The 72,089-nt window shown below is 39.7% G+C and overlaps 4 protein-coding genes across 4 annotated transcripts; 1 reads left to right on the top strand and 3 right to left on the bottom strand.

Annotated features, from left to right (window-relative positions):
* Positions 1-2,091: 2,091 nt before the first annotated feature.
* LOC145785889 (voltage-gated hydrogen channel 1-like) lies at positions 2,092-8,761 on the top strand. Its single transcript, XM_082597589.1, has 6 exons — positions 2,092-2,169; positions 3,379-3,573; positions 5,822-5,986; positions 6,439-6,607; positions 7,548-7,667; positions 8,157-8,761. Exons 1-6 carry the CDS (start codon positions 2,092-2,094, stop codon positions 8,234-8,236), a joined length of 807 nt encoding a protein of 268 aa, XP_082453715.1. The 3' UTR covers positions 8,237-8,761.
* Positions 8,762-15,907: 7,146 nt separating this feature from the next.
* LOC145785345 (beta-arrestin-1-like) lies at positions 15,908-40,596 on the bottom strand. Its single transcript, XM_082597004.1, has 13 exons — positions 40,506-40,596; positions 38,011-38,041; positions 31,409-31,469; positions 31,029-31,073; positions 27,954-28,051; positions 27,248-27,349; positions 25,290-25,420; positions 23,786-23,921; positions 22,915-23,072; positions 22,324-22,548; positions 21,828-21,965; positions 21,155-21,219; positions 15,908-20,832 (listed from the first exon to the last, which is right to left on the bottom strand). The coding sequence occupies exons 1-13, from the start codon at positions 40,520-40,522 to the stop codon at positions 20,789-20,791; spliced, it is 1,251 nt and encodes a 416-aa protein (XP_082453130.1). The 5' UTR covers positions 40,523-40,596; the 3' UTR covers positions 15,908-20,788.
* A 7,409-nt stretch (positions 40,597-48,005) lies between these two features.
* Positions 48,006-49,205, bottom strand: LOC145785891 (uncharacterized). The gene has a single exon (XM_082597590.1). It carries the CDS (start codon positions 49,203-49,205, stop codon positions 48,006-48,008), a length of 1,200 nt encoding a protein of 399 aa, XP_082453716.1.
* Positions 49,206-49,726: 521 nt separating this feature from the next.
* Positions 49,727-50,425, bottom strand: LOC145785892 (uncharacterized). Its single transcript, XM_082597591.1, has one exon. It carries the CDS (start codon positions 50,423-50,425, stop codon positions 49,727-49,729), a length of 699 nt encoding a protein of 232 aa, XP_082453717.1.
* Positions 50,426-72,089: the final 21,664 nt, after the last annotated feature.

The raw sequence follows: 72,089 nt of genomic DNA on the forward strand, positions 1-72,089 counted from the left end.
TCACTTATGTGTGACGTGACGAAATAGGACGGTGACCAACAAGCACCGAAAAAGAACAAATAACAAGTCTGGTTTAAGTGGTGTGAGAAACACTTTAGAAAATAAACAGAACACTATTATTGCGTTATGAAATATTTAATTTAGCAAGGATTTTGGAAATTGACTAAGTAATAATTTTAATTTGAAACTAGGAACTAAATTAAATTACGGTACTTTAGTTGATGAGAGGTAACTCAGGGCAAAATTCCGTCAAGCAGTGATATAGAATCAAATGAATTGTGTTAAAATGACCTGATTAAAATATGCAGCTTAAAAAGAGAATTAAGACTAGCGAGGATAATGGATATACTTACGTAGACGTAGCCTAAGTTAGTCGGTTTATGATATCGATCATGTCGGAATACGAAATGTAAAATACAGTACGAGAAAAAAAAAATACGAGTTCGGAAGGTGAAGATTTCAAAAATATTATTATTACGTCACAAAGGATGAAACTTAGGGGAAAAATATTAGTCAGTCTTGACCTAGCTGAATCTGATTAGCCTACTGTACTTCAAAATTGTGTAGAACTACAAATTAATAGAATAACAAACTAAAATTAAACAAAAAATGGAGTGGTAGCGTACAATAAACTGTCCAGATTTGATCTTTTTTTCTTCTGAAATTTGATTTGTTTCCAATAAATTAACCTCTTTGGTGTTGATGGTTGAGCTTGTGCTGAAATTGGCCTTGGTTGGGTTGAAGGATATTAGTAACGGTTGGGTGAAAAATAATGGCTGGGTTTAGAAAATGTAAGAAAGTCAAAAATGAGTCCTTTTAACTTACTTTGTCTTCTAAACTTGAGGATTTTACTGGCAGCTGTGATTTATCTTCGTAAATGCAAAAAAACAAACAAACAATGACTGCTGACTTGTTACCTAGCCTAACTGAAGGTCTTTTCAAGTTTAATTATCTCTGCAACTTCCTGGTTGATTTTGATAGTTTTGGTGTTGATATGACTACAATCAAATTTTCTTCTTGGTTCTTCTAGAATTAGCTTTTCTCCAGGCCTTAATTATTTTTATGAGTCCATTTTTTGATTTGGGCCTGGAGAGAGAAATTTTTGCTGCTTGCTTTGAAAAGCGCGGGAACTTGATTTGAACATGCACATTTGAACATGCACATGTTGTACATTTACCACACATGCAATGCAGCATGTGGGGTAAATTTACAACGCTAAAACGACGCAAAAGCACGTATAGGCTATGTAGCCTATATCAAACCATAATAACTGGTAAAAATTCTTAAGGAAACGCCCAAATTCTAGCCAGCGCTTCAAATTCCTAACAAACACAGGTTTCACAACGGCAATAGGACGCAAGGGAACATAAGAAAAGCCGCAGGCGCTACACGTCTAAATTTTTTTCTTCTTAAATTGGTGTTTTTGTGTAAGTTAGCCTATTGTGAAAAACGTGCATTTTTGAAAGAATAGTGATGTGAAAGTGATTCTTCATCCACTGCTTCTGCAATGCATTATATAGCTCTGATGTTGTTCATCGTATCCAAACAACTTCCCAATGTAAAGCACTGTGGTTCAGCTTGAGTGGGAAAGCGAGGAATCTTTGTGTTCATTCCTCATTTGAATCTTTGACTAATAGGTCACAAAGCCCGTGTCCTCGGTCGGCGTCGGACCGACGTCCTTTTGAATGCAGTACCAGCGTTCTCTTTCATCACACAGCCGACAATGATAGACTACTTTGCTTTGAAGCAAAGCAACATATAGCTACAAAGCCTTCTTTTTGTTTACGACGCTATTGGTTCAAAAACTTTGCAGTAAAATCTGACACTGACTTGCCAATGCATGGCGATATTTATTGACTTTTGTTAATCAATAACCGCAACGACTCATTCTACGACAAAGGAATAAAGAGATAAGAGATAGCCTACAGCCCTACACCAAGAGATTATTTGCACTGCCTGCAAAAATTTACAACTGCTTCGATGAAATGTGATGAAAAGTGGACAAATTCTTGCTTTGTAGGCCTAAGCATATACTTTCAGCCGACTCTACTTTATGCTGAGAAGAAAAATAAGTTTTTGGAAAAAAGGAAAATGAGTGAAGCAATTAAAATCAGAACATTTTCTGTATCCAACATTGCAGAGTATGCATTTATTGACGTTATGCAACAGGTTCTCCCTGTTTCGTACTAACAGGATCTTAAAATTTTAGCTTTGCCCTCATATAAGAGTAAAAGGAAAAGGTGAGTCCCATACTTGAATCCAAGCATCTGGGGATGAGAAGATAAGGTTCTCATTATAAGCTTACTAAGCCTTCGGCACTAACGAAAGTAGGGTGGCCAGTTTTTTTCTCGGCCGCCTTTCCTTCAACAACTACGCCCACCCAATTTATTACACCCTGGTTAGAAGTGAGCGGTGTTTTTCAACAACCAGCTAAAATCGGGAGTCGAACCAGCATTGCATGATTGGAAAGCTAGCGCCTTATCCGCTGCGGCATCCCGCCGCCACCATATAAGAGTACTGACCATTAAAGGGGTAAACGTATAAAACCAGTGGATGGGTTAAAATACAATGCCATTGTAGCAAGCTACTTGAAATAAGTTCTCATATAACAGCATGCTGTAAAGCCGGTTTCAAGAATTGAAATCACATATAGGTTAGTTGGTAATTTTTTTACGCAGCGCAGTGTCCAGTAAAAGATGAGTCAGTTGAGCTGGTCCCAAGAGTCAGTGCTTGAATTTGCCCATAAGCCTCGAAACAATATTATTGAACACGGTATTTAACCAAACAGTAACTCAGTTCAACGTTTTGTTTTGTGTTGCTTCATCACTGGTGTTGTCACATGGTTAAGAAGTGAATTTGTACAGTCGCACATTGTCAGTGCCAAAGCATGATTGTGCCTCGCATAGCCTACTAGCAAACCGCATTAGCAAGGCTTGACCTCGTTTGGTTTACAGTAGCACATTCTTTGATACAAAGCAATAAGCCCAGTTGGAAAGGTTGCTGGTTAGTTGTAGTTGACAAAGCAAAAAAAATATCTTGTTTTTGTTTGGCAAAGTAACGAAAATATCATTGGTTAGATCTTCATCATTACCAAGCGTTTCCAAAAGTTCATTGCACCGGTCTACATAGTCGCAGGTGTTGCATGGCTAAAATGATGCATCAATTTGATCTAAGAAGTAGACTACAATTTCCTTTAGTGAACTTTTCAACAGCTTTTCAATAGCTTGCAAGTCTGTTAGTTGGTTGCATATACACAAATATTTCAAGAAGGGAGCAATTGCTCCTTTGCCCCTGATTACATCCCCAAATACGACTCTTATATTCCTACGATGTAGCTTTGTGAATAGACCGGATTATTTTGTTTTCAGAATACAATAGTTGTTTGACTACACATGGTGCATAATTTTTTACATCTCCCCCTTCGCCTCTTTTTTTGCTTTGAATATGTTTCAATACACCAAGTTTGAAGATGGAGAGACAGTTGATGTGGTAGCTGATGCCATTGAAAGCAACATCTCTAGCGCCACCAGTCGAGATAAGCTCAAGCACATCCTTCATACGAAGATCATCCATGTGAGTTGAGCATGTGAGACTGCGCTGCATGATAAGTGCTGAGGTTGATGAAATATTGCAATGTGAGTTGCAAAGCCAATGTATCGCACAGATTGGTCTGCGACATTTCGGCCAACTTAACATTTGACCATAGGAAATGCATCAGCTTAGACTAGATAGAGTCGCTAAGATATTTCATAATTTACTTTCAACCAACTCGATGTATTCTATGCCTGTATGAAATGTTTCCAATTTTTTTACTTTGCTAAAAAAATAATAACTTACGTAGGGGAAAGTGGGGCAAAGCGGAACGCGGGGCAGAGCAGAATATTGGAATTAATGTAAACACCGCTGCCATTATCGGCTACGTTTGAGATAATCATGTGACACATTTCCGCGTTAAAATTTGTAAAGCGGTTGATTGGATGTGCTGAATTAAGTAGAAATTTGAGGTTTAGCATGCAGCTCTATGAGACCTGTTCGAAAATGCGTCAGTTTGTTTTTAACCGAATAGTTGAGCTATCAAAGTTTAGGTTGAATTTGAAGTGTTTTTAAGGAGCCTCTGAATGCAGGTTGAGGACAAGTTTTGTATCTTAAGATTTTTTTTTCACTTTTATTTAAAATCACGCTTTGGGGCAAAACGGAATATTGCTGGTGGGGCAAAGAGGAACACCGTCCCGCTAGCCCACGCCCATGGTTTCGATGTAATTAACGCTATTTTTATTAAATAACACATAGCCTACTCGAATCTAATTAAGCAATGTTATGCTGCTAATTTCAACAAAAATGACTAGATGAGGTCATCTATCTATTGTGTTACTCTTGTAGATTGTGTTACTGTTATATAGGCTACTCCATGATACATTGTAGTAAAAACGCGGTTTTATGCTTTCAGTGTAAAGCTGCAAGTGCTAAGTGAATATAGTAAGTGAATTGCAAGCTGCTATAGCCTACAAGGTATAAAAACAACATTCACTTTCTTCGAGCAACATAAGTTTATCACATGCTACAGGAACAAACGTTCCGCTTTGCCCTAAATCAGGGGCGGGCAACATACGGCCCGCGGGCCGGACCCGGCTCGCGACGAGATTTTGAGCGGCCCGCAAACAGATTCCGGTCTTTGCATGGTAATATGGCCCGCGACCACACTTTGCCGCAATCCCCCACTACTTGCTTACTACGTCAAATAATAGTGACTGTTAGTTATTTTTTATAGTTCTTTGTTTTTGGCTTTTAGTCAAGGGACAAGTATGTTATGTTCCGTCATAAACGTGCCTTTCCATCATTTTTCTTTATCTCTTGTAAGAATCTCCTTCAGTCAAGCTCTACAACTGGAATTGATTGATTTGGTTGGTTTTTGTATCTTTATCCTCGGACTGACAAAGCCTTGATTGGTTACCTTAGTAGTTTCACATAGGCCCACTTGTAGACTTTTGACGCACGGTCGGTTACCGAGATTGGCAGAGTTAAGTTTTCCGATTGTTAAAGTGTCTACCCAGAAAGAGATATTCCAATCCAAAAACATTGACAAATTTTATGCGTCACTGAATGAGTCCAAGTTTTCCAACCTGAGAAAAATGGCCATGAAACTAGGCCTACTTGTTCTGTTCTGGTCTACATAACATTTTCGACCGTCAATATCAACAAGACAAAGCTGCGATCCAATCTCACTGATGTTCTCGAGCAGTCTTTACTGAGGGTTTCTACGTCCGACATGCAGCCAGAGTTCAAAGAACTTGTTGACAACTTTGATCGACCACAGATGTCTCATTGACTTCAGCAGCTATTGAAGTACATTACGTTAATTGTTAATAATCTCATGAAATCCTGTTATTAGTCTCTATGCTTTAAACTTAAAGTTTACATTACATTAAATACGATTTATTCCTTGTCTACAGAAGGTAGATAAATACGCGATTAATGAATCCGGCCGCCAAGTACTTCATTTTCCTATATCAGGCCCGGCGACTGGAGAAGTTGCCCGCCCCTGCCCTAAATGATTGGGAACAAATAGTTTATTTTAAAATTGTGATGTAAAATTAGTTGTATAGTAACAAGAAATATGAGATGATGTGAAAAAATATCAGACTTGGAATGTAAAGCTTGCCACTTTAAATTATGTCCGTATTGTTCATATCGCGAAAGTTATACGGAATTTAAAAAAAATGTTCTGCTTTGCCCCACTTTCCCTTAAACGTTTTTTGTGATTAAACGGCTGATGAAAAGCAATGATGCTTCATAGGCAGCGTTCAAAGCAATTCTTTCACAGGCCGCCATAATAACTCTCATCATTCTGGACACCATATTTGTTGTGTTTGAACTGCTGATCGATGTTCATGTTATTATTGTTGACGAAGGCAATCCTTTGCCGGATATTCTTCACGGCTTCTCAATTGCAATCTTATCAATCTTTATGGTGGAAATTGCTTGCAAGGTGACATTGTATTAGTTTGTTTTGCCACCTATGAATTATCACGTAACTTCAAGTGTAGCCTATGATGCAATTGTTAGCGAAGCCTCAACAACAAAGCTACCTCCAAAGCTCCTGTGTAAATAGATTCCAATGTTATATAACCTGCTGGTTGGAAGCAAGGAGATTTTCCAAGATAGCCTACGGGATGTGTTGGAAAAACAACATTTTTGAACAGAATATATGCAATATTTTTTATAAAGAGATTTCTGAAATGTGAACGGCAGGGCAGCACTGTTTAAAAAATTTGTGCGAAAACGTTTCAAGTGCAACCAATCGGAGTTCGGAAAAATATTTCTCTTCCCCAACAGTAACTTTTTTGCTGCGCTGGTGTGGCAACGTAACAAATGCACTACGTTCAATGATTTTTACTTATTCAATCAAATGCTTTGTAAATCCACTACTTTATTGCGTAGATGTATGTTGATCACCGGCACTTTCTCCATCACAAGATAGAGGTCCTTGATGCTGTTGTGGTGACTGTGTCGTTTGTAGTGGATATCGTCCTTATCTTCTTCGAAGGCAGCGAAATCCTCGTGATTCTTGGGCTGCTTATATTGCTGCGGCTGATCAGGATCACCAACGGTAGCGTAACATCGCCTACTTTGTTTTTGTCGGAAAATGTTATGCAGAGCAATCTAAACGTTGCATCCTTCGATCTACATCACGGATTCAGAAGAACGGATTTTCCGACTAGACTAGGCTACGTCATCTGTCAAGAAGAGGGGGTGTTAAGAAAACGAGTTGCCAAATTTTTTCAAATTTTAAACAAAAAGCTATTTTAAAGTGGTAATCCAGCAAATCTTGTCTGTTTAAAACCAGTCAAAAAATTAGATGACACATAATTGTTTGTAATCAACTTATTTTGTAATGATGGTTGTAAACTTAATCTAATAAGAAACCACAGGTTTAAAAAATATTTGAAAAGTCTTTGAATCTAAAAAATGAACAAGCTTAAAATTTCTGGTCTAGGGGATATAAAGGATCAGCGGCGTACACAGGATTTTCTCAAGGGAAAACATTTCGAAAATTCTTTTAATCGGAACGAAAACAAAGTGAAAAAAAAAAACGTTTTCCAATAATAACCAGTAGGCTAGGTTAAGTCATATGGTGTAAGATTAACCTACGTACATACGCAGCTTGCATTGGTGATAATTTAGTTTGCAGCAACTAGTTTACTCATTTTGTATTGAAAAAATAAAAATGTAAACTAGATGTCGCCAACGTACCGTAGTTTATAAAACTTTCCACTTGAAAAAAACATCAATAAAATTAAGTAGCTGCTGCATAGCCGAGTGGCTGCATAGCCGAGTGGTGAGAACACTGGAACGGCAATCGAAAGGGCGCCGGTTCGACACCGCTCAAGAGCATGCGGCTATGTCTGTGGCAAGACAGTTAAAGGCATGCCTGAAGGTGGACACGAAGATTGGCTTCCTTGCCTTCCCGTCCACTTAATCTAAATCTTCAACCACCGGGTGTAAGCCTGGATACGACAAACAAAAACAAGTAGCAATATTTTCTGCAGGTATTGTTGTTACTGCAAAGGCGAAAGCAGACGAAAGAGTTCACGTCATCAAGGAAAAGAACAAGAAGCTGGAAGCCTCTCTGGAGGAAGCTGAAAAGCAAATGAGACGACAAACTGGAGGTTGGTTCAACTTTTAACCGCAATATTTAGCGTGGAGACTACAGCATAGGCCTACCGTTGGTTAGCAAATCGCAGTTAGCCTACTCACAGTTCTAGTGAGTAGGCCTACTTAGCCTTGTGCTGACTGCCAGACAAGAACGCTCCTTCCTATACACACTAACAAACTTTAGTTGAGCCGGCATGAAAGTTACAGCAAGTAGTAACCACGTTTAGTTTTCATGGCCTTCATTATTTTCTTGTGCAATGTAGCCTAATTAAAAAGCTCAAGAAAAAGTGATATTGGTTAATTATCAATTGGCTAACTATCAAATTAAATATGGAGGTGAATGAGTATATGAAGGTAAAATGAATGGTACCGGTAGTTAAAATGTGTTCATCATCGGCGTATGAGCAGATTTTTCCAGGCTAGATTGGAGGGCAGGAAATTATCAGCCACTCAGCAGTTAAAATTTGTTGAAAGTATTTAAAAGCATTTTGAATTTTTTACAGAACTTCAGCATCTGAAGAATTTATTGAATGAGCACGGGATTAATGTGACGTTACAGAATAGCAACTCCTCTTCAGCGTGATGACAATTAGACTGCTTCATCAAGAGTTCATAGCCTGATGAGTCACACAGGTTGCTGCATTTTGCTCACCAATCCAGTGAAATGTTTTTACCACCCCAGTCGATGGATTGAAAGTTTGTCCACCTGTAGGCTACATCACTAGGGAAACCCCTAGCAAGTGTTTTGCAACTTGAACAATATGTTGGTCTGTCGAAGTTGATGGTGGGAACCGTTATTCTCAGACTGAGAAAGGTGATTTCTGGCAGTTTTGCATACCTGCAGAGGCTTTGAACCACAGCCGCAGGCCGGTCATTTTGTTTGTCGTCTATAAAGAATAATATCTACTAGGTGCCGATCTTTGTAATGCGTTGCTCTAGCGTACACGACGAGAGTTGAACCATCATTCTGTGATGTTGTTCAAAAGGTCGGGCGCTCAATTGAGCGAGCTATCAGACTTGTGTGCGATTGTAATACCTTTATCCTGGTCATTCTCATCGTGTTGTGGCTGCATATCATCATCATCTATTTAGTTGTTTTGTTTCATTTAATAAATTTTACAAGCGTTGTGTCTGAAGATTTGCTAAATTTTCCAGTGTATCAAAGTTTTCTGACATAGCCAATCGGTGCCCTATAGGTGTAGGAGCTGGGGGTGCAGGGGGAGCGGTCGCATCGTCAAAACTTTTGATTTGTCGATAATTCGGGCAAAATTGTAGGCTAAAAACAATTGAGCAGCAAATTTTAGGATGTTTTGTCGATTCATTAAAATTATTTCTTTTCAACTGCTTGCTTTGAAAAACTGATTAAAACTGCATTTTACATTTTAAAAAGTACACTAATTGGCAAGAAATTCCACAATTTGGATAAAATATTTGCATGTTTCATACTTTTGAGTGACGATATAACTGAAGTAGATGAACTTTAAACAAAAATTGGGCTCAATCAAAACAGTGTGGAACAGATATTTGCTGCAGCCTAATTTTGTGTAATCCTCGAAGCTCTTGTAGTACGGTACGGCATGACACTTGGGCAAAATAACTAGCCAGTCATTGTTACGAAGAAACTTTGGGCACAGTTAGTCAGAACACTGTAGGATAAATTTTGCTGCAACTTAGTTTTGTGTATGGTAACCCCGCCTTCCCCTAGGATGATCTTTGGTAAAAAAAAAATAAACAAAATTTTTGTAAAGGAAATTTGAACAAAGTTAGTCAGAACAGTGGTTTGTGGTTGATTGGATATCTGCATGTTAGTGCCTATACCTGGTGTGGTCGAATGTTATGTTAAGAGACATTTATTGCTGGTAAGATCCGGAGTAGGCCTCTACCAGTTTCCAACTGAGTTAAGCAGTGTGATAGCCGATCAGTCTCCAGAATACTGTGCAGTTGACTGCCACTAAGCATTATTAAAGTACCGGACAACCACCTTGGCATTTGCGTTCTAGGTAGGCCTATGCTACTCCTACTTGCAGTTTGAAACTCAGATTGGCATACGACTCATGGTTTTATACATCTGTACGTGCCCTTTCAAGAAAAAATGAAAACTTTTTAGATCGTAAATCGCTCATTCCACTATATACGAAACTGAAGATAGATATTCCACCAGAGGTGGAATTGCAAGTCGCAAAACAGTTCCTACATGACCAAGTTAGAAGAACACCAAGATTCCAATATAGTAGCCTACAACGACTGGCATTCCTGAATGTATATAAGCTTACCGCTACTGTGGCATCATTCGGGTTCAGTAGTGCGGTTTGTGAGAGTGGCTTCTCGGTCTTATCTCGGATAGACAAGCCTACACGCAGGTCTATGTTCCAGGCGAACTTGGTTCTGTTGGCGTTTGAAAGAGAAATGACCGAGACAATAGACCTGGACGTTTTCGTTAATAGATTCAGTGAAGTCCACCAACGTCTTCTGTTAACGTAGGGCCTAACCTATCTATTATTATTATTATTAAAGGATTGATCTTGAAGATATGATTGCATGTTCATTCTGCACTAGAAAAAATGAGGTGCATTGTACAATTATTTACAAAACGATGAGTGACTGGTGCAGCGGCGGCAGCCCTATTTGATCATAGTTCAACGCCTATTTTCTATGTATTGTATAGGCCTAGTATATTTTGTTTGATTTAAGCAGCGCATTAGAGGAAAATGTAAATAAACTAAAACCTGACTAAAACGAACTCAAAGTTCATGAAAGGCAATGGGTTAATTAACAAAAGAATCAACTACAAAATCATCAATTTATATGCCAATTTTTAACCATTTTATCACTAGTTGATGGTCGGATGTTTTAAAAATGATTTTGCTTCTCAATTTCTATGCTGTCGTCATTACAACTGTTTAGGCTACAGCATGTAATTCACTCTATAATGCCAGTTCACGCTGCTGTTTCTATGCTAATGTAAACGCTGTAATACGAATACTGTACAAACGGCGTTTTCGTACATGATATGGAAGGTAAAAGTTTAGGCCCCCTCTAGAATACGTATTGCCCCCCTAGTGCTCCAAGCTAGTTACGGGCCTGCCATATATGTCCTCTTCTTAGAGGATTTGTCCTCTGTTTTTAAGAAAAATTAATAGTCCTCCGAGAACACTCATAAATGACCAAATGTTCTCTTTTTTTGGTATTTTGAGTTTTCTTGCGTAACTTTTCAACAGGATTTTATTGTTGTGCCAATTTTCGGCGATGGCTTGTACTGTAGGCCAGCGTTTCTTAACCGGGGGTGCTAGCACCCCTTGGGGGTGCTGGAATAGACTGTAGGGGGTGCTGAATGCATGCAATATAATATCAAAAAATGCCATTTTACTTTTCTGCATTTTTTCGTCTTTCTGCCAGTATTAGCAGTTGTCACATGAGTTGCTGTTATTCCAGTCATCTCCTAGTCAAGTACCGTACCTACTCAAATTGATCCTCATCGAGTAGATTGTGCGAACTTACCTGGTGGGTGCTTTGTTGTAATATTCTTGCTCACCTTTCGCTTCCAAAAACCACCATGGCAAAATAGATTCCCACAAATCACTCATATCCAGAGTGAATACAGCAGCCCTTCTAGGCAGTACATGAGTGATGATAATAGACTAAAGGAGGAGCTGATTGACATGCAGGTGAATCAGAGTTGTCAGACGAAATTTCGTCCTTCCGCATGCTGATTTCTGGTGTGATCAGTTAACAGTATATCCTGCATTGGCACGGAGCAGCATTGGAATTGATCGTTCTATTTCCGACTACCTACTTGTGCGAAAAGGCGTTCTTCACCATACTCCAAATCAAAACAATTGGCAGGAACCGCCTTCAACATGGGTTGCTCCACGATATGAGAGTGGCTTTGACCAACACGAAGCCTCGAATAGAGAAATTGGTCACACATAAGCAACAACAGAAATCACATTGATACATGTGTAACTAGTTACCCAGCTGGGTAACTTAAGTATGCTTAAATTTGTCCATGTTCTTTCACTATTCTCAGGTTTTCCTATTTCTTTTTGCACCAATGACGACAGTAGTTTTGAAGAATAAACAAAATGATCAGTTTGTACTTCGCTTTTCTTTCGATAGTGCAGGCCAAAGTTTAATGGCGGCGCCGAAATTTTGACATGCTTTTTGATTGCTTGCGTTATATTTTGTATTTTTTGTCGCCTAACAAACTGTGCTGTTGTTTTAAGAGAGTTGATTCACTTACATATGGTTATAATTGAATTTCTGTTGGTAAATCAAAGCCAAATACCAAATCTTGAATCAACTTCGTTAAAACAATTGCACAGTTTGTTAAACAACAAGAGACTTCATTACAAAATATATCGCCAGCGATCTGAAGGCATGTCAAAATTTTGGCCTCTACTCAACTTTTGGTCGGCACTGTAGTAGCCTAGTCGTATGCCAACGATAGTTAGGGGGGTGCTAGACTGTTCAGGCCTATTTACAGGGGTGCTAGAGTCAGAAAAGGTTAAGAAACGCTGCTGTAGGCTATATGTGCTTTCCAAAACAATTTTCTGCACCAAAGTAATATTCGAAGATAATTCAAAAAATTGGCGTAGCCTATCTTGTTGATTCGTTGTTGTAAACAATCAGATGTCTACAGCCTACTGTTTGTAACATATCAAACACCATTGTTTCGCGGTTATCGGTAATTTGTGACTTTGAATTTGGAATTTTATAAGGAAATTTGTGACAAAATAAGTAATTTGAGAAATAAAAAAAAATGTATGGGCCGTAGGCTAAATCACAAGGAAATACATTAAAAAATGTGACATAAAAACAGAAAAATGCAAAAGAGTTTATCGTATTTATAATTTACGGCCCTCTGCATACTTTTACAAAAAATAATCCTTTTCCTCAGACTTTATTAAATTGATTCAACGCTTGTAGACGTGATGATTACCAACTTAAGAGTTTGGCTCGTTGGTCAAGTGAAGAAAGTAGGAAAGAATGTCCAAAAGTGCACCATGAATAACATATCTTACGGTAGGCTACTGCAAAAAGAAATCGTGGCATAGCCTAGATACTTTCAGTTGATGCAGATACAAACAGAACGCAATTGATGTACGATTCTCGTTTCAGCCTAAATGGTGCATGGAAACAAACAGCCTTTTAGTTATCTCAGTCCTTTTTCAGAATCTTAAGTAACGATTGAGTAGCATACAATTTCAATCATATTTCATGCCAACAATTTTGTAATTTCAAAGCTGATCCTTTCTCACTGAAAAAGTTAAGGAATTGCTACCTGGAGGTGGTGCCTGATTTGTCACATTTTGTAAGTTTTTGCGATCGTTGCTGTCTGACTTAAATTTTCTAAAAATCAGATATTTTCAATTTTTGCTGACTCCAGGGTCAGGGCCTCTGAGAAGAAATTTTCACTAGGGGTACAAAGAGTCATTCCGGGCCCCTTTGTCTTGGGCAAAAAGTGTGATGTTTGCGTAGCCTATGCGTATTGCACACCACACAACATTTTACTGCAGAATTGGACAATATGGACATCTGTGCGCAATAATAGTATCAGGCTGCAATAAAACTATTATTTTGTGTAGTGCACATCATGTGATCTGACCCTCGCCAATTTCTGTATCCTGCATTGAATTCGTGTGTCAGTTGTTGATGGTGCTGTACTGCTGTTAAGAGGTGTCGCTTATTGTACGTCTTTAAAGTAAAATTTTTAAATTCATTTTTTTATTTCTCTTAGATGTAGCTTATAATTATTTCGGAAAAGGAGACCACCTGTATGTGATGTCGAAAACGTTGGATTTAGTAGTTTTTTTGTGCGTTTAATGTTAAATCCGTTAACGTTACTGAGTGTTATGTATAGCCAAGCTCTCTACCAAGGCTCAAACATAACATCTTGTTAAAACATAATCAAGTTAATCATCTGACCAATCCTAACCTTTCTTCATTAATTTTTGCATTCACCACATGCTCAGCACTAGGAGAGGTGAACGAGAGAAGTCATTTTATTTGACTCCAGCTCCGAAAGTATTCTCCGGCTCCTGCTCTAACTCCGAAATTTATTTTGAAGTGAATTAAGCGTGAAACTATCTTTGTCAAATAGTTTTTAAAAAACAAAAACAGAAAAACATCCGGACTTTTTCTCAAACCTGCTTTTGCTACACTATGCCCCTCCTCCCCAGGACAGGGAGAACAACTAACTTTTATGATTTAATTTAGGGTGCTTTTAACAGAACATTTTTGCACGTAAAGCATTAAATTACCACTTTGGGCTTCTAATTTGCTCGCAAAGCACTCGATTACCTTTCTGGACCCTTTTGCTAGATTACGGGCCGCCAGTACCAAAGAATAACAACTTTTATGCTTGAAATCAGTCATTTAGGATGGTTTTAACCAAACATTTTTGCGCGTAAACTATAAAACCACAATTTCGGGCCCCCCAACAAACACAGGCCTGGGCCCTCAAGGGTACGCCGTACCCTCCTCTCATAGGCCCTGACTGACTCGTAATAATAAAAAAAGCTTTTTGTTGCCTTGAGGAAGCAGTCAAAAATGAGAAAAATATATTAAAAAACGTTCAAGCAGACTGTTACAAAGTCCTTGTAAGCAATCCTGTTACCAGTTTGACTGAAATCTTACAGGTTGATTTGTCTTCGTTTTTCCAACCCTTGTGATGTTGAAACTCATTGTGTCACTTGGGGAAGAAAGCGAAAGATTTCAAAATAGGATTTTTAAAAATTTCACTCAGACAGTAACCAAAAGTTCGAAATACAGTAGAATTCGCCTATAACGGCTTCGTTTATAACGTCAATTTGCCTATTACGTCACATTTCGCTCGGTCCCGGCAGAATTCCTATCTTTTACGTACATTGTAGTTCGGCTACAACAGCATCGCCTATAACGTCAATTCGCATGTAACAGCACCCTTTATTGGTCTCCAGACGTCTTTTGTTCGTTTATAACATCACTTTAAGCCATCACCTTCACCACGAACGGTCAGTCTTTTAATCCAGTTAGCGCTGCTGCTTGGACAACTGTTGTCGAGAGATCTCTGAAGCAAAATGCCAAACAAACGTATTTTCTGCGTGACTTTTGTCAGTTTGGAGGTACACAGTAATCCTGACTGGATTATACACTTCTTTCTTTATTCAAAAGACAGTTTTGGAAGTTTGCGGTAGTTCGTCTATTCGGCTATAACGTCAGTTTTTGCAATCCCCTAGAGGTGCCGTTATAGGCGAATTCTACTGTATCTGGAAACGTGTTGCAGACTGTAGGTTAACAAATCAGGCCGTATAAGGGGGGCTGCAAAAGATTCATAGGCCAAATCTGGCATATAAATTTATCTTGTTTTTTTTTGCGGTAACTTTTGCTGCATATAAGCTTAAAATTATCCAAAAGATTGTCCAAACGTAAAATTCTACTTGCTGGCGAAACGTGTCCTCTTTTTGGGCTATGAAAATATGGTAGGCCTATACAACAGCTTACCCGGACATCATTAACATAGTGGTTTCAAACATCTCGGTCTTTTACCAAATTTGGTTGTTTGCATTTCTGCAATCTGGTGTTTTGTTCTGCTTGGCTGAGAAAGGACATTGGCTGCCGACCTCTTTTCCTAATGCTACACTTTGTTTGCAAAAAACTGGATGTTTAAAATTTCCTGTTGTCTTCTAAAGAAATGGCGAGCTGGCGGTAAAATATTTCGTTTCGACCTAAAATTATTCGTTTTGATTTCGTTTCAGAGCAAAAATCTTTAAGAAGGATTTCGTTTCGACTTGAAAAACTTCGTTTCGAACAGCCCTAACATCAACCACTGCACGCGATGCAACTATGTGCTCACAACCAAGCACAAGCTATCGGTAAGATGCAAGAGGCGATAATGACGCCTTTATCACAACATTGGGTGGTCCGGTAAAATTATTATCCACCCCGTTTGAAAGATTAGCAATGAAACGGCGATAACTTTGAAGCTGCAGTTGGCAGCAAACACAAACGGCCTCAAAACTAGACTTTTATATGAACATAGCTTGAAGATATCTCGCTCAAACCTGTTTTGGCGTGGGGATGCCCCACATGATGTTCAAATATCATGATGTCATTTTCTTCACAAACCCCTGCATGACCATCGTGATATGAAGCAATGCGACGGCGCCGGCCTTCCCAGCGAATGACGTGAAATTGAAACGGCCCTGTAGACCATGGGTTATCAAAATTGGTGGGTTGGTGCACATAACAAGTAGATTACCATGGCAACAGCGGATGCTTGGAACAAAGAAAATATATATTTGGCAACACTGATACACATCGCAAAACGGCAAATTGTTAGACAAGAAATTTCAAGCATAATTTTAGATCAACAAGCACCAAAGGCTACAAGAAAGTGTTGCGACCGTGCCATATTTTAAACTGATTGTCATGCTTTGGTATCATGCACGTTATAACATCTGCGTTTTGTCGCTTCCACCTTTTTCTAGACCTGTGCTATATTTGGCATACATTGTTTTTCGTTGTGATGGTCAGAAATAAAAACAAACTGAATTGAAAATAGTTATTCACAGCTGAACATGGGGGTCGTAGAAGTGAACTGATCACAGACGCTGCGTGGCACAAACCAACAATAAACAACATGTCAGTGGCAAGGGTTTGTTCAGTTAAGTATGGCATGAGGGAACTGGCCTTGCCCACGAATGCCCGCAGTGGCAGCCAATCACGCCAATTGGAAATGAATAATGTAACATATTTCACGTATGACATTTCTTGGTGTTGCCAAGATGGCGTTCGTACATCAGCTCAGGCATGGATGAATTGTATGTACACAAGATCTAGTAGGCTACACGTAGGCTACACAAGATACCGAATACAATGTCAGTAATCTTCAAGATCAAGACATAACTTTCAAGGCAACCCCCACGAGGTCTTATATTAGACTGATGGCTTCTGCCAGATAAACGATTTGAAGTCTTAAGATTTGTTGAATGCAACAAGCATTTAAATACAGTGGAATATCGCTATGCTGACATTTCTCTATAGCGACAACTTTTTAGAAAGTCCCTTCAGGTAAATTAGATTACATTGCACGAGACAGCGTGTTACAGTTTACGTGACGCTTGACAAGGGACAGACGTACAGTATAGTCAAACACGTTTGCCCTAGCCGACAAATTGGCCCTTTTTTGCATTTATTCAATATCTGCAGACGTTAGATCAGTTTAAAAAGGTGTGGATTTACTGACTGCGTAGTTTTGCACCATCGTAATTACAGTGGCACGGCTCCCACCCTAAAACACCAATTAAACAACATACGTCCCAAGCAACAAAGCAAATACTGACGTCACAATCTCTTATACAACATTGGGCAGTCGACGGCGAATCTCGAAACTTATTTTGATATTTCAAAGTACAAAACAACAACGTATATAATGTCATCAAGAAAATAGAAAACAAGGTTTCATAAAAAACAAAATACCCGAACACCTATCATTTCTATACGAAAAACAGATAATGAGGAATGCACAATTTCTTATTCGTCAAATTTATAAAATAAAACTGACAAGTGACAAGTAAATCGTTGCATCTGGTAGCTGCATTGTTGGCGATCGGTGAAGCCAACAAAAGCAAACAGTAGGGGAGATGTGGGACCAATGACCCATTTTGCACACTTTGGCCACAATTTTTTAAAGTTTGACTCTCAGAATCACCAAAAAAATTGTCAGCAAACTCATCTACCTACATGCCAAAAACCAAATAAATATCTGGAAATTTTATCCTCCAAAACTGAAATTATAAAAAGTGAAAAAGTGGGTCATTGGTCCCACACGTGTGGGACCGATGACCCACCCTTGTGGGACCTTTGACCCACCCTCACAATCGAGTCTAAAATCACACAATACTTTCAGGTTTTAAGCTTTGTTTTTGATTTTTCACAAAACTACAAAGAAAACAATACGAAAAACGAAATTTCAAGTCTAGCATCAGAAAAGTGTTCATTTATGCACTCTCAAAACAAAGTCACAATGCATCATTAAATGTCATGGCAGGATAAACCTTCGTTAAATCGCATAACTCCAGAAAGCCTTTTTGTAGCTGCTACCTGTGTAGGTTTGGCAAGAATGCACACAATTTCTGAGCGCTTCACAGACGCAAGATCCTCAATCTCAGGAAACACAAAAGCATTTTTAATTTTGACGCTCCTCTTCAAAAAAGAAATCTCAAAATCTCCATCCTCATCAGGACCATTCAGCAACAGACCAGCAAACTTCTTACATCTTCCTTCACTGGAGTACACTTTCACTAGCGCATAGCAACCAGCTTCAATAATTCCATCACTCTGGTTTGGCGAAGTCGTCGTGACATTATCAAATGATAGAAGCTCATCCGCTGATTCAGAATCGTCGTTCAAATTTAATGGAAGCGCATTATCGTCACTGCTGCTACTTGATGGAAAACGACGACGAATCAGCTTTCGCTTGCTTGGCTTTGGTTTGCGCTTGGTTGGAGCTTTACGCTTGGAGGCTTCGTTCTGCTGCGCTCGCTCCTTTTCAGGTGTAGAGGTGAGGATTGACGATCGGACTTTCCTCTTCCCAGATCTCTTGTGCCTAAAGCCACTCTTGGCAAAGGATTTATTTGCAGAAGAAGGCTTGAATCAGAAGAATGGTTGAACGCTGATGATGTTGAAGCCCCCACATTCACTTGAGACTGATCGGATGAGCTGGCCCCAAGGTTGACATTTTCTTCATTTACCGGAGAAGCATGAAGGACCGGTAAATCAAATTCAGCCTCTTTATCATTCTCCAAGGGAATGTCCGTCACATTCGAAGCAAGGAAATCATCTTCAGCGAAAAACGTCGCAATTGAATATTGGGCATATTTCAGTTTTTGTAAATCCCGAAATAATGTTTTCCACGCTAAAGGATTTTAAATACGCCTTCCCAGCCATTTTGCAAACATCGTAAATTTTTATCGGAGTGTTCGAGTTTGCTGTCATAAATGAATCACAAAACGATGCATAAAATCGTTTGAAGAGGCTGTACACTGAGACATCTAATGGTTGGAGCTTGTGGCTGCAATGAGGAGGAAATGTGATAATAGACAAACCATTTTCCCTCGCCAAGTCAATGACTTGCAGAGACACGTGGCTGCTGTGGTTGTCCATGAAGAGCAGGCCTGGGTTCTTTTTAGAAACGTTCATAAAACTGATAAAGTGTGTCAACACTTTTATGAACAGGTCATGATTCATCCAGCCTGAACGATTCGCTAGACCCAAACTTTGGTTTGGTGCTCCTTCAATGATGCGCACCGTATAGTTCACCCTCGGAAAAATAAATGCTGGAGGCAAAGCACTCCCAAGTGCATTGACACATGCACACATTGTTACGGTTTCCTCTCTTTCAGCAGATGTTATGCGCCCTACTTGCTTCATGCCTTTTGGCGCGAGAACTTGCCTTGGCTTCTGCACCGTTGAGATACCAGTCTCATCCAAATTCCATATATTTTGGGGTGCAATACTTCCCTTTGCTTGGTACAGGTCTCTTATGTTGTTAAAAAACAGTCTCACGTTTTCTTGATTGAAACTCATTGTCCGAGCAATGCTGGTAGCTTCCGGTTGTCGCAGGCTGATGCAATCTACTCGGCGACGAAAACCTTTGAGCCAATCTTCACCAGCTGCTTTGTTTTTCACCCAGCCACGAGGAAGAACTTTTTCCTTTTTTTTCGCAAACAAATATGCCAGCTCCTTTAATTGTTGTTTAGTCAATCCATGAAACATTTGAGATGACAGAACTGCATAATTGGACAACGCTGCCTCTTCTTCCCTTGTAAACACCTATGAAGGAAAAGACAATGCTTTTGCTATAGGCTAAATTTGAGCTGTTATTTGTTTTTGTGTTTCACCTACCTTCAGGGTGAGGGTTAGGAAATTGGTCATAAAAAATAAGTTAGGAATAGAATTGGGGTTCGGCCTGCCTGGGATTACTACAACTCCAACTCTAATTCTAGCCCAAATACCCAATTTAACCCTGACCGTAGAGGTAGATGGCATGTCTTGCAACTTTAGGTCTAAATATTCACAATATTGCAGGCTATGAACTCTCCATAACATTGAAAAACCTCATCATGCAAACATGTCAAACAATTTTAAACTGACATCGGCTACAAATATCTGCATAGCATGATCCTACATCAGGCTACTGTTATTCAATAAAAAGTAGGCTATATTTAAAAGGCATCAACTAACCTGTTTTGTAACAAAAGAATGTTTATCAATGGTATTGCAATTTTCATGCCTTGCTTTTCTGACATAATGGCGCAAAGTGTTTCTATCAATATTGTTTTCTTTGGCAGCTTTTCTTAAACTGACATTATGTTCCAATACTTCCTTCAAAGCATTGTTCAACTCTTCTTGGGTAAACAAAGAATATTTATTTTTGCACAGCTTAAAAGTATATTGAAGCTAAAAACAAATAAAACAATGTTGAGGGACCCTTGACCCACCTGGTGGCAAGCATGGGTCAAAGGTCCCACATCTGCTCCATCTTGGCATTCATGCAATGGTTAAAAAACTGGTCCAAATTTTAACCTAAAACCAATGCAGTTCTATTACCCAATCCATGGTGCAAAGCCTGAACTAAAAAAAGTATTTAAAAACGTTCTCTTTTAATTCGAAAATAAAAAATGAATGCGCCCAAAAAAACTTACTTTTTCCCTGAAAAAACGACTTCTGCCTCATAAAATCAAACTATCAAGTCTGAGTTGACCAAAACACATGTGCTTGCTAAAGAAGAAATCTCGACACCATAACAACAAAAAAGAGAACAAAACGTCCACAGGATGGCGAAATTGAGCCTATGGTCATTGGTCCCACCATGCTCATTGGTCCCACATCTCCCCTACAAGCCGTTACAAAATCAGTCAAGCGTGATATGAATTGCATGGCAGACTATTTCCTGATTGCACAGTACAAGGTTACATAGTACATCAAATAAGCGTAGGTAAGCTTGCCGGAGTAGGGGGAAAACAGTCCAGACACAGCACCAACCAGATCAAACCTCCCGCAACAAAGCACGGTTGAAAGCATCACAACTTAAATTATAGTAACGATGTGGACACGCAGGGATTGCCAGCTTCTTCAGGCTGATGGAAGCTCTCTACGCGGGGGCGCTGTCATCCGGTGTGGTAGGGCCGGGTTCACCTTTAAAGGAGAGTGCAAGCTTTCGACTTTGATCCTGCAAGAGGAACCTGCTAGGCTCCCGTCAATCATCGATAACAGTCAAGATGATCTCGATTTGAAACGGAGATCATCTTTGCTCAATGAACCACACCCCGTCACCGCAACCACACAGCCATCAATACAAAGCCCGCAAACAGCCACGAGATTTGTATTGATAGGTTTGTGTTGGGACAACAAGGGTCATGTCAGTGACACGATGGTTAAGTATCTTTGAACAATCTCTACCAAAAAGAAACTAATCGTAGTATTGCGCAATCAACCGCACACAGACAGTCCGACTCACCTTGCAGCCTCATGCGGGCAAAATCTTCGAATACAATGTCATCGCCGGAGGGAGCCTTCGCATCGCTGCAATACACGCAGCAGCTGTTAGTTACAGCCCACACCGATTCAATTCCACTTTTCAGTACAAAATGGTTTTGATGTTTGGGATTAACAGATCTTGGCGTTCAGATCAAGAAAAAATAATTCTTAACTTTTTCTGACGGTGCGTATAGAAGAAAAACATCTCCAAAGTTGTTCTAAACCAGGGTTGGTAGATAAAAACAATTGTATTTTTTATATAAAAATAATTGTCAGAAACATTTTCAATATACAGTTATGCAAATGTTGTTGTGGACGGAAAGAACAAAAATATTTTTAGAGAACATTAAGATCCACTATTCTCAAATATCAAACCTGCTTTTGTACTCAAAAGTGCAATTGGACCGGTCTGGGCTCTGTAACGCTCATATCATACTATTATGCAACATTTCTCAAATGATTCACGGGAGCCGGCCATGGGAGCTCGCTTCGTCACTGATCTTGATTTTGAAAAGCATTCCAACAGAAGACAGGACTTCAAGCTGGTAAGTGTTCACTGACTTGTGCACAACAGTTACCTGGTAGCACGACACTAACAAGCTGATATGAAATAAGGAAATGTCTTAACCGGGCACTTGCAACATATGACGTACTTGCAACCCACAGGTTCCTTATCTCCTCCTCCTTCCTGGGACTTGGTGGTTTGTTTCTCCTCCTTGGGTGGCGAGGAAGGATCATCTTCGACCGGCTTGGGGTGCATCAGGGTGAAGGGGAGTTCAACAAACGCCTCCCTGTCGGTGAAGAGAGGTTCAAACAAATCATGACGTCAGTGCAATCAATCGCGTCGAAGGTGGTCGCTTGCATGGCACAAAGCCAGCAGGCTTCCACTTTGTGGCTTCAAGCTTAGAATAAAGTTGCCAGCGCAGAAACAATCGCAATAGCGAAGTGAGGTCGTAGGAAGTAGTCACTCTCAATCTTTTCAACAAGAAATTTGTAAGTTTTAAAATGCATTCTTTGGGTACTAGTTGAAGTTACAAATGGATCGTCGTGCTTGAAGTGCACTCCTTGAAAGACAAAAACTTCCACAATGCTACACCGTAATTAAAGTTGAGCGAACAATCAGTCAGTTTGAAAACGCGACCACCTAACCCCGATAAGGATCCAAGCGCGAGTTTCACTTTCACTTTGTACTGAACGATGATGCCGATGTTCTCTTTGTCGGCTCCTTCCTTGACGATCGTGCTCGACGCCAGGTTAGTGTCCTCATGCTTCAGCTTCCCGTCCAATGCCAGGCCACGCTTCTCCTTGTTGTTGGCCAGGAGGGGGCAGATTTGGTAGACCTTGCATAGATTCGAACTCGGTGATACATGGTCGCTAAATAGAATGGTTTCATAAGAACCAGTTAGTTGGCAATCCTGCATAAACGGCCGCAACATCACTTCAATGAATCTAAAGCCGCAAGATAAATTGAAGTGCTATAGGGACATAGCCGAAAAGCAGTAAAAGCTATGCAGACATTTTTAGTTGCCCAACAGTATCTTAATCCTGCCATCATACGGCTAGCCGACTGTCCAACCCGAGTGAGCAATGCAAGTGAGTGAAAGTTACGATGACATACAGCTTGGCGGCACAGAGGTAAAATTTCACACCAAATGAAAGCAAAGCCCAAAGATATATTTACACAAACCAGTTATGACGGCAGGTAAAATGGTCACTTTCTAAAAGAATCACTTCACTTACTCTGCCTCCACAGAAGCGACCTGGCATTTGTACTGGGCGTTCGAAAACAAACAGATGTCAGTGAACTGTCGAACGGATACTTTAACTTTTTTGACGGTTTTTGAAGAATTGTTTGTAATTTGAACGTTGACATTGATGGCCTCGCCGTGGTAGTAAAGCTGGAATCAGTGTTACAAATACGTCACGCAAGCAATATTGGTTGGGTTTCAATAATTCATGAAACAGAACGCTGTAGTTATGAAACAGAGGAAGAATAGCAAAACAAAATAAATGAAACACCATAACCTTTTCTTCTTTGCCTGCTTCATATAAATACACGACCGCCTATATTTTAACCGTAAGTAATTACTAGCGGTGGGATGGCGCAACGGATAAGGCGTTGGCTTTCCAATTATGCAATCCTGGTTCGACTCCCGGCTTCAGCTGGTTGTTGAAAAACACCGCTCACCTCTACCCAGGGTGTAATAAATTGGGTGGGCGTAGTTGCTGAAGTAAAGGCGGCCGAGAGAAAGGAACTGGCCACCCTACTCTCCTTAGTGCCGAAGGCTTAGTATAATGAGAACCTTATCTTCTCATTCCCCAAAGCTCAGTACCTGAGTATGGGACCTTTACCTTTACTTTAATTACTAGTTCACTGAGTCCATTCCTATCAGTTAGCACAGTATTTGGATTTATTCGTTGTTTCAAGTTATCGAACCTAGACAAGTGTACGGCATAACATCGACACGACTAATGTTCGTAGTCGGGCTGCCGCTAGGAAGTGCACGCGTCAGCCAGCACACGGTGGCCGGTGGGCCAGTAGGGGCTACAAATACAATAACGGGCCGCATCGACCCAACAACTCAGTGGACAATGGGCAAATATCACTCACTTCCTTATCCAGTGTGGCCTCCAGGCACAGCTGCTTATCGCTGAGCATAAACTGCTTCTGAAGCTCCGCGGTAGGCTGCGGTCCCTTCGTCTCAGGGGCGTACTGTACTTTCCGTATGGCCAACCGAATGGAGTCCCTGAGAACGGGTGCTTATCAAAACACAAATTCTTTGGTCTGTTACAATCAAATTATCCTTTTAATAAACGCTTGACATAAACGTTAATTCAACGTAAAAGTACGTTTTATACGAATAAAAAGCACCTTGTCATGGAGATAACAGAATGCAGTATTTAGTAAGTTTCATTCATAAGAGTGCAGTTGAATCATGATTCATGAAACATGGAGAAGTTAGAAGAGAGTGAAATACAGTTGGTCAGGGTTGCCCATTAATCATGCAACAGGTCAACGACGCCACCCTCAGGCCAGTATTCACCCAATACGTCATCACAAAGCGGGAAATGCCAAGAATAGAAATGGGAGGCGTCTGTTCGATCAGTTGGCGTACTGCGGTGAAACCAACATCGGCACGAAATGAACATCATGTTAGGGTCATACAATGCGCCGATGACTACATCTGAACAGAAGACTTGGCATGCTCGGAGGCAGAGACGGAAATTGGCTTCCTTGCCACCCCGCCCACTTACTTGATCGAAATTTCACCAACCATCATAAGCATGCATACAACAAAAAAAATAAAGCGTCTGCTAGCAATGATTGGACTCGCCGTAGCAAAAGCGACCAAACGTGTGTTTTAATTGTGGTCGTGTATGCCAGGTTGCCATCAACAACACCAGTGCAATAATAGGCTAACACTAAAACAGTGGAAACTTATAGGTTGCCGCGAGTTAATATATTATTGAGTGGAAACACAAGATAACTGGAACAAAAAAACAGAGTTAAAACATCTTATTTCAGTAGTCCATGAGAACGAAACGAGCGATAGAGAGGCGACAAGGAGATGCCAGGCAGGATGGGGAGCATGGAAGAAAATAACAGGAGTCACGTGTGACAGAAAGATGTCAGAAAAACTGAAAGGGAAACTTTATAAAACGATGGTAAGACCAGCAATGCTGTATGGAATGCAGGCGGTGGCCCTGACGAGAACACAGGAAGGGAAAATGCAAGTGGAAGAAATGAAAATGCTGCGATGGTCTCTGGGGTTGTCAAAGCAGGATAGAGCAAGAAATGAATTTATTAGTAAACGAATGCAAGCCAGAGAGCTGAAAGATAAGCTGAGAGAGACACGTCTTAAATGGTTGGGTCACGTAGTAACGAGAGACGAAGATTATGTCGGAAGAAGAATGAGACAATTGGAAGTTGGGAAACGAAAGCAAAGAAGACTGAAATGATGCTGCTAACAGAGTGATGTGGAGGACTGGAATCTGTACCGGTGACCCCACTTGAGCGGAAATAAAGCCAGAAGAAAAATAGCCCGCACGGGGAGATGGAAGTGGGGGGTACACAGTATCGGCAATATATATGCCCTCGCAACATTGAACCTCACCGCTTGTTTGTTTTATTCTTATCGTCCGCTTCTGTGCAGTAAGTTCTCAGCTCGTAGTCCACACCGCATGCCCTCCCTGTTTCCGTGGGGGCAGGTTGGAGGGCTACTGAACACGGGGAATCTTTAGGGATCTGCGTAGATTATCCAATTGAAGACAATGGTAAACCAGAGCAAATAATTGAGAATATTTAAGTTTCCCAAGAACCATCGAAAAAACCACTATAATAGTTGCACCACAAATGAGTGGTGTGGTTACTGCGCACTCTCTCCAACGAAGAGTTGCTTCATCATCAGTGCAAAACTAGTGATGGAAAAACCTCCGGCCACTTTTTTGTAACTCCAGCTCCGGGCCGGAAGTGATAGTGGCTAATTTGAAATCCACCCACACGTTTATTCCTGAATGGATCCTTTCATAGGACCCTAAACATTGCCTTGCTGTGTCTTCGGCAGGACACTTAAAGGCATGCCTGAAGGTGGACACGAAGATTGGCTTCCTTGCCTTCCCGTCCACTTAATCTAAATCTTCAATCACCAGATGTAAGCCTGGATACGACAAACAAAACATTGCCACGAGGCACTTTTAGAGCACTTGGTGAGAGTGGAATACAACCACTCGGTTGGAACATTGATTAAATAAAGCAGATATTACCAAAGGCCGGAGTTGCAATTCTCTGACTGGAATATCCTGCGGCCAAAATGTTGCCTCCAGTGCATCACTATGCAAAGCCAAAATTTATTCATGTTTGTGAAGGAATTATATCGCTTTCCACTGAAAAATAACGTTGTCTAACTGATTTCTATTCATTGGTGGGTTGGTACATCGCACAGAAGTTTTGCAATTTACTTGATTGGTGGTACAAAACTTAAAGATTGCGAGTAGAAGGTTGCACATGGCTCGAAGCTGCAGGTTTTTGTCTAACTCTCTTCAGGAGCTAACGTCAGAATAAAATAAATCAAAATGTGAAGTATTAGCAGTAAAATAAAAACAAACTGTAAATTTGGCTGATCAGAATAATTCAAATGAACGAAAGAGCTTTAAGACATAAACAAATTCTTTTTGGAAGCATAAGACTGGATCGAGAGTTTCGATAAAGATTGCTTCCAGTGCTGCCAAGTGGAACGAGGAACGGCCTTCAGCAAGAATTAAAAACGTTTCAAGTTTAGAGTTTAAAGTATATTCTTCGTTGTCCAGCAGGTGTTGTCCAACTGCAGAGTCACTAGATAATAGATATATGTTTGTCATTTACAGTTTCACTTGGTTGGGTTCTGGTTGTATTGTTTCCTTTTCTAAGTATTTATGGGACATATTGTTTGACGCACGATTTCAGCTTCGAGCTATGTACAACCTTCGTCGTCGGCTCCACCTCGAGTCCGAGCATTGGTTTTATCTTCAAGTCATATGTGGCTTTGGATGGTGATGTCGTATGTGGCTTTGGAAGCCCAGTCTATGATGGGAAAGACGTGGGAAAAAGTCACATTGTCGCAATCTCCTATTTCAATGACTGCTCCATCTTCAAGCCACCTAACGGAGTGGAAGGTCTGCGTGTCATGGATGATGAAACCAAAGACTGGCTGCTCTCTAATATTAGCCTTCCAGTGTAGTCGGGAAACATCGTGAATCTGGGGTGGTAAATAGGATAGACTCTCGAGCCCAGAGGCTCACACGACGACGACGATTTGAAATTAACTTCCAGTCAGAAGCAGTTCAATCATTGTAAATAAGTTTGATTTTTTAAGGAAGGAGCAAATCAACATTTGGTTTCAATTTAAGTCAATGGCTGAGTGGTCAAGAAAACAACCAAAAGATTCAAAAACAAAGCGATAAAGTTAAAAATATTCTAGTCAGTTGCTGGGTTGATGATTGAAAGTGTACAGGTAATCCAACTTCCCACGACATGCGGTAGTTGATTATTTTGTATTTAACAAATTATTTGATTAATATGAAGAAGTCAACTAACTTCAACACAGAAGGGATAGGCGTTCGCTCCCAGCTTCTTCATCAATTTTTCTTGCAACATCGTTTTCGGAACCTTGTTTTCATCACTCAGAGGAGGAAATATCTAACAATCAAAAGAACCAACAGTTTACTAGTCGACTTGTACAAGCCTGGCATACAAGGAGTAGTAAAACACTAAGTTATTAAGCTTCTTAATAACTTGATACAATGCAAATTAAGTAACGTGATATAATATACAAAGCTTCCCTGCTTAATACTGCTTCCACTTTCTTGCTGGAGCAGACGTGGGCAAACAGAGCCGGCAAGCCCAAATCCGTCCTCATCTATTGCCAGCTAAACACTCTCTGTTCACTATCACACTCGCATGACCAGCCTGTCAAACTTTGACAATGTTTTGGCCTCCTAGTCGAAAAGCTTTGCCCATCCCTGTTATGAAGCCTATCTAAAATCTAAACCAATAAGTGTGTGTGATATAACAATCGAAGTTGCAAGTGTTCTCCTTTACGTTCATAATGTTTATAGTGCAATTATTACACGTAGAGTATCGCAGTGGCATGAACACAATGTGTTGCTTTCATAAATTCTTTTAAATAAACCGCAGTGGCAGAGTTATCAAACATGAAAGTAACACGACACTAGCCAGCTTCAAGGGGGGTTCAATAATTCCAAAATGGTTTCCAAAGTACATCGTAACAAGGTTACAACACCTGTATGGTAGTTGTGAAGAAATCTTTTCTGAACGTCAAACCCAACACATCCAGATCTTCACGCCCATACCGAAAGGCGCATAGCAGCTGCACAGTCACTGCAAAACAACGTAATAGAAGCAACCGAAAGCAACAGCAATATTACCAAGCAGTATAACACACTATTGAATTTCCAATTATGGAAAAAAAACGCGGCTGTTCTATCGATCTTTCTCAGAAACCAGTTATATTCTTTCTGAGCTATGATCTTCTACGTGGTGATTAAAACCGCACGGTCAAAAAGTCGTCCAGGTAGGCGTATCATACTTTCTGCAAATCCTGACGTCTTATGAAGTCATAAATCACTCGTTGAAACTCCATTCGTAACGCCAAATGAAAGTATGGGTTTGAAATAGAGTATTGATATCAGGATTGTCGGTATTTTACCCGACCCAATAACCCAGTGTGGTTTTAAAAAAACAAAAAAAAAACATAAAAAACCCAGAGCATCATATTTTGTGCAGTTTTTATTAAAAAATTGAAAAAATAAACAAAAACACTACAAGGCACTTAAAACAAACTTCAAATTAGGACTTTAGGATGTGATTGTGAAGGAAATTTCCAAGGATAAATTGAAAACACAGTGGATATTTCTGCACAGTGCACAGAAATCAAGTAATGCCACTGTGTACTACACTAAAACTCAATTATGCAAGAAGGCCTCATAGTTCAACAGCCCTAGTGCATTATTTTATTCATGTATGCCAGCATGTACTGTGAGTGAGAGGCACTTCATTGGTAAAAAGTGGCTTTTGAGGTGAAGTAAGCATGAATCTACCTTTTTTGGAACTTATTTAAATAAAACCAAAAAAAGAACATCCGTACGCGGTGTCACAGGAGTAGGCGAATTAAATTGTTGACGACTTGGCTAAGTCATATGTTTGTAACATGTACCATGTTTTAAATAACATGTACCATGTTTTAAATAACATGTGTTACTTCGGATTATTATATTTTTTTCTTCAGTTTTTAAAAGGCACAAAAATTCACATCTTATATAAACAGGCTACTGCTAAAACTATGCGACTTCCATAAACTCGAGTATACGAGGGTGTTTGAGACTGATGTTTGTTTGACCTTGGCAGCAGCTACATTGCGGCGGAAGAGAATGTGTTTATAAATAAGGAAACTATCAGACATTCCATGCAGCTTCCAAATTAAAAAATAACAGTTTCGTGTTTTTGAAGAATTTTTATTCCAAGATAACACCAGCACAAGAGTCCATCACGATAATTTAGCCCTTAAGCTTCCAGCAGCTATGGCCGCCAAGAAGTCGTTAAATCGCTTCCTAAAGTTCCGCGCCGGTCGGCCATATTTGGTCGCCGGCTTCCAGAAGCTAAAATTTCTCCACTACGTTCCTAGACAACAAAATTTGTCATGTTTACATTCATTCAACGTCTGCAAACGGTATTGCAAACTATTTTCTCCGTTCGCGTTTGGACGCGAAACTTTTTCTCTTCACTCGCAACTCCTTTTCACAAACAAGGCGAAGTCCCTCACCCGCCGACGAGAAATATTGCTGATAAACGTTTCGCAAAAAGTATGAGCGACAATATGTAAAACCTCAAGGACGAGCTCTACATCCACTTGGGAGGCAGTGCATATAAATTAGTATAAATTAATTTAATTTAAATATTTAAAAACACAAATTTTTACGATTTTTTAATGTTTTGGTTGGCGAGCGCCAGAATCTGGACGCCGGAAAGAAGCTCTGGTAGGCCATACTTGGTCGCCGGAAAAACTAAGGAGCTTAGAGGCCTGGGATATTCCTTTTCCAGGAGAGAAGGCCGCACTTACATAAACATGTGTTTTCATTTTTATTTGAGTGGAAGCTATTGTCACATCAGCCGATTTTCTTTCGATATCCAGGTTTACAATCTTACGAGGTGAGGTCACAATGCAACAAGTCTTACTTCGGGCTTGACGTGACTATTTTTCTGTGACACAATCTTCCACAAACGTAGCAAACCCTGGCGTCACAACAAGTTTTCGCACCCTCAAACAGGTTGTTACCAAACAACTTGATTCTTCATGTTTTCGTAAAGATTGCGCCCCATTTGTCAGGGATGAGGTTGTGGCTGATAAAGAACAACTGAGAAGTGTCAACTATACACATTGTTTTATTTTGTGTATATTGAAGATGGCAACAATAGGGAGAGATGGAGGAGTTGCTGCAGACAACTGGTCAACCCTGATGCTTCGGGATGAAGACCAGGCTTCCTTGAAGCAAAACGGATGATGATAATTCTTGTTTTAAAAATAAAAAGTATGCGATCCTTCAAGAGTGGTAACGATAGCGTCATCCTCTGCAGCCTCCTCCACGTGAGGAGGATGTATTTTTGGTAAGTGGAAATCTCGTATCCGGCTTTGTTAAAAGCTGGTGTCTGCTTAATTCGTAGCTCTTCTAGAGTCGCAATGTAAGCAACTAGCCTACTGTATGAAGCCAGCATTTAAATATTCTTGATGCATCAGCAGCATTTGGCATATCGGCAGCCGTGGCCGAGTGGTTAGCGCGTTGGGCTCGCAGTCGAGAGCCTGCATGTTCGACTCCAGCCACCCGCACTTGCTGTTGTTTCTCTGGGCAAGAAACTTTACGATAATTGCCTCTACCCAGTGATCGATTTCGAGTAATGGGTAGTACCAAATTTAAGTCATAAGTAGAGTAGACAACCGGAAACAGACATTGCCGTCGGCTGCAGCGTGGGTCAGGTGTATGTCGGAAGGCGTACACCGATGCATAGCGCTCAAGTCCGCTTTCCCGCAATGCAGGATAAAGATAAACAAACAAACAAACAAACAATTTGAATGTACACGGAAGTCTTTCGGTCGAGGGAAATGTCTAATTGTCTATCCATCTTCAGTTTAATAAATTAAACTATAAAGAGCCATCCCAAGTCGATGAGATATCGCATTAGATCAACAATCAACATTCAAGAGTTGGCAATGTCATTCATTCTTTCAAACAAAATGGCTCTCGAATTAGAATTGTCAAAACTTATTGATCTACACACAGCTTGTAAACAATCGTCTACCTACCTATTCGATCTTCAATATATTCTGGGTCAATGAGAACAACTCCATCTGCAATACATTCATGTAACACAGCTCAATATTTTCCAAAGAGCATCCCATATATATATAAAGTATATTAAAGCAACAGGAGTATCCCAGTAACAACATGACGATTTCATATGAGGTAGTTATATTTAGCACATGTTCCTTGCTAATATTCGAATAAGAGATGAAAATAAAATCTATTTACTTCGTTACACTTGCGGCATTGTATGATACTGTAGTGGAGGTACATGATAAAGTCATTAAAGAAGGATTGAAACAAAAAAAATAATTTTTATTTGAAAAAACAAACAATCTGTGTTGTTGAGTACAAATTTGGTGAAAAAGTCTTTAAACCTTACCAATAGGATCAGTATGCGTCATATGATCGACGTAATCACGCTTCCCCAAGTATGTAGTAATCTGCAAAATATCGTAAGACTACTTTAATATTGTATTGCAAAAGTGAAAAGATTTTTGTGACAAGGAACCAGACCAAACCAACACCACTTAGTGAAATAGACCTGTATTATACAAGCTCTTCAAAACGCAGCGGCTTTGAATAAAGTGCTAACAAAGTTTGTAGGCTACATGGTTTGAACAACACGTGTCTAACCAGCTTTGATAGCAAATACACAAACAAAACTTTGTTATAAACAGTAAAGCAATAGAAAGCTGGCAACATTTTAAAATAGAAAAACAGCTGAGATCTATTTAGACCAGTGGTGTTCAACCTTTGTGGTGGAACGGAACCCAATGAAACATTCCAAAAGCTCGAGGAATCGGAGGAACCCCTGTTCAATAATTTAATTGCCTTATGCAAAAAACATCATTTGATGAATGAAATTAAACTAAAATACTCATGTTCAGATTTATTTATTTACAATAAAAATATATATAAAGCTTTGGTAGAGAGTTTGCTTTGTTGAACCATAGAGAAATAAAACATAGTAACTTTAGCGGGTTTAGCATAATTTATTTCACACAAAATATAACATAATTAAATAAAATAAACTCAAACGTTTTCGACACGTACGTGTGTCCTCATCAGGAAAACTGTAACGACACTCTGGACTGAAAGCACAAACTGAACAAATGATACGAGAATGATTGCGAGTAAATTATGCGGTGGGAAACAGATCACGTGAGGTGTAGACTACAGACCATGGCGCCCTCTAGTAGAGGCCACGTCATCGCGCGTACTTCAAACTGACTGACGGCCGATTGTGAACTTAATCAGTTGGGAGGAAGATGTTTCATCTATAGTCTATTCGTTATGCTAAGGTTCTAGTTTTACTGAACTTATTTTTTATTTTTCCCTTAACTTGTTCACTAACTATGCATCTTTGCCAGAAAGTAGAAGTTTAGTTAGCCTACAACTTACAAACTTTATGAAAAGCTGAAGCAGTTACAGTTATGCAGCTTAGTTTAACAAAATTAGGTATAAGCTACAATGTTTTCGTTTCAAGGAACTTCTATCTGTTCATGAAGTCATTGGTTACACAGAAAATTCACAACAAACTGCCATTACCAATCTATGTTTCCTTTAAGTTTCTGCCCAGTTTCCTTGAAGCATGTTGTGGGTAAAGTAGGCAGAAAATTGTATTTCTTCCAGGTTTATTAAAGTTGGCAAATAGAGTAGGCCTATTTAATAAATCTCCATTTATATATTCAGTTGTATGCAATGTTACTTACTACTGGTAAGTTAGTTTAACAGCTTCAGTCAATTTTGAATGTTGATACTAAATGTTTACCTGTAGGCCTACTTTATATTACAAATCTTCATGTGTTTTTTTGCTTGCCAGCAACATGTCTTCTGTCCACTCACCATTTTCTTATAGATAACATAAGATATCAATATTCACAAAAATTACTTCACTGATATTACATTTATTTTCTTAAATACCAGTACCAAAGCTAATCTTTGTAGAACGGAATGTAATGTTATTAATTTGTGTGGATTACTTACTGTATAATATAGATAGCTAACAAATCTTAACTAACTTAAATACAACAATTTTTAATAGATTGACTGCCCAGTTTCAACAACTATTTAGTTTTGTAGCATCTTTATTTAATACATGCATGATGGGGAATCTTTATTTGTTATGCTTTGATTTATTTCTCGAAATGTTTTGATTTTTGCAATACATACATCTTGAGAATTCATGATCCGCATGTCAGTACAAAGTAGTTAACATGTATGGTTTGATATTATTTAGATTTACTAATCTGATTAATTTGCATGAAAGATAATTCCTCTGTTTTAAAAAATGCTTTAAAAACCCATCCGAAACTGAAACATCTTCCTGTTGCAAGTACAGCAAATTTTATCAAAATTTTTATTAAATTATGGAAGATTCTTAATGTCAGAAGACTTGGTACTGATGTGAGATTTAACGATCCAACTAGGGCAGTGATTCGGTCACCCGATGAGTGATGACCCAAGGCTACAGTTTTTGCTAGATGTTGCAAACATGGCAGAAAAAATGAAGAAAATTGGCTCAGTCAGAATTCGTCAGTTAACGGCAGATACTGTCAACTTCCTGTATCTTATATATGCCATGGTTTTGTAGATCTAGCAAAGTATTTACTTTCATGTGGAAATGATTTTGTAATCTTTGGCTGGTTTACAACAGACCCATTAGAAAAGTGCTTCAGTAAACTTCGACATGGGGTCTGGAGGTACCTATTTCATTACTGCTCAGTCAGTTTTAGAAAAGGTAAGAATTCAACACGCGAAGCTCTCATTGTAATTAGATTTAAAGTTTGATGTTGCCGAAGGTCATGCTTGTGCTGCTTGTAATCGTGATCTTGTAGAAAGTGAGCTTGAAGTTTTGGATAGCTTATGTGCTTTGGAAGGGAAAGTTTCAGAAGAGGTTTTAATTGCAATGGTTTATATTGCTGGGTATGTTGAGTTGAAGAATGGATGTGCTATTGCAGAAGACACATACTTCTATTATGAAAGATTTGGTTCATATGTTGATAAATTAAATCGAGGTGGTCTGACACGTCTGAAAGATAGTGTTGTACCGGAATGGCCCGTTTCAGTGAGTCCGATTCGGTTAGTCCGATTCGGTGAGTCCGATCCCTTAACGGGGGATTTTTTCAATTTTTTTTTCTAAATTATGAGGTACCGTAGCCTAATTATCATTGCCGTTTTAGGGTTAGGGGTTAGAAGTTAGGAACTCACCGAATCAGACTCACCGAATAGTAGCAGACCCGTGTTGTACAGTGGTGTGTATTTTGTTACATCTTTTTTACAAGTGTTGTTGGTGAAATGTGTCGAAAATTTATTTCCTGTAACTTTCTATCCATATCTGAACGACATTGCTTTTTCATGACATTGTCTCATTGTCGCACATTGGCTAATGTATTTTTAAAGAACTATGCCCTGTTGCGGTCTCCCAGATGCTCAAAAGAAAAGTGCATTGAATGTGCTAAAACTTTTATAGAATATAGTCTATACATGCTGATAGCTAAAGGCATAATGCTTCTTTGAATCTTTATTTAGCTGATCTGATGTTATAAAAATGCCTTGTAGTTTATTTGTATATTTTTCCAGGTAAGCTTTTACTTTCCATGCAATTTTTAATGTTTTTAAACAACATTTGTACTGTATCTATTTAGTAAGTGTCACAATCAATGTGCAAAGCCTCGCGTCGGGCTGCTTTGCGTCTTGACAGCATGTGCTGTTTTCAATATGGAATTCTTGAGCGGTATGTTATTATCGGTCAATGACCAGTAGTAACCTCTAATTGTGAAGTCGTTGTTCTGCAACGGAATTCTAGATCATTCTGTATCTGGAACGCTCTGTTGTTTTCACAATTGCCAATATCGTTTGTGATGATGTCACAAGGTTGTTTACGAATGGACCTCTGATTACGAAATCTGTATTATGTAACAGTCCTCTACTCCTACGTGACATTCTTTAGACTTCTTTAAACTTGCTTGTTTATGCCGCTCAATGCTACGTCACCGACGATGAGTTCGTGTGATGCAACACTACGTAACCTTCTCGAAGTTACTAGACCGAACAAACCTTTTATAAATAGTGGTGTAATTTGCGTAATGGATTATTATTATTATGAGTTGATTATGAGAGTTGTGCTATGAGTTGTGGATTGATAGTTGATGCAGAAATTATTGGTGATTGAGACTTGAAGTAATTGAATACAAGTAGATGAGAATTGGTGCTGATATAAATTGTGTTCGAAATTAGAGTTATTTGAGAAGCCGTTCGTTAAAGTTCTTCAAGAAGTCAGATTATCATTTCACTAGTAGAATTATTCGACATTTAATTGACTGCTTTTCGGTTTGACCCATTAAACTACGTCATTGAATCTTTCCAAGTCTTTTTCCTGGTAAGAAATAGAAAGAAATCGTGACAGTAAGTATTTTCTACTTCGTTATACAGTGCATTTATCAGTAGTAATCATTCACTATCTAAAATTAACCACTTCTATAGTTCTATTGTAGTAAATCACAATATAATTGTGATTCATTTGACTTTCTCTCCTACTCGTTCATTTTGTAAAATTACAGCTTTATATTCTATTTAACCTTATTGCTTTTCCATTTTAGGCACTCACTCTAGGGCTAGGCAGACTGGCTTCATTGATTAATTTATTGACTGTTGATATTTGAAGAGTTGAGCTTAAAGTGTTGAAGCATAGCTCTGTCTGTCAGATGAATATGAAAACAGAATTTCACCATTTATAAGTGAGTATATGGCAGAAGAACATCGCACTATCAATGGTATGAACTACAGAGACCAACGCCGATCCTGATCAACCAACACCAGGTGCCTCTCCCTCCATCAACTGATGACTCAGAGATAACCATGTATCAGATTCAGAGGGTGAACACTGACTCAGTTTGATGTGACCAGAACTGCTTACATGCTTATTGTTTTGTGTATATGTCTAAACTCAAAACTATTCTTGGTTTCTCTCTCTCTCTCTTGGATAAAATTACCAGCAGGCATATTTTTGTTTACTAGTTTCTACTGCTCTAATCTCACTGTATTTTCTGATTGTATAGGAGAGTTGGATGTAATATTTGTCTAGAAGGCCAACACATAAGATCTTTTGCAGCGCGATCTAACGAATGGTATAGTTTGAGCAACCTCCGGCTCACCTGCATTATACTGTGAAGGCATGATTCAATTGAAAACTATTGATCAGCACGATTTTGTTTAAATTGCTGTTAATGTTGCATGGAAATTAGTTGCAGATATGTATGATGCTCAATACTTTATTTCTACCATGTTTAAATTTTTCTGTGCTTTTATACTGTTAATGGTTTTATATTTTATGCATCCAGTACTTGAATTTTTTGAATTACAGTACGTATTGTTTAAAGTCAATAGGGAAAATGCAGAAAACTGATTCGTAAAAATTGTGGTCTATCAACATTATGCAGCGATTCCACTGTCATTTGCTTACCTAAACTACTAAAACTGCTGTTATTACTAAATGCTATTTGTAATAGGCTACAGTAAAACATATGACGATCAACTTATATCCATGTGATATTGTTTGTATATATATTAAATACAATAATTAATAAATTTTGACGAAACATCACCTAACTATCAATAACGTTCCAGGAAAGTGACAAAATCGTGCTTTTTTACATAAAGCATATAGGCCGTCAGTCAGATCTCGTGCTTGCACGATGCGTTGGCCTCTATTATAGCTCGCCGTGCTACAGGCATTGGACAAAACAATTAGAACACACACAAAAGGAACGATGAGCCACAGGATCTCTCAACCGGCAGTTATTCGCCTGTGGCTCATCGTTCCTTTTGTGTGTGTTCTAATTGTTTTGTCCAATGCCTGTAGTCTACACCTCATGTGATCTGTTTCCCACCGCATAATTTACTCGCAATCATTCTCGTATCATTTGTTCAGTTTGTGCTTTCAGTCCAGAGTGTCGTTACAGTTACAGTGCATAGTCAAATATATCTTACGATTTTTCATTTTATGTATTGCAGATTTAATTCCTGATGAGGACACACGTACGTGTCGAAAACGTTTGAGTTTATTTTATTTAATTATGTTATATTTTGTGTGAAATAAAGTATGCTAAACCCGCTAAAGTTGCTATGTTTTATTTCTCAAAAATATATATAAACTGTAAAAAACTATATTTATTCTCATAAAAAATTCAATGAGAAATTTGAGCCTGGTGTCTCTTGCAGAAGTCTTTAATATTGGGTTGTGTTTGACAGACACACACGAAGTTCATCTTCCGCAGACAGCAATTGTGCTCGCCTCTTGTGCTTGATGACTATATTTAAACAATATGCATATATTTGAATACAAGCTGAAGATGCTATTACTATAGCGAAATCGATTCTTAACTTAATAAATTACACTAAGAGGTTAGATTGTTGTGCAAATGCTAGCATTTGATGAATGCAAATTAGCAGTACCACATAATAATAAAATAGACTCTTGGATTTGAATGTAAACTTGTGGAACCCCTAGACTTACTGGTGGAACCTTTGGGTTCCGCGGACCCCTGGTTGAAAACCACTGATTTAGACCTTGTGCCTGTTTATGTTCGCACAGTTTGTTAAATAATATTTCATTCATAAAACAAACGAAAAATAGTTGAACGGATATTGCAGGGGAAGTTGTATAAGGAGTAAAGATGGAAGTTGCACTAGTCTGGAAAGCAGAGAAGCATGGAAAGAGCATATGGAAAACGAAATGAATGGAGATAGCACCTTGGCAGATCACATCACCCACTGCACAATTGACCACAGGCCAAGCAGCGGTACTGAGGCAGGTTGGTTGAATTGACAAAACAAACAACTACTTGAAGCTTTCCCTAACACATTGGACCACCAAAGGACACAAATTTTGTAAAATACAACCTGACCAATGTGAGGAAAATGGTTGAAAAGCACTGGTTTAATGAGTTATATACTGAAAACCTGAATATTTCAACCAACCTTTCCATTGGTACTGCTCTTCTTGTAGACCCTGCAAATTATTCCAGATATTACAAATCATCAATAAAAAGTTTATCAGTAATAAAAACAAATGCAATGTAGCACAAGAAAATGAAACTGCAACAGCACAATCTACAAGCCCACAACCTCAATGCTCAGACCATAGCAGACACTTAGCAATTTCCAGACAGGGAACCACATTGTGATAATTAGGTTTTGAAGCACTGTGGTGCCAGGTAATCTCAAGGTTATTCCAAGTAAATTTCATGCCTGATTGCTTCATTGTTTCAGTATATTTCACACATCGCAACTTTTTGTTTATTTTTATTGTTCAACACCAACTTTTGGGAGGTGGTGTACAAGTCTTCGCCCTGGTTAAAAATATTACAAACTCAACATTGAAATCAACCAAAAATATAACGTGAAACTATTTTACATATTTGCTTTACTGTTCATAGACTTCATCCTATATTCAGTTCAGTTTATTGTTTTGTTGGCGATAAACAAACAAGAAGTACATACAAATTGAGTGACTATCAGCACAATGTCTAGATATGTCTTGATCAATTTCAATTTGTGACGTATAGGCATAGGCGTCGAAATAGGGTGGGCCGGGTGGGCGGCGCCCACCCTGTCGTGAAACGAGGGTGGGCAAAATATGTTTCGCCCACCTTGTGTTTCATTTATGAAGTGTTGGTTACAATTATTTTCGTTTTTGTTAAACGCTGAATTATCCAACCAATTCAAGCCTTAAAGCAGCTGGTGGCCATGGCCGCCAAGTAGTGCTTGAATGACCGCTGGTGCTACCTCCTCAGGAGGCCAATTTGGCCGCCAGTTTCTTCTAGCTAATTATTTAATTTCCCAATAAAATGGTCGTGGACTGTCGAAAATATCTAGTATCAAAGAGTGACGCAGAATTAGGTCAGCGCGTAGTAATCACCACTGTGACTTCAACAACACTAAGTAATCATTTTAGCAGTGTTGCAAGTTTAATTCTATTTACTAAGTGTTATCGTTATTTGTATTTTGGCCTCCAAGCACGCAGATTTGGCCGCCGAGAAGGAGCTCTCGGTAAGCCACGATGGCTGCCGGAAAAAAACACGAATTTTAAGGCCTGCACTTCTTGTTTTACGCTGTGTCTCTCGCGAGGTATCCGACAGAACAAAGGAATTCCCCAACAATGCTGCGTTGAAAAAAAAGCGGTACTCACTGCATTGTTGTTGCTACAACTGCCACACGCTGGCAATTCCTGGTGAGAGAAAGCAACGTTTGATCTTTTCTCAGAATGGTCTCACTTTCGTTACGTCACAATCAAACTTCAGTTCTGGGTCAGCGTAAAAGGGAATATGAATATGACATCATCATAATGAACAATGAACATGGCAATAAAATAATCGATACAAACTAAACACGTACTGAAACAATCGCTTTTTACAAATCTTTCCTTACAAACTTGTTGCTGGGTATAAATTGGGGCACCGCGCGATGTTGTCATTTCATTATTGAAAAGTTAAATATGAAGCAAAGTCAAACATCTATTCGCGCATTCTTAAAACCAGCTTCCAAAAGGCGTCGAGATGATAACGCTGAAGAAACCACGTCCAACACGAATGAACGTAGAGATGACATTGATGAAGAAAGCAATGCCTCAAGGATGGACAGTGGTGAAGTCAATGTCTCAGGCAATGCACCGGTAGTTGTGGAAGACAGCATGAGCTATGGATCTCTACCTGCTCCATTTGACATTAGCTTGCTGCTGGATCAGCTTCCGGCTCGGGTAGGTTCCGTCAGCACAGTCAGCGGTCACCTGTCCGAACATTTTGCGGCAAATCCAAAGGCGCCACAAGATAACAGGTCACGCGCTTTGTAGGTCGCAAAGGAAAACATAAAAGAAGTTTGTTTAGTTTAGCAGCGCTCATAAGATCGCAAGAAAGCAAACATCAAACCTATTAAAGCTTAATTGCTGCAGCGACGCTAAACGCAGTCTTTGTGAGAAAGACTAACCATTGCGAATTTGCGAACATACACATTCAATGAAATCTGTTTGAAAACTCTCGCCCACCCAGAATTCTTCTCTTCTAAGAAAAAATCGATGCCTATGTGTATAGGCTATTCATGTTAACATAGCATTTATGACCAGGGTGGAGACTTGTACACCAGCTCCAACGTTTGTTTGGAAAGCATCCAACAAGTTGAAAGCAAAATGTCAATCAGTTTGGAAATAAATGTTGTTATTAATTTAATATATCATCACCAAGTACCCAGTAAAACACATTTTACTTGAAATAGTGCTGAAACTACCTGGTGCCACAGACAGTGCAGCAGTGCCTAAGTACCGTATCTCGGAGTCACAGTAAGTGTGCCTACCTGTCAGGTTCCCAAGTGTCTGAGCCTAAAAGCCGTGCTCCGCAATCTACTACTGTGCATGGTCATGCCTGTTGTTAAATGTCAAAAATATTCATTCAACAATCTAATGACCTTTGATTGTGACTTACCGAGTTCCAGATGACATTTCAACTGTAAAAGCTTAGGCTACTTAATAAATTAAAAAACAGTTAAAGTTTTCAAATTGGATTATGTTTCAACATTTAAAATTAAAAAAAGACCTAAAAATAAGTTTTAAAATGTTCAGAAAAATTTGAAGCATGACACTAACAAACCACAGGGTTTGGGATTTCAATGTAATAAAACGACTGATACATTTAAGGAGCTAAGTTGGTTCAATTACATAGATTTTAGTTCAATTACAACACAATCAAAATTTGTAATTACATTGTTCTAAATTTTTCAACTTACAATTACAGTCGAAATCGGACAATTGCATATCGGTTAAAGGCATACATCATTTTATAACATTACATAATCCCAAACCATTCCCATGTGAAAAAAAATTCAACTGGTAATTGCATAAATCGAATAGAAATTCTTGATTGATTAGTAGACTTGCATCACTTAACCGCATACAGTATTTCCTTTGATGAAGTGTTAAGTTGCTCAAGAATCTCCCACAACCTGCAGCGACTAAATACACGACACCACAATCAATAGATACAGTTGATCACATAAAACTGTTAACCAATTTTGACTATACTTCTAAATGTAGTCTAATGAAAAGTACTTCAAAAATGAAATGTTGCAATCTTTGTGCTCATCTTTACAGTTTGATTTATCAAAGACAAGTTGAATTGCATTTGATAAAGATTAGGTTGCAAGCAGATGTGAGCATCTACTACTTTAAAAGTAGCGCGTTACCTGCCATTTGAGCTAAAACTTAACCTGACACAGGAAGCACTTTGTGACATCAAAATGACTTTGAGAATGAGTGATATCATTCGTTTACACTGCCATTTCAACGAGGCTATAGAAAACATGTTATAGATGAAACTTATTGTTGTGCATCTTTCAACAACACAAGCATTTCAAAATGCGAGTTGCTGAATCCTGCCCACTTTGGCTTCAGCACATATTCTGTCTGAAAAAAGGCCTCCACAATTGACGTTTCTTTCCGTACTGACGTTTGATGAGATGACACCAACACACCAATAAATTCATCTTCGCAATCATGTCTGCCTGTCTGGTATTGGTCTTACTTTTGTCAGTATCAACGTGGTTTAATGTTTCTCCACAATAGTCAAACGATTTCTGTCTTGATTTTTTCAGGCATTGTTGCATAAAAATCTCCAAAAACAAGTCATTTTTTTAAAACTTTACATAGGAAAGTAGTGGGAGTGCGACTGGAAGAAATGTAGCACCTCTCAGCTAGCGTTGCATTGGAAAAAAATAGCGGCACTACTCCAACAAATAGGCTATGTAGTTCTGCTTCCGTATAGCCTATATACCGCTACAACTACCAAAAAATAGAGGCACTGCAAAAGTAGCACGCTACTGCCCACCTCTGGTTGCAATGCAGAAGTCCCTTTTAAACTTTAACTATTGCCTCAACCAAAGTACTCATATCATAATTGCAGCTTACCAAATGTACGGTACTACTTGTAGGCTACTTTGGACTAAAATTTTTCAAAATTACAGGTACAAGTACATAAAAATGTGTAATCAATTACAACTGTAATTGATCCAACTCTGTGAAGCAGTAGCCTATGCAATTTCATCTGTGCTGTAGCCTACAGCAGGTGAATTGATTGGCAAACATTTGATAATTTCTGTGAAAAACCACTGGCCGAGAATGCAATTAGTCATTCAGAAAAATATTGCTTCATACTAAAACCACGTTTTCCTTTAACTTAGACTCTAGAGTAACATAACGCAATATTAGATGGGGAGTTTTAAACCATTGCTAGGGTCACAACCAACAAACCTCTCCAATTCTGCAACTGCGGTGCTGCATTCTGCAACTGCGGTGCTGCATTCTGCAACTTGCAAACTTTGTTGTTGAGCGTTGACAGAGTTGCCATATAAAAATTTGATTGTTTCAGTCCGGTTGTTTTTATTTCTGACCATCACAGCAAAAACAATACACGTCAACAAATAGCAAAGGTCGAGAAAAAGATTGCTTGCCCAACTCTGCACGAAAAGTCGAAAACTGCCAAGTGATCATAAGCAAGCCAAATAGTGTTTCAAACTTACTTTGTTCCACAGTATCTACACACTGTTCATTCCACCAACAAACTTGTTTCAACTCATCAAAACTGCTGTCAAATTTGTTTTTTAACAGCAGCAAGCTATCTGTAGGTTTTAACGTAATTTGTCATGCTTTGTCAGCGTTCGAGTTTGTACCGTAAGTAATGTTTTGCTTTGTCAGTTAAGAATAAACCGATTTTTGTGGAAAGATCAAAGGAAAGCGAGCTCGTGGAAATCAGCTCTTCAGTTTTCTCAATAACCTCAAAGATCATCTTCACGTTTCAACAGCAACAATTTTTAATAGCCTAAAGTTAAATACCAGGTTAACTGGAAAGAACTATGCATGAACGCCGAAGCCTGGAACAGGTATGGTGTGGTATGGTACACAAACAAGAAGGCTGCCATAAATTGTTTGTTTGTTTATCTTTATCCTGCATTGCGGGAAAGCGGACTTGAGCGCTATGCATCGGTGTAGGGGAGATGTTCCACCAACGGACAGGGTACGACCAATAAACCACCCTTCTATTTCTTAAAATAAAAGTTGGAAACACGAAAAATGTTATTGTGGTTTTGAGATTAACCTTTTTGGTTTTGGAAATCTTCCTTGCCGGGACCTGTGATTTTTTTTCTTATTGTTATGAAGGAAAGTATGGTTTACAAGGTAGAAAGTAAAATTTGAACATTTTTCTTCTGCAATTTTTTTCACCCATCGGTTTATTTTTTCAAGATTGTTTTTTGTTTGCTGATTGCTTATTCATTGATTAATGAAATTGCAATGAGTTAAATGTTTAAATTTTATCCATCATAAAACTAGGCCATAAAATCCAAGAACTATCATGTATGTGACCAACGGACCACCCACTTGTTCGACCATTAGGTCACTAGCTAATTGTTCAACAATGTCTTCCTTTATGTATTCAGACTAAAGATGTCAAAAATTAAAACACAACTAGCAATAAAACAGAGTTGTTTAGTTCGGAAGATCTTAACAAAGCTGTCGAAGATGTTTTGAAACAAAATATTTTTGTTCGAAAATCGGCGAAAAAATATGATATAGGCTACCACGAACAACGTTCGCTCGTTATGTTAAAGAATAAACCAATGGATAGTGAAAAAACTACTGCACCAACACCCGTGGCATCTACAAAACGCCTGTCTGATATCTTAAAGTTTTCTGCAACTTTTAAAAAAATATGAGATTTAAAAAGAATAAAAATAAACACCAAAAACACTTGAAGCTCATATTACCGTACAGGCATGAAATTGAATATGAAAATATAAAATGAAATTTCATAATAAAAACATGTTTCTAGTGCTTATTGCTTATGTTGTTGTGTTGTTTGTATGTTGTTCATGTATTAAATAGTCCAACATAAGCTTCAGTGCATCAGCTTTTTGCCAAGTAGAAGTGACCCGTTGGTCGAATAGCAGTGGCTCGTTGGTTGTATAGGGGTTTGACCAACGGGACACTTTTTATTATCATTTAAAAGTTAATTTTCGGCAGTTAGTAGTTGGAAAATTAAGAAACTTTTTTGGCTGAATATACCACGGTATGTGACCTACTGTTATGCCAAAAAAGAAGGACGCATGACCTTTGTATGGACAGAAAATAACAAATATGTGAAAAATGACCCGTTGGTGACACATCTCCCCTACGCCTTCCGACATACACCTGACCCACGCTGCAGCCGACGGCAATGTCTGTTTCCGGTTGTCTACTCTACTTATGACTTAAATTTGGTACTACCCATTACTCGAAATCGATCACTAGTACTTGTCCAGTGGTTCAACCTGCAGAATATGTGGATCACGAAAGACATTGCACTGGTTGCAGCAATTGGGAGAGGCTGTTTAAATTGCTCCTTTCTTGTCTTATCATTTAATGTATAGGCTACTGATGATTTGTGCTGTTTTGCACTAAATGTTAAGGTTCTCCAGAAACTCATTAATGTTTGCCAAAAACACATCATTTCTCATGACATTAGCCTATATTTAATTGCAACAAAACTGTTGGTGTTTTATTTAAATCCAAGATGTTAAAAGTTGACTTTAATCCGATCATATATTTAGCCTAAATGAAAAACGTATCTGCTTTGGGACCTCCGTGAAATATTTATATCCCCGGAGTAGCCTATAATAATTAACGACGTGCTGTCTGATGATGAAGACATGAAACGACACATACGGTCGTTGCATTGTTCTTGCAGTAGGCCCATAGGCTATGCTAAAAGCAAAATTTTCTAAATATTCCATTGCAACTAAAAATGTGTTTGTTTGTTCCTGTTGTAGCCTATGCCTGTCAACTATGGTGTAGCTATCTTTTATCTAGCAGTATCCAAATCGCTTACGTGTTGGATACAATAATTGTTACAGATGCTGTTTCATCTGCAGAGACGATGCAGCATCACCTCTGCTTTTGTACCACAACTTTTCAAGCTCTCATTCGTAAAAAATTATGTCAGTTTGTAGCACGTTGTCAGTTATCTTCCAACCAATGGAATTATGAGCTAATGCGAACGGACTTTTATTATCAATCTTTGTAGGCTACCATATATAGTAGGCTACATTATGACTCAGCTCTTCGGAGTGGAGTAGCCTATTTGTTTTGTTTTTACATTTTATGTAGCTCGGTGTGTTAGTGGTTAGTAGGTTACGTCCGCCTCTAAAAGTCTGAATCGGTACTATGCAAGGGTGCGATACCCTGTCGCATCATAATCAGTGGCATAACTACCCATTGGATCTTGTGGATAAATCCAGGGGCGCACGTTGCTAGAGGGCGGCAAAATGTGATGACGTTTTAAAATTTAAACGAACAAAGACAGTCCTAAGACTGATCTAAGTGAAGCCAAAAAATTAAACAAGTTATGCCTATAACCTAAACTAATTTGCAATTTTTTAGATTTTGCCTCACCATGTAGTATTCTGTATCTGTGACGGTTTAATGATGCTCATGCTGTTGAAGTCATAATAGAATGTCGGTTGTAGGTAACTTGTAAGCTACAGCATTGTCCAGTCAATTTAGCTTTGGTAGTTAAGTTTAGATTAATTTTCAGTTTATTTCACTTTCGCGAGGAGACAGGAATGGACCGTGAAGTCATCGAGTCAACTGCCACCTTTAGGCCAGGGTTGCCATATTGGCGTTTTTCCTGCCAAATTTCACAAATTTGGCGTTTTTTGAAAGCGTTTGGCAGGAGAAAATTACGTTTGGCAGTTTGGCATTTTTTGGCATTTTTTATTTTTGTGTCTGGCATTTTTTTGTAATTATTACGGTACCGGTACAACTCACCACTACAGTTTTTTAAAAAACTTTTATTAATGAAAGTCCATCAAAAAACTTTAATTTATGGACTGGAAACTCCGAATTCCTAATTTATTGAAATGGAAGCTCCAGACCAGAGGCCACTGGCCAGTCACACCAGTCACCATTCACCAACCAAAGTTGGAGTTGGACTGGGCAGCTGGAGGGATGCGGATTTGACATTTATTTTCTTGCCAATAGTAAGTGTTAACAGGGTATGGTTAATGATGCGCAGTCGCACCGTATGAGTTGAAAGCATAGCTTAGGCCAGAGATCTTGTAGAAATTTCAACCGGAACGTATTTGGCCTACCGGTATGCTGTACTGTGTATGAATGGCTGGCTGGGCTGAACATGTTGACATACAGGTAGGCAGTAGGCTATAAACCTATACGGGAGGCTACTGTCTCAAAGAGCACACGGTCACTGTGCAACCTACCAGGAATTTCGTTGACTTGAGCTGCTGAATTGGTACCGGAAGTTCCTCACCAGTACCGTACATGCAGTCTATTATATATGGCATGTGAAAAAGCAGATGAAAATGAAATGCATTTTTTTATCAGATTATAATCAAAATCTAAAATTGTAGTCTGCAAGTGCCGCCCTCAGACGTGCCGCCCGGGGTGGTCTGCCCCCCACCCCCCCTAGATACGCCACTGTAGATCACCTTCAGTTAAGCTTATTCAAACAGAATATTTGCAATACAAAAGTTTCAGACAGCTGTTTGATATTATAAATGCATGCGAAAACCCATCGGATGCCAGAATAGCTCCAAATCCACTTGTAAAAACATCCACTACAAGGCCACTTGGTCTTTATCACCTTCCTCTGATTGCGCTTGGTTGATGCTTGATAGCTCCAACTATGTGGCCGCGTACAACCTTTGAAAGTTTGTTTTAATTTAGCTTGATACATGCAGTTTGTGTTTTATTATTCATACTAAGTGGTTTATCAAGTTAAATTGAGACAGTATACCATCAGACAGAGCTATATGTAGCACCAAATAGTATGGTGTATGACCTTTCTGACTAACAGGACAAGTAACTACTAACACTAACAGTTTGGCATTTTTTTTGGCAGTTTTGTTTGAAACCCTGAAAAATTTGGCAGTTTTTGGCAGTTTTTATGAAACATTTGGCAGGCAAAGCTATTTTGGATCTGGCAACCCTGCTTTAGGCTACCATCTGTCTGTGGTAGATAGACGGGATTCCTCCATCTTTATGTGTGAAGATGGGTCAGGTAAGTGAAATATTTAAAGTTTCAGATCTGAAATAGATCACTTAGCTTAACTCAGCGAATTTACAATTATGGTTATTGTTACGTTCACTGTTCGCACCCTTATTACATCATTGTTTTTTAGTGTGTTGTTATTGTTATTGTGAATGCTGCTTCGTTTGGTCGTTTATTTGAGCGTCAGCAAAATCTTACATTTTGTCGACTCTGTGTATCTTGACGTTGAACCAACGTAGTTAGAAGTTTGCGCCGGCAAAGGCAGCTTGTATCTTTTTGTGTATGACGCTATCATTCGAATCATTTCCGTGTTACCCTTGCCTTTCCACACATAAAAGTACAATAAACTTGATCAGACTCGCTGACCAACCTGAGGTATGATGCCGCTCCATATCCTGTAATCGAGGCATCACAAAAATGGTGCAATTGGTAATTACCTTTTACCTTTATTGGTAATTACCTTTTAACTAATTACCTTTCCAAAATCTGGAGGAACAATGCACCTGCGTAAACGCAATTTCGACAGATATGGCAGTTGTGAAAACCACCCTTGCCATTCGGCACACTCGTGTTGTGCAAGTTTATCGTCCCATCCCAGCTGCTGTTGGACAATTTTTTGGTGCATTATGCGAGCTGTCAAATTGAAGGGATCGGCCAAGCCCAAAGGGTCGTAAATAGAGTTAATATGCGATAAAATAGCTCGCCGAGTAAACTCTTTATTGTCGATTGGGATGGAGAAATTAAAGCCAAACTCGTCTTGTTTTACATCCCAATATACTCCCAAAACCTTTTCACTTACTGTTTCTTCTAGCATTACATTATTAGCAATTTGGGATCTTTTTTCTTCGGGAATTGTGTCCAGGACCTCACTGCTTGTCGATATCCATTTCGTCAAGTTGAAGCCTCCCTTCTGCAACAACTGGCTATAAGGCCCAATACGGTGGATTTTGCTTCCTCGATAGTTTCGACACAAGTTAGCAAATCGTCGACGTAAAAATCCTTTTCGACGATATCAGAGATATTTGGGTCTTGTCCTGAATTAAAATCATTAGCGGTCCATAGGCAATATGTTGCAATACACGGAGATGAAGTTGCTCCAAATATATGAACGAGCATTCGATGGGGGGTTGGTGCTTGGTTAAAGTCGCCGCCAGGCCACCATAGAAACTTCAAGGCATTACAGTCGTCAGGCTTTACCTTAACCTGGTGAAACATAGCTTGCACGTGAGCGACCAATGCAATAGGCTTCCGGCGGAAGCGCGATAAAACACCAACCAATGGGTTAACCAAGTCGGGACCCTGCATTAAGGCATCATTTAAGCATGTGCCGTAGTGTTTAGCAGCACAGTCAAACACAACCCTCACCTTATCGGGCTTCCAAGGGTTAAGCACAGGGTGATGAGGAAGATACCACTCTGGCCCTTGGCATATAGTGTTGGCTGGCATTTCTTCGGCGTATCCCTCACCTACGTAAGACTGAATTTGATCGACGTACTTCTGCTTAAGTACGTCATTTCTCTCTAAGCGCCTTTTCAAAGAACACAATCGTTTGGAAGCCATATGTCGACTTCCGTCAGGCAATACAACATCCTTTCTCCAAGGCAGTGGTGAATAATACTGACCTTGGGTGTGGGTAACTTGATCTTCAAGCAATTTGAAGACATGCCTGTCTTCTTTGGACGTGGGACGCAGCGCATTATCCGGCTCGAAGTCCCGAAACCATGACCTTTGTATTTCTTCATTGACGTGATCGTCCATTTGAATAAAATAGGACTGCAACCCGTCCTTTTGATTGCTTTCCAAAGCAGGGCCCAGCAAAGACCAACCGAAAGATGTGAGAACGGCGTTTGGTTGTTTTCCATCGCCCACTTTCATTTCCAGAATCCTGTGCGCGTTTGGACAGTCGAGCCCAATTAGCATGGAAACCCGATTTTTATTAATTTCTGGAAACTTTAAATTGTGCAGATGAGGCAGTTTTTCCAAGTCAGCTTTGCTTAATGTTTCGTTAGGTTGAATAGGCAATTGTTTTAAACAGATTATGTTGTTTTGATGAAACTTCGACGTTTCACTTGCAATCGCTTCCACGGTCATGTCTACATTAAACCGTTTTAGTGGAGATAGTTCTTTTGTTAATGTCGAAACGCTGACTTTTACTGGATCGCCACATATGCCAAGTTGGCGTATTAGCTGATCATCGCAAAACGATGCTTCAGACCCATTATCCAGAAAAGCATAAGTCTCGATTACCTTTTATCCAGCAGCAACTTTCACAGGTACAACGGTTCGAAACCCTTTTGACGCTTGTTTAGAACAATTAGAAGCTTGTGGTGTCTTGCTCCTTCTTCTTTGAAGAGACCTCATCGAAATTGCCTTCCTTGATGGGTTGAGACCTGTGAAAAATACGGCTGTGGCGTTTGCCGCAGTCTGTTACAGAGCATAAATAGTCACTTTTGCAGTTACTGCTAAAGTGAGGGCCGAGACATACAAAGCATAATCCTTTTCTTTTGACAAATTCCATTCTTTCTTGGACAGGCAATTTGCCAAGATCTCTGCACTTGTATGTAACGTGTCCCTTTGAGCAATACTCACACTGTAAACGTCGTGGGAAATCATTAAAGCGAGGACTTCCTATGAGCTTGCTGCTTTGCGTCGCTAACATGCGGGTTACCAACAGAGACTGTCGCACATAGCTTTTGCTTCGAGAAGTCATTGTCACTCCGTCCCTTGCTTGAGGCTGAATTTAAAAAGGTAAACTCTTCCGGGTACGCTTGAAGAAGTTTAGATTTTTCCTCTACGAACACAACAAAATCTTTAAAGTTTGGCTTACGCTCTTCGTTATTGTGAATGGTTGCATATCTGACCTTCCACTGTTCAAACATCGAAGAGGGTAACTTTTCTCCCAATTTTTGAAGGCAATCGATGCTGCTGAGGTCGGTGTAGTCGCCTAACCCTTCCAACGTCATTAGACATCGTTTCAACCGATTAGAGAAATTTGAAATGTCTAATTTACTCGCTTTCCTAATATTTGGCGCTTGCATTAGACTACGCTGAAATGCCTCAGCGATCACTCTTGGTTTACCAAACCGTTCGTACAACACTTTGCGCGCTTCTTGGTAGCCCCTTTCGGACGACAAAATTGAACTACAGTGTGCAACTGCCTCTTTAGCCGCACCCTCGGTGTGTTGCAGAAGCATAGCTAACCTTTGCTGATAGCTGTAGTTTTTTCCGTCTACATTTTCAGTGAAGAACCTCACAAAGGCACAATATGATTCTGGGTCCCCATGAAAGGTGGGACATTCCAATTTGGGCATTACCATTAGTTCAGCAAATGTTGAGAGTAGATCGACGCTGTTTTAAGGGCGCAAATTTTGAGTTTGTGTCAACTGACCTGGCAAATTGTCTCCATTCCCATGCCTTGAATTATCCATGTATGGTTGACGTTCCTCCGTGTCTTGTTGCCGGTAATAGTTGTCGTGATCATCAACATTGACGGGCAGGGAGAATCTTTGTTCTTGGTTTGAAGAAGTCACAAATGTCTGAGCAACTTGAAAAGGTTCACCAGACACGTGAAAAGTATTAGATCTATTAACGTAATTTATGGACGGTGGACCCGTTTTTGAAAGCGACACTTTCGGCGAAGTTTCCCTTCGCGGGACTTCAACAATGGCGCTTTGTTTCACATAACTTGACCCTTTCCTTGCAAGTTTACTTGAACTACCCGAGGGGTATGTCGGCGGAGCCAAGAACGTGTCGGAAACGATAAGATCGCTGCCAACTGAGGGCGCAATGTTCATAGGACTAGTGAAAGGAACAGGCTCACCAGGCGACCGTGAAGACAAAGAAACAGGTGCAGTGATTATAGGTGGGGATAGAAATTCTCTCCCTGATGTAATTTCAGGCTCGTGTTCATTTAACGAATCAGGCTGGAAAATGTCAGGACCATTAATTACTCTGTCTGCTGCTTCTGCCTTTCGAAGAGCAGATAAAGCTTCTAATCTCTTTTGTTGACTATCCAAAAGCTGCATCTGGAAATGCTGCTTTTCTTCCAATGCGGCTTTCTCTTGTCGCAATTGGGCTTTCTTTTGGGACACTTCGAGGTCAAATTTATTTTGACTATCTATCGACAATAGATTAGCCAGCGCAAGCTCTCTATCTAATTTAGCTTGACGACGTACCCTTTCGGAAGCTGTCGTTGACGCAACCGATCGAACAGAAGGAGTGTAGCTTTTCTGTTCTGAAAACTCGTAATGAAAGTTCTTCAAAAAGTCATAGTCCCGTTCTGTGGACACTGGGACACTGACTTCAGCGTCTGTAGAGTTACTATTTCTTCGAGATGCATCCTCAGTCATGATGCAAAGAGCAACCTACTTCATTTAATCGAAATTAACAAAATAAAAATTTCGAAGACTTTCTTCTATGTTGTGTTGAAAATGAATTCTTAGTTCCGCCCGTGAACTCACACCCATAGATGAGAAGTATAAAACAATTGATAACTTTAATGTACAAACGATACCACCCAGTATATCGTGGACGCGTGAAAATAGCAAGACAGTCCGACCCTCGTGTCGTTATCTTCTATCTTTGATCACGGTCTTTCTGTAAACGAAAAGACCTTGGCTACTAACATGAAATAATTGCGCTTAAAATTACGTTATAAGCACGTACAAATCAAAACAATCTACGATATTTAAGAATCAAAGGAATCTACAAAACGGCAAACAAATCTACAAATCAATGTTACGTCAGAAGAACCGAATTATTAAACATTTTATCGAAATGTACTCAGTTGATCAATAGTTAAAACACAATAATGAAATAGCAACATACACTCACCGAAATTTTGTCGGGCGATCCTTTTAATCTAAATCTAAATCGATTCTCAACAGAATTGGTACGTTCATGTACTGTAGTTAACTAATGTAACATTAAAATTATGAATTTTGCTAAGAACAGACTTCATATATAGTACGAAAAGAGAAGAGAAATAATTCGAATGGTAGCGTCATACCCAAAAAGGTACAAGCTGTCTTTGCCGGCGCAAACTTCTAACTACGTTGATTCAACGTCAAGATACACAGAGTAGACAAAATGTAAGATTTTGCTGACGCTCAAATAAACGACCAAACGAAGCAGCATTCACAATAACAACACATTGGGCATTACGTAGCGGGTTTAACATCAAAACAAACCAGTCAGTTGAGGTCAGTTGCCTAAAAAACTCTGTTTATGGCACAAATTATCAACAGGGGTTATTAATCAGTGGGGACATTCTCTTTAAATGCTCGAAACAGAGGAAATAATTTGTTTTTCTTGTTTTGACCCGAAGTTACTTAGACAATCGACTTCCGATTTCGAAACTAAAAAACAATGATGTAATACAGGCGCGGATCTAGGAGTTTTTTTCGGGGGGGGCCAGAAAATTTGAAAATCAATTAAAAAGAAAGAAAAAGATAAAGCACATATGAACAATAATGATACTACGACATATAGCCTAGATATGATATAAAATAAACATTAAAACAGCCATTTTCATCAATTGTGAATGTTTAAAAAATAAATGTTGCTTCAATAAAAATTGCTAAGCATGCAAAGTAAACTTGAAATCTGGTTTAAAACCCTGCATGGAGTATCCATGACCAATTGGATATACAGTATTTTATGTTTGCAGGCATATACGTAATTGATTGAAATTATAAAGAAGACTAAAAACTATAAAACAGGCATTCCAGTGGCGTGGCTAGAAATTTTAAAAGTTTTTTTTTTATGACGTCGGGCGGGCAAAGCCCGCCTGCGTGTTCGCCTAAGACGACACCCAGCAGCGGAGGTCTGGGGGGCCTCCCCCTGAAAATTTTGAAAATTTATTTTAAATTTTGTGCATTCTGAGAGCATTTTCAACAAAAATGTAGGTATGAATATTCCTATAAAATGGTGCTGTCCGGTGGCATAACAAAAGGATAAGATCATGTTTTCTTCGGCATTTTTCGGAAATAAAGCTAAGTCTCTATGTTTTCTTGTTGCTAATTCCTGGCTGAGATATTTGAATGTTTGGTATTGGCAAAACTCGCTCATTTAATGCAGTTTTATTTAAAGTTAAGTAAACTTTGTTTTAGAGACATAAAGAGACTGAAAGCATCATTCTTAATATCGTGCCGTCACACGCGTGCCAAAGGGGGGGGGGTTGAAAACCTCACCCCCCCCCCTGGCTACGCCACTGAGCCATTCAGGGGTTTCAGATTGTTGCAACTGACGCCATTTGGTTCAGCGTTGGTTTCAGCTCCAACAAATGTTACTATTAAAATGTATTTGAAGTTGTATGAAAGAAAATAACGGAGTCTGATCGATGGATAATTTCAACCATAGTAACAAAAACTTATCCCCCCCGGGGTAAGTTAAGCCTGCCGTGGGACTAACATCAGCTGTTTAGAAGCATATCAAACATTTGATGCGGAAACATACAACTTCAACAATTCCTCACAAAATTTCGGGGGGGGCCCGGGCCCCCTGGGCCCCCCCCATAAATCCGCGCCTGATGTAATAAGGGTGCGAACAGTGAACGTAACAGTTATTGTTTTTAACTAATGTGCTGCAGATTCCAGAACAAAATTTAAGTTGCAATTCTTTAAGTTAATTTTTGCCTGTGACGAGAGTAAAAGAAAGTGAAGATTTTTTAGAAAGAAAAAGAAAGCTAGAGAAGAGGAACTAAAAAGAATGAAGGAGTCATTTTGAAGTTCGTAAAAATTGCCTCTGCTAAAAAAACAGAAGAGATTAGCTATTAGCAGCCACAGTAAATCGCTACCTCATGTTGAGACGGAAGAAGTGTAGGCTACCTCAAGCAAAACAATAACAAAGTGATCATTGAAAGACGTCAGCCTGTGAATGAAACACTGTCAGATAAAGATAAAACAGATGCTATCTATTATTCTCATGACGATGTGGCTACGGTAGGCCTACTTGGCTAAAAATATTAACTCATAACATGAGAGTTGAGATGACCAAACTAGGGCCCGAAAGGTTTTAGAATAAAGAAGGGCCATTCAAGCCAGCGATTAGAGTACCGTAATTAAAGGAGACAAAGAATCCTTCAGGTGTCTGAGTAAGAAGTGGTTTTATTTTGAACTTTCCATAAAATTAAACAAAACTGCTTTAATTCTTCTGTTGTGTGGAATGCTTTTACGACGGTGTCAAGGAGGGGGGGGGATAGGGGCGGTGTTTTGTGCAAAAATCCAAGGGCGGCATATTGCGTTGCTACGCCACTGGTCATAACAAAGACTTTTTAAAAATAGTACCAGAGATGTACGTACGCCGTACGCGTACAGTATACGCCGCAAATTCTACATCGTAGACTTGCGGCGTAGACTTTTTGTTTGCGCTAACGCTTGCGGCCACACTTTTTTGGACAGTTGTCGCTTGAGGCTACGCCGTAAAGTTTTCGCGGTTTTTTAGCGCATAGCGTCAACGCATACTTTTTAATATCTTTTTTTCGCTATAACACGCCAATACGTTCCAGCGCTGCAGTTGAAAGAATGTTTTCAATGGGCAAAGACGTATTGAAACCAAAACGCAGCAAAATGTCAGATGAACACTTTCAGATGCTTGTGTTTCTTCGTGGAAATTCAAAATAAAACTTGTTTGTTTCGAGTGGTTTATACCGTGTGAATGTTTGGCACCTAGCAAACAAAATGAGTTTACGCTAGTGTATACGCTGAAGCCGCCAACTTTTTTTACAAGTTACGTTGACGCATACGGCGTATGGTTTTTCGAACGTTTGCGTTTACGCTGACGGCGTCAATATTTTTGTATGCGCGTACATCACTGAATAGTACTGAATCTAATTCCTGCTTGGCACTGAGCAATAGAGTGGATTCGAATAGCAATGCACTCAGTTGCGCCTCTACTCAGGTCGCCGTGCTTAATTGACTTTCATCCTTTAAATCTGCATCGCATGCACGTTTTAAACTTTTGTAGTTTTGCCACCTTTTCCTTTTGTTGGTTTTGTTCCTGTAAACTATTTGTAACTTTATCATTGCTAAGTTTCTGGGCAGCCGATTGTAGCATCGAATAGACAGCGATAGACACGTGTTTCGCCCATGAGGCTGGGCTCATCAGTATCGCACCGTAGTGTTGAACTGTTTTATTCGCATCAGTAGCTCACGGTACAAAAGATTGACACGGTGAGAGAGTACAAACAAACATAGCCAGGTCGAAGACTTCAGGAAACCGGCCTGCCACACCTCGCGGCGGCCGGGAGCGGCGTGATTTATGGGGTGACGATGCACCCGGAGGGTTAAGTCCACCAGCTTAGGTCGCGAGGGCCAGGCTGGGGAGTCGAAGTACCTGTGGAGGGAGAGTGTGGATCGAAACACTATATGGCCCGTCCGCAAATTTAGAATGGCGGAGCGGGCCAGGGAGACAGGCTCTTTCTGCATAGCCCAGAATGAAGCCCTGCGACGGACCGGGCGACCCGTCGCGTGTGGACGCTGGAACCGGCAGTAATAGACCGCCGGGCAGCGCCCACGTCTCCTTCACGCGTCCTCGCGCAGGTACTTTGACTCTTATACCCGGTCTGCCAGTAGGCAAAGCGGATAAAATTGGGGTCTCCCACGAGGAAGAGAGTCGAACCATTTAAGGATAATTTGGCTCTCGTGGCAGACGAATATTCAATAAAAATGTGGAGCAGAGGCTCGATGAATCAATATACTGTAATAAAAAATAAAAAAATGTATATATATATAGGTGGGAGTGTAATTAATACTCACTGGAGAAGAGTAAGCTTTCATTCGGCGAGCACGGATGTGCACTGGCCAGACGTTGAGGCAGGTTCGCCCAGCTGGGTCGGGGAGGCTAGCGATCGAAACCAGAGGCACTGATAGGCTACATTACCGGTAAAAATAGAAAATTGGAGTAGAAGTTTTGAGGCTGCATCGAGTTGATCAGGGGATCGTGTTGATCAATGCATTGAAAGCGGAGCGATGTTGATCCGAGCGGGCAAGAAAAGCGTTACAAGGCGAAAGCAGCGTATGACAGTTCGAAACAATTGATTGATTAGTAGCCTACATAGAGAATCTAGTGATGATTGAAATTGCTTAATTGCTATTAAACCAGTCTCAAGTCACAATGTACATGAGGTATTTTATTTCCTTCCTTTTTACTTTAGAATGATTGTTTTTGAAGAGACTGGAGTATCATATAAAAGAAATGGCGCAGGTTTATAGAAATAAGGTGATGACATAAGGTGATCAATTTTAAGCCAATATTGTTATAAGGTTATAACGTCTAAACGGTTTGCTGTCTTGCGCGCTCGGAACTCTTATCTTTGTGGAAAGAAAAGAAAAGATCTTCTTCACATGTTCTACCCCTGGCACCTGCTGGTTTTGTTGGCTCTTTTCTTTTCCACAAAGATAAGAGTTAAACTAACTGGTAAAGCGGCGGTCGATTACCCAAGTGGCAAGAAAACCCTCCGGGTGCATCGTCACCCCATAAATCACGCCGCTCCCCGCCGCCGCAGGGTGTGGCAGGCCGGTTTCTTGAAGTCTTCGACCTGGCTATGTTTGTTTGTACTCTCTCGCCGTGTCAATCTTTTGTACCGTGAGCTACTGATGCGAATAAAACAGTTCAACACTACGGTGCGATACTGATGAGCCCAGCCTCATGAGCGAAACACGTGTCTATTCGATGCTACAATCGGCTGCCCAGAAACTTCTAGCGAGTGATCAGCCTTGTGCTGATGGCCGGGAAGAACACCCCTTCTTCACATTTATCATTGCTGTTGTTTTCCGACAAAGAAAAAATTAAACTGAATTGAATCTATAGGGCTGCATTGACACTGTCTGATTTGTAAAGCGCTGAGGAGCAACGCATTCTGCGATGGACACAATGCTATATAAAACAAGCATTAGCCTAAAATTATTATGTGTGATTGTAATATGGACCATCTTGAATGTGATGCAAACAAAATATATACGCAAGAAGAAGAAAAAGCACTGCCAGTCAGCATATAGCCTAACCTACGGAAACGCATGTAAAGGTCATTACCGATGTGAAACAACGCTTTGCATTTAGACAAAATTTCAAGAAAGATTCAACATATTAGTGCAATTAGCCAGAAATGGGCAGTAGCCGAACTGGAAGAAATGGGGTATTGTGTTTAATAAAGCGATGTTATAAATCGACACAATGAAAGCTCAAGGACTTGCTTTTGTCTGAAAAATGGCCTGCACAATTAACTTTCTTTCCGTGCAGGTACCTAGCCTACGCTTCATGCGATGGCACTAACACACTCAAACATTCATCCTCGAAGTCGTAACTAGTGTTGGTATCACTCTTGTCGGTATTAACGTGGCGTGATGTTTCCCGCAATAATCAAATGATTTCTGTTTTTTTTGAGACATTATTTCCATGAAAGTCTCCAAAAACGAGTTATTGTTTTTTTTCAGTTTAAATTGGAACGTAGCAAGAGTGCGACAGAAAGAAATGTAGAGCCTCTCCGCTACTACTACATTGAAAAAAGTAGCGTCACTAGGGCAGCCTCTACTGCAACAAAAATGTAGCGGCTCTACAAAAGTATAGCCCGCTACTGCCCACCTCTGGATACGATTCAGTTGTAGATCTAGGTTAAAGGTATGAAGGCCAACCTCAACCTGACGTTGATTAATTTCGAAGTCAGCAAAACGCCTAAGGCCTAGCCTACCTGAAAACACCAGAAAAACAATAACAAAACCAAAGCCAAAACAAAGAAAAACAATTATATCTATGTTTTAATATCTCAAGGCAACTCACATTTCAAGATAGTGATGGCTTTAAATTTTAAATTACTTCATCTGGCCTTGTTGAGCCTTCAATGGTTGGTTGGTTTTGAATTTTTATCCTCGGACTGACAAAGCCTTGATAGGTTATTCCTGGTAGTTTCGCATACTTGTAGAGGCTCTTGACGCAGGGCCGGTTACCGAGATTGACAGAGTGAAGTTTTCAATTGTTGAAGTCTTGTTGTCGGGGATATGTTCCATTCACTAGGTGCCGCTGAATGGAGAGCAGTCCTGAAATGCGTTGCTCAAGCGCACACCTCAAGAGTCGAACTTGCGTCACGAGATCTTGAGCCGGGCGCGTAACCACTGAGGTAACGGGACTGACGATATATGGTTAAATATATGGTAAAACATAGCCTATCACATAATAGCCTACTTACCGTGCGTTGCTCATCCTTTTGAGGGGAAGAATCCAATCTCTTGAAAAAGTTAAACCTTTTTTAATTTTATTTAAATGCTTCTGTTCATTTATATATGAAATGAAAATATAAGTTTTTAAATTGTTTGTGTGAAATGCAACATATTTTATAGGGTGTGTCTGGGTCAACCAAAACTTATACAGAAAAGGCTGGTAGCCTGTAGCCTATAACCAGTAAATGTATGTTGCTACGAAGTACAGTACAATTAATTGTGAAATGTGGAGCCAATGTGGGAAGCCCAGGTGTTGTCTCAATCATTTTTATTTTATTGTATCAAACACATGGGAGGGGTCTTTGCATATTTTCATTGAGTGGACGGAACGGAACATGTCATGGAGTGTGTTGCCAAGATTGCATGCTCCAGAGCGGTGTAGAACCGACGTCCTTTTGGGTGTAACAAAGCCACTCTCACCACTCTGCCTCTGCTAGAATAATAAAAATAATGAACACATGCAAACACAAACATTTTCATTAAATAGGTTTCTGAAGATGCTGTAGATTAATCAAAGGGCAAAGAATGAGTTTCTTAGCTGTTGTCGACAGCAGCATAAGGAAAGATCTTTGGAGGGGGAACGCCAGTTTGGCGACTTCTGACGCTGTGGTTGTAAGAGACAATTTGACTCTTCTACAAATGAATGACCTCACTTTGTTTAACCATTTAAAAAAATTGTTATGATTTTTGATCTAACTTGAGGTCTCGTATTTAAATATTTAACTAAAAGAGTTTTCTGCTGAAGTGACTTCCCCTGTTTTTATCCAATGACTTCCGTTCGCTGCTAATTATCGTTCAAGTTAAAAAAAATAAAGTTATGGAAATGTCCCAGCCAAACACCAGCAGCAGGCTATATGCAAATTATATTCCAATGCAGTATTGTTCGAAGCTTCAGAAATGCATGCTGGGTAAACGATCCCCCAAGATCGTCAATTGTCGACAAAAATGTTTGAAAACGCTTGGGATTGAAGGCTTGTGGACAATAAACATGAACAAAGTACTCCCGTTTGAAATGCGCGTGCATTAACGAAACTGTTTATGTCAACTTTCCTCAAAAATAAATGCAATTTTCTCACCTTTTATTGCAACAAAAACGTGTTACCACAAGAGCAAGTTTATTTTGCAATAAAAAGTGATAAAACTGCACTTACTTTTAAAGAAAGTTGCAGTAAACAATTATTTCATCAATGCACGAACATTTCAAACCGAAGTAGACTCTTTATCTGTGTGATTTATTCACATAATCATAATAAATGCGTATATGCTGGCCTGATGTTTGGCTGGGTCATTTCCACAATTGCCTTTAGGCTACCGTTCAGTTCAAGCCGATGATATAACGCCTTCCTAATTAAATCCAACCTTTTAACCTGATCACTGTAAAAGTTTAAAAAAAACAACATTTTTTGTATTATTTTTTCGTTTGTTGCTATAGTTTACTTGAAAAAAAGTTGCAATTAAAAGCTAAAATTCCCGAACATCGCTCAAAGTACCATACCTTGCTGTGTAAATTGTGTTTATTTTGAAAGTCGTTTAAAAGCTGAAAAAATTTGAAAAACTTGCCTTGGTAATAATACAACCGGTCCCCATGGATAGGCCTATCTAATAATCATATCTATGAAAAAGATAAACTCGTTCCCTCTAGCTAAACGCTATTAATAAATCAGCTAATTTCAATATTTTTCGACGTTGCGTTGCTCGTCGGAGATAAAATTGTGAAAATCTCCACAAAACTTTTATCTCTAACAGTGTTTTTAATCGTTTAAGTTATTTTGGCAGCCGATTGTAGCATCGAATAGACAGCGATAGACACGTGTTTCGCCCATGAGGCTGGGCTCATCAGTATCGCACCGTATTCTTGCCACTTGAGTAATCGACCGCCGCTTTACCAGTCAGTTTAACTCTTATCTTTGTGGAAAGAAAGAGCTAACAAAACCAGCAGGTGCCAGGGGTAGGGGTAGTTTCTTCACAGTGTTTTTAATGATAGCTAAAACAAAGAGCATTTAGAACCACTTCTGAAAGACGGCACCTGCCTTCTCAGCAATTCAATATTGCAAAACGGCACCAAGTACCTGCAATGCGCTATTTATGAGAGTAATCTCTCTAAGGTGGGGGTTAAGCGCCACTTTTCCTCATTACAAATTGAATTTAATGTCGAAGCGTAATCGACTTGAAGGTCGATGTTTCGGAGATGCATGGAAGGTATTTTTTGTGTTCACATCATTGATTAATCAATATCATTGAAGAAACCTACTCGATTGTTTATGAGCTGATGGACTCGCTTGTTGTGGAATAGAGGATATGGAGTTTCAATTGAAAATATTGAAAATATTGATCTATTTTAAATCATAGTGGATTTGATTTTGTATTGACGCTTACAAGAGGATTGGGTTCTCTGGTGAAAGTCACGGTGACTTCAGTTAAGACAAACATGGAAAACGAAATCGTTTCCAGGTAGAATACTGCTGCTGTTTGTAACATCAAAACTTCACTTTGATTTTCTGAAAAATGTTGATGTCCTTTCATTGTTTGAAACATTTATATTTAACTGTTAGACATTACATCAGTTGAAGTGCATGGCTATAGGGCAACAACTTTAGAGTCGAACCACCATGCTCCAAAGTTAGGCCACATGGTTAAAAATTTTCTCAAATATCTGATCAAGATAAACATTGCATTACCTTACAAGTTCAGCTCTTTCTATCTCTACTCGTTGAATGTTATGTGAGCGTGAACAATAGAACTAGAGAGGAAATCGCATGTCGTTTATTTGCAACAGAAAGTTCAATTTCTTACCAATGGCATGGCGACTTTGCAAGTAACAACAGAAACGTGCTGAGCAAACTACACAATTGCAGCGAACTGAGTTTGAGTATCACTACGACAATAATCCGCCACAGAAACCAACCACGAGACATGCGGAATTGAAAGTGCAGTGACCTTCTGGTAAAGTCGGTTCTGCCGCAAGATTCCTTCATATCATTGATGCTCATCAGTAGGAAACGCGTATTTATCGAGGTCTTGTTTCAGCGTCTATGGACATCTCCAAAATAAGCAACTTATCGCACAAAGCTCGAACTATCATGGTGAAAACTAAAACATACGAAGATTCCCACCCCATACCTTCTATAAGTAACGTTTTGACTTTGTGTATCTTGACAAAAAAAAAACTCTTTACAATTATCCCCTATCCGATATAACATATCTAGCATATGCGATTATTACCGAGCTGATAGTTTATCAATAAAGCTACACACAGGGCCGGGCAAGGGTACTTCGTACCCTAGGCAAGGTTCAATTTCTGCACCACATTGCTCAACATTTTACTAACTTATAATAAGTGAACAATAAAAGTTTTCATTTTTTCAGTTTCTGTTAGTAAAATTGTTGTTGGTAAAATTACTTTACAGTAGTAAGAAACAGTTCAAAATTAAATGATAGTCAAAGTTTACACAATGCTGTACACCAGGGGTGGCCAACTTCTCATCGCTTGCGATCGACTGGAAAATTTCTTAATTACTAGCGATCGACCAGTCGGTGATGAAGTCACTAAGCAACTTTTTTGTTGTAACACTTTTACTGTAAATGAATTTACATTTATCACACATTTCCCATTGTCAGCACTGATCAGTATATTCAAGTTTCTGTTAATTTACCTCCCATCATCTGAAATCAAGGTACCCCATCCTGCCAGGTGCTCAACGCCTGCTGAAAGAAGCTGACAAACAAAACATCTCAGTGGCTAATTGGGCGGACCTTAAATAAAAATCTGAATGGAAGTCAAGTACAGCCAGATTCCATTTGTTCATCTCCGAAGCCGACACCCGTCCCATCGGCCTGACGCTACCGAGATTGGCGTGGTTAGGCAAAAGAATCTTTACATGGGCGTCGGACTTTTCCGCTCAACCATGCACCAATGGGAAATGGTCTTCCTCCTGTGAATGTGGTGTTGAGGAACAGACCACATAATCAACGATTGTACCATCTTCAAGCCACCTAACGGAGGGAAAGGTGTGCGTGTCTTGGATGATAAAATCAAAGACTGGCTGCTTTTAGTAGCCTTCCAGTGTAGTCCGAAAACACCGTGAAGCGTTGGAGATAAAAGGATAAATTCTCGGTAACAAAAGTTCATAAGAAAAAGAAGAAAAAAAATCAGTTAGCTTAGTAGTATAGATTAGACTAGGATTATAGACTGCTTTAAACGGACATAACAACCGAGGTAAATAACTAGCCTCCTCTTTCAACGCAAGCAACAATCAAATTGGAAAGTGACTGCTATTTTTTCCCAAAGACACCTATTTTTCAGACTACTTCGATTTTTAACCTTGGATGTTCCTACTTGTTACACAACAATAACATTATGGTTCCATAGGCGTGAAAGATAGGTAGGCTATTCTGTTTTTATACATAGTGTACCCAAGTGTATTGTCTGAGTTGATTGTACCCAAGTGTACCCATAGTGTGATTGATTGTACCCATAGTATGTGATTGTACCCATAGTGTACCCAAGTGTATTGTCCGAGTATTGTCTGAAATTTTCTCTCAGGATTTTGATTGAAAAATGCGCTTTTTAGGAATTTTGTCAACACAAAATCTGGCGCGATCTACCAGTTGAAACTTGGCAATCGACCGGTCGATCGCGATCGACGTGTTGGCCACCCCTGCTGCACACTAATACAACGTAGCTTCAAAATCTCACTTTTTATGCTTACTTTTTATATTTGCAAGTTTTGTTAATAATTTTGTCATGTTGAGCGTGAAAGCATAGCAAGGCTCGATGTACAGTATATCGTAACCACTAACGTTGACATGAGTGACCCAATGAGCATCTTAGGACCAGGAGTTGAAAGACCCAAATATTTTTATAAATGTCGTCATTTTTGCACTTTGATGGCTGAGGTGTTCTTCTTTATGAAACAAACACTTAATTGATTTTCGAAAAATACTTTTTTGAGATGCTTTACTTTTTTCAGAGAAGGCCCAGAATTACACTTGGTATCAGCCCGACCTATTTTACTCAGCAGCCCTCACTGTTAGCCATGATCCAGAATCCTTAGCCATTATCCTTAGGCACGCCTATCCCGAACCATTGCAGAGTATGCAATCGTTTTGATGAATTGACAGTCAATTGACATAATGTTGGGGGGGAAGAACAAGCACCTTCTCGTGGTCCCTCCCATCAGTACCATATCTTTAAGAAAAAAGATATGCGAAGCGAAGCTTGTCACACTCGAGCAAACCAGGCCCAGGTTCAGCCCAGGGTGGATAGGGAAACGCCCTTCTCAGGGCGTGGCAGCTCCTCTGTCGAAAAGTACCGACGACCCACCGTACTGCAGCTGAACACCGAGGGCATTACGGCCAGCAAGCTCAGCATCATCGAGTATCTGGCCACAAAACATCAGGCCCTCGTTATTCTCCTCCAGGAGACCCACTGCACATCTGTGGATAAGTTGGTATTACCCAACTTCACACTCGCAGGCGCAACCATCACCAGGAAACACGGCCTCGCCACGTTTGTCCATGAGCAACTGAGCTGGACGCCAATCGACCAGTCCAGTGCCCAATCGGAGATAGAGTGGTTATGCATAGACATATCAGGCTATCACATCATCAATGTCTATAAGCCACCACCCTCACGCTTAACACCAACAGCCATCCCAGTGTTCCCCCAACCCAGCCTCTATGCTGGCGATTTTAATTGCCACCACGTTGACTGGGGCTACAACACCACCAACACCGACGGAGAAAGCCTGGCCTCATGGTCAGCCAATAATAACCTCACCCTACTGCACGATCCCAAGGGTGCAGCGAGCTTCTTCTCTGGACGCTGGAACACTGGTACAAACCCCGATCTGGCTTTCGCAAGTGATGACCCCGATAATTGCCAACCGGACAGACGTGTGCTAGAGAAGTTCCCCAGGTCCCAACATCGACCCTCGATTATCACGGCTCCAACGCTCATAATGCCTGTCCCGAGCAAGCCTGTTAATCGATGGAACTTCAGAATGGCTAACTGGGAGTACTATAGCCTCCTCACCAATGAAGCCTCACAGTATCTCCCATCCCCTCACACCAACAACGTGGAAGAAGCCTACCAGGACTTTTGTGATGCAATAACATCAGCGGCAAAACAATCCATCTCCCGCGGCCGACGAAAGACCTACATACCGTGCTGGGATAAGGAGTGCGAAAGCCTCTACTCCGACTTCCTCTACGCCCCTCAGGGCAATGACACCAACAGCTCAGCCACAGCTCTGCTGGCAAGGCTGGACTTAAAGAGGAAGGAGCGCTGGACAGAAGCTGTTGAATCAATCGACTTCACGCACTCCAGCCGCATAGCATGGAGTACACTAAACAACCTAACTGGCAGATCACGTGCCTCTCGTCAACAATGTCCCGTTTCAGCAAATTCCATCGCCTCACTACTTGTGGAGAACGGGAAATACAAATCGAAAGACCGTGAATCAGATAGATCCGTCTTGCAAGAAATGACGAACCTCTGGAGGGTAACAACCCCAGACGGGGACAACATCTCGGGTGAGTTCACCCCTGAAGAATTTTCCGCCGCCCTCCAGCACATAAAGCCAGGTAAAGCCCCGGACCCTGACCACCTATGCCCGGAGTTGATACTCCATGCTGCTGCCTCCTTAAAGTCCTGGTTAAAAGACTTCCTTTCCTGCTGGTTGCGCCACCTGAGAATTCCCAGAATCTGGAGAAGAGCCCTTGTGGTTGCAGTCCCTAAGCCGAAGAAGCCCCCAGGGGACCCGAAGAGTTACCGTCCAATCTCACTACTCTGCATCCCCTTCAAGATCTTCGAAAGACTCATCTACGCCCGTGTCGAACCAATAATAGATCCGCAGCTCCCTCGTGAACAAGCTGGTTTCCGACACGGACGTTCAACCGTAGATCAGGTCACACTCATGACCCAAGACATTGAGGACAGCTTCTCGGCTAAGAAGAAGGCTGGCGCCATGTTTGTTGATCTCACGACTGCCTATGACACCGTATGGCATAGCGGCCTTACCTGCAAGTTACTCCGTCTGCTCCCTGACAGACACATGGTCCATATGATGATGGAACTTGTGCAAAACCGCAGTTTTACCCTCACAACTGGTAGCGGTCGTCGAAGCAGACTACGCCGACTTAAAAACGGCGTCCCACAGGGCTCAGTCTTGGCTCCTGTCCTGTTCAACATATACACCTACGACTTGCACCCCACCATCTCCAGGAAATATGCTTACGCAGACGACCTGGCACTCCTGCACTCAGCAGGAAACTGGCAGTCAGTGGAGAGGAACCTCAGCCAAGACATGCAAACACTATCAGCATACCTCCAGAAATGGAAGCTACAGCTCAGCAAGTCAACGACAGTGTCGGCGGCCTTCCACCTTAACAACGGGAGGCACAGCGTGAGATAATCATCAAGATTGATGGGGAACGCCTGCCCTACTGTGCCGAACCTACATACCTCGGCATAACCCTGGACAGGTCACTCACGTACCGCTGGCACTTGAAGTCACTGCGCAAAAAACTATCTACACGCGTCGCACTTTTGAGGCGATTGGCGGGTTCCGGCTGGGGAGCTGGTGCTAAAACTCTTCGTACAGCTACCCTAGCCCTTGTTCATTCCACCGCTGAGTACTGCACGCCGATCTGGTGTCGTAGTTTTCACACCCACCAGATTGATACTGCCATCAACGACGCACTGCGTACTGTGACTGGATGCCTGCGTCCCACTCCAACGGACTGCCTACCCATCCTAGCAGGCATCCAACCCGCTGAGCTACGCCGTAAAGGAGCCACAATTTCTCTCGCTCGCCGCGCTTTGGACCCAGACCATCTCCTCCATGCAACATTCGGGCGACCTCCACCTATAAAGCAGCGGCTGAAATCAAGACGCCCCTTTGTGCCTGCCGCACAACAACTCCTTAAGAACGCAGAAGAACTTGGTTTAAGTGCGGCACACTGGACGAACCACATGTGGAACACGGAGTGGCAAAATCACTCCTCCACGCTCCGTGACTTCATACCCGACGCCGATCCCCGTCCACCAGGGATGTCCCTCGCAAGGCTTGCGTGGGTCAGGCTTAACCGCCTGCGAACTGGCGTCGGCCGCTTTCATTCGGACATGCACAAGTGGGGCCTGGCTCCTTCATCAGAATGCGAGTGTGGTGCCACGGAACAGACCGCTGACCATGTCATCCATCACTGCCTAACCCACCGGCCTCCACACGGTGCGCATGGTCTGAGAATCCTGGACGACGAGACTGCTGAGTGGCTGAAGATTTCTTGCCTTCCGATCTAGCCTGGAAAGATCGCTCATACGCCATCATCATGTTTTCAGACTATGAGCATTGAGCATGATGATCGGCATCCACGACTTAGTCAAGCAAAGCTAAATGAAAATTGTAAGAAAAAGAGGAAGTGTAGGCTTACCTACAAACAGTCAAGAAGCAAGAGAAGAATCTACCCTGGATAAAAACTGATTTATATTAATCCACAAGGGAAAACAAGAAGATCAGGCACTTCTCAAACTCAAACACATGTAGATCCACACACACACTGAAAATTACATGACTACGAGTAGACTAAACAACTTATTTTATGTTTTGAAAAAAAAGCCCTATAAGGCATTATTAACTGCAGTAAGAGGTCAACTGTTTCGAACTTTAGATTTTTTCAGCGCAATAAAAGCAAATTAATTTGGATTGCGTTAATTTTTTGGCTTGAGTTGGATCGTTTTGTTTTGCTGTTCAGAAGAGGGCCTTATAGTTCAAAATATTTGGCCTCTGTCTGGCGCTAAATGACCTTGTAGGAATTTTGAATTTATCAAAGAAAGCTGCTCTTATTCTTGGATGGAGATTGCAGGAAAACAAGGAGAAAAATCCACGTGGAGAATCAAATTTGCTGCGTCCACTCCATTAAAGAAAAGCAGAAATATGAACAAGATTCTTTAGTCAATTCCACTATTTTGAAATGTTGCTTTTAATATAATGTGCACCTCATAAAATCGCTAGATGTCGCTATAACGTTGAAACCGATACATTCGATTTGAAAACATGCCAAACAAATGCGATATGTACCAATAAGAATAAACGTAAAATGTGAAGACATCTATTCGATGATCAGCCAGAAGATTCCAAGCAATTTTTTATCCAACACTTGAAATTTTGCGTTTTATTTTTGCATAAATAAGTTTGTGTGGAGTGACGTAGCCACATAAAATTCTCTTGACGATGAAGGATCAAAAGCGTAACCAAGAATTTATGAGAAAGAAGATAATGAACAGCTAAAAATACAAACTAAAAATTTAATGAAGTGTCAGTGACACAGCTGCAGTAGCGGACTTAAAATTAAATAAAATTCTTGCGTGCCATTAATTTGGTGAAATTGGTCAAGAATCTTATAGCAATAAAAATGAATAGTACACAAAGTTGGCTTTTAAAGAAGAAAATAGGAAAGTGAATGACTGCATTCGTTGCAGATTGAGTAGTATTTTGGACACATGACATACTGTACTTGCCTACTTGGTTATTTTAAAATCTGTTAAAAAATTGCAATTGTGTTTTCTTAATATTAGTCGCAATGCTTTCACAGCACACTGAGCAGTAGCACGAACAACCTCCCAATGCAAATTGAATATATAACTTCATTGCAGTTTTGATGCACTTAATTATTTTTTATGTTGCTTATGGAAAATTGATGCTAGAAGTCGTTGTGTTTCAGCAAACCGCAATAATGTAGGCCTACTTTAATTCACAAATATGTCACGTACAAATTAAGTTTTTCTTTCCCTGAGCTTTAGTTTCCATTTATGAAGGGATAATGTCTTCATTCGGATAGGTTACGTATTTCATTTATATTTTTGAATTCAGAAAATTGTTTTTGTATTCGAAAAAACAATTCCAGTACCATAAAAACTGTTTCCATTGTAGAAAGATGATAGGCTACTGGTTTTATCAATATTTATTTTCGGTTAAAAGCAGCACAAAAGTACTTTAAACTACTGCAAGGAACATGTTAAAAGTAGACCTACCTCATAACCTGAAACATATCTAGAACAAAATGGAAGATACTTTAACAAAAAAATTCAAAGTTTTAGTTAGCCAAATCCAACCTTTTATGGGCAACTCATATTAGAAATAACAAAACTTATGCAATTTGATAATATAATAGCTGGGCAAGCAAAGTTGGTAAAAACCAATAAACTGAAAAAGGCTTGGCATGAATGAGTTGAAACATTGGGCCATAGATTTGACTTTAGTTTTTAGTGAGGGTCGGTTTTTGAGTTACTGCTCTCTCAAAAACATTTTTTTTCAAGATTTAATTCATCAAAGTGTGGAAAGCCCCAATACTCCACTGCGCAGTCAACCGGTTCAAAGTGTTTCGTTTTCTTTTTATTGCTGCGAGACGTTAACGTAACGCATTATTGGGCAACGTCAAGCTGGCTTACTAGACCGCAGTTGGCTAATGCGTATCAACTCAACTTAGCGACATAAATCACAGAAACAAGAAGACAAGATTAGGCTCAACAGTTCAAAAGGGAATCAGGCTATAAAGGAAACATGCGTATTAGGAATGCATTGATGGTTCTGACACGTTGAAATCAATGAACGGATGCATGGGCTTTTCCGACACTCCAATTTAAGCTTCAGAGATCGGAAAAAGCGGCAACCTCATCTCGACAAGCAGATTGTCTATTTCCTTATATGTTGACACCCCACCCACAGCTGTCTATCAACCTTCCCTGAAGTAAAGATCGACATGAACGACCAATCTTTGGTTTGGGCAAAAATGTACTGCAAATTTGCTGTTATTAAATTGTTGTAAAAGGTTTTTAAACCACTAACTTATATCTTGATCTACGTCATTGTGTCATTGCTGAGTTTGTGTGAATTTGATGAAAGGAATGAAAGGAATATTACTATTCTTACAATTGAAATATCTTACCACAAACAGCAGCGGCCTATATGCAAACAAAACATAATTCAGCACCAGCACTGGCAGATGCAATGAACTGCGGTCAGCTCATCAAAACTTGATGGATCTTCTCGTTAAAGAATGAGAGCAATGAGTAGATCGCAAAGAACAAAAATATGGCACGTGGAGCATGTTATTGTAGTGTTTAAAAAATTTCGATTTGTACAAAAGGACAGAGGGCGTTAAAGCAGTAGAGAATTGCAAGATTTATAACAACTGGCAAAATCTCTCTGTTTTTATTTATAACAACGTTGAACGAAGGCATGAAGAGATTTTCGCAAGATAACTTCAAAAGTTGTAACATTTCCAGAAACTTGACATTCACGTGCACTAGTGTAGCGAGGCATATTGTGTAGAATTCGGAACGAGACATTATATGCAATTACAATTATATTATTTAATTATATTTATTTTATTATATTTATTATGCAATTACAATTATATGCAAACTATACAAAAGCTATACATAAAACCTTATATGCAATTCTTCCCTAAAATATTCAAAGTTTCCTAAAATATCCAAATAGTTTTGGTCGATGTAAAAAACAGTGCGATTTACTCTCCTTGTCTTATTAATGTCATGCAGACACATCCAAACTGAACAAACAGACTAATGTACGTCTAGTTATTTATAAGATCTATTGCAACTATAGGCTAAGCTTTATAAATAAGCATTCCAAGCTAAGAAGCAACTATATAAATTATTCTTAGATGAAACATAGGCAGCAACGTAATTGAATTGAATAGCATTTCTCTAAAAATAATACAATAAGTAACAACATATTAAACGTTTTTGGCAATTCTTTGCCCTCATCAGGAAATAACCTAATACATTTAAACAAAATAATTTAATATATCACTTTAGCAGGAAAGATGCACCGCCAGCGATTAATTGTTTTTTGGGCTTCAGGGTTGCGTTCTTTCTTTGGAAGTGCTGTTTGGCTTGAAATTTAAATCGACAATTTCTAATGGTTTTAATTAAACAAATCCAATGTAGGGGGAGACCGGGGAGGGTTGTTACAATTTTCAGAAAATCCAAGATTTCTCTTTCAATATTTGCACAAAGTTGCTGAAAATTTTATGTAATCTTGCCACATCACCAGTTGTTATAAATACAACATCAAAATTTAACAAAGTTATGTTTACAGGAAAATATTTGCATTAATATATCAATGAGTCAGTTGTAACAAGTCACCCCAGTATCGGGGTGACTTGTTACACAGATGGGGTGAAATGTTACAATTTCAAATAGGCTGTTCTATTAACTAATTTTTCTTACTAAAATACTTCAAACTGATGGAGTACGTTGACACAGCATTCTTGAATTTATTGAACATCCAAATTTAATAGAAAAAATCATGAACAAACAAATAACATCATTATTGACTATGCATTGTCACCAGGATTGCAAACGCATGCTCTCCATCCAACCATTTATGGTATTTGGCCTCAATAAGGCACCCTTTATTAGTTTTTGGCATGTTTAGGCACAGATACAGCAACAACAGATATTAGTAGAACTTAAAAATGTAATCAACTATTCTAAATAATACAAAATTTGTTATTTGAGTACCAAATTAAGCACTTTTTCCAGTTGGGATGAGCAAGCATTACACTGTGTAACAACTCACCCCAATAGTAGTTGGCTGAATAAGATCAACATATGTCAAACATGTGATACTCAGCTTTAAAATATTTATAATGGATCAAAGGTATTGCACTTCAAGTCTGATTTAACTTTGAAGCCAGTTAAATATCACTCATAGTTTTGTAGCAATAACATTTTCTTTGACAAAGCAAAAATTTACTTTTCATACCCTAAAACAGTTTTTCATCAATAATTTTCTACTGCAGCCTTCAAAACGGCTGAAGCTTCGTTTGCACATGGAAACTAAAAACCTGAAAAAAACAACTTAATTCCAGCGGTTGATGTGAACTAATTTAAAAGTTAAAAGGATTGTAACAACCCTCCCTTGTAACAGATCTCCCCGGTCTCCCTACGCTAGCATTGGCGCTACAACAAACACTGTAGTAATGAATATTGTCTTTTGATTGCACTGTGTGTGTTGGTATCTGCCAAATTAAGATGTTTCTTTGGTCTTGCAGCCAAGTGTCTTGTAAACATATCTATGTACCGGTACGTCATATTCGTGTCCAGGGCTGTGGAGTCGGAGTGGAGGGATTTTGGCGTGACCGGAGTCGGAGTCGTTGAAAAAAAGTCTGACTCGACTCCGGCTTGATGCAAAATGATAAGCAATAAAATTATTAAGATTCAAAGAAAACGAAGAGGTGTACCAGCAAACATCTATATGATTGGCCCATGATACAAGAGAAGGATCCACAGAGGATGCAAACTCATATGCATAAATGTAGCCAGACAACAACATTTCAATAATCCGAAACTTCACTCTACCAATCTCTTTAACCAGCCGTGCATCAAAAGCTTCCACAAGCATGTGGAACTATCAGGAATAACCAATCAAATCCTTTGTGAATTCGCAAATATAGATTCAAAACTAACCAACAACGTCAATAAAGAACCTTTAGTTGGTGTAACGTGTAAGGACACTAGGACAGGTAAACTAAAGTAAGCTTAGGTTACTTGTAAAAACCCAGGTGTCCGGTAAACTTAATTTTGTTCTTGGTGATAATTTTGCATATCTCAAAAATAAATGCAAGTTGTTCATTACAGTTTTGTTTAAGTTCGACGTAAACTTGGGAAATGTCGTAGGGTTCGACGTGCTTGTAAAGGCCAAGAACCACTGGATTAGACCATCAACTTATA

The sequence above is a fragment of the Aplidium turbinatum genome, chromosome 16 (genome assembly GCF_918807975.1).
Source record: "Aplidium turbinatum chromosome 16, kaAplTurb1.1, whole genome shotgun sequence".
Lineage (NCBI taxonomy): Eukaryota > Metazoa > Chordata > Ascidiacea > Aplousobranchia > Polyclinidae > Aplidium > Aplidium turbinatum.

What these genes read in the sequence shown, in the direction of transcription:
- LOC145785889 (XM_082597589.1), top strand. Translation starts at nt 2,092, where the DNA reads ATGAGTGAAGCAATTAAAATCAGAACATTTTCTGTATCCAACATTGCA. An exon ending in TTCATACGAAGATCATCCAT is followed by an intron (nt 3,574 to 5,821) that starts GTGAGTTGAGCA and finishes ATTCTTTCACAG; the next exon opens with GCCGCCATAATAACTCTCAT. An exon ending in GCTGATCAGGATCACCAACG is followed by an intron (nt 6,608 to 7,547) that starts GTAGCGTAACAT and finishes TATTTTCTGCAG; the next exon opens with GTATTGTTGTTACTGCAAAG.
- LOC145785345 (XM_082597004.1), bottom strand. An exon ending in AGAGCAGTACCAATGGAAAG is followed by an intron (nt 31,470 to 38,010) that starts GTTGGTTGAAAT and finishes GATATTTTGCAG; the next exon opens with ATTACTACATACTTGGGGAA. An exon ending in GTCGCTTCTGTGGAGGCAGA is followed by an intron (nt 22,549 to 22,914) that starts GTAAGTGAAGTG and finishes CATTCTATTTAG; the next exon opens with CGACCATGTATCACCGAGTT.
- LOC145785891 (XM_082597590.1), bottom strand. Translation starts at nt 49,205, where the DNA reads ATGACCGTGGAAGCGATTGCAAGTGAAACGTCGAAGTTTCATCAAAAC.
- LOC145785892 (XM_082597591.1), bottom strand. Translation starts at nt 50,425, where the DNA reads ATGCCCAAATTGGAATGTCCCACCTTTCATGGGGACCCAGAATCATAT.